This window comes from Hypanus sabinus, unplaced genomic scaffold (assembly GCF_030144855.1).
Source record: "Hypanus sabinus isolate sHypSab1 unplaced genomic scaffold, sHypSab1.hap1 scaffold_1085, whole genome shotgun sequence".
NCBI classification, from domain to species: domain Eukaryota; kingdom Metazoa; phylum Chordata; class Chondrichthyes; order Myliobatiformes; family Dasyatidae; genus Hypanus; species Hypanus sabinus.
This window is the reverse complement of record NW_026779142.1, coordinates 4,551-61,091: the sequence shown is the minus strand read 5'-3', so window position 1 is coordinate 61,091 and position 56,541 is coordinate 4,551. Positions and strand designations below refer to the sequence as shown.

The 56,541-nt window shown below is 50.2% G+C and overlaps 1 protein-coding gene across 1 annotated transcript; it reads right to left on the bottom strand.

The window, feature by feature from the left end:
* Positions 1 to 7,969: 7,969 nt before the first annotated feature.
* LOC132386272 (NACHT, LRR and PYD domains-containing protein 3-like) lies at positions 7,970 to 39,320 on the bottom strand. Its single transcript, XM_059958550.1, has 7 exons — positions 39,249 to 39,320; positions 39,076 to 39,142; positions 29,670 to 31,407; positions 10,829 to 10,915; positions 10,503 to 10,673; positions 10,180 to 10,347; positions 7,970 to 10,015 (listed from the first exon to the last, which is right to left on the bottom strand). Exons 2-7 carry the CDS (start codon positions 39,080 to 39,082, stop codon positions 9,928 to 9,930), a joined length of 2,259 nt encoding a protein of 752 aa, XP_059814533.1. The 5' UTR covers positions 39,083 to 39,142; positions 39,249 to 39,320; the 3' UTR covers positions 7,970 to 9,927.
* Positions 39,321 to 56,541: the final 17,221 nt, after the last annotated feature.

Here is a 56,541-nt window from a genome sequence, read left to right as displayed (position 1 = left end):
TGAGCTGCGAGTCGAGGAGTTCGGAGGGGATCGAATGGTGGCCAGAAGACTTCAGTAATTGAGCTCCAACCGTTGTGCACGAAGGGGTTTGGGCTTTGATAAGTTTGGCGCCTTTTCTTTTTTTTTCATATATACTGTATCGTTATTAATCAATTAGTTATAGTAACCTTTATAAATTGTACTCATTTAATCGCTTATGGTGTACTGTCTGTTTTTGGGCGAGGCGGGGACATCACACAGCATCCACACCAGCTGATTACCCAGTTTGGCGGGGCCGGAGGCTGCTCCCCCTAGACGGGAACGAGCTGAGCGAGCCTCAGGCGACCCCGGGGGTTACATTGTGAGGTGCTCGTCCGGATTGATTTCTGTGGAGGCTGTGTGATCACCCTCTTTAAATTGTGTCTGCAGCGAAGAGCTGGTGTGCCTTTGTGGGTTTCCTAACCGTTATTGGAAGCATTTACCCTTGACGACATTGAGGACACTGGAGATTCGGGGTACCAGAGCCGGTGATTATCCAGACGACGGTTGTTGGTCAGTGAAAATGGAGTTCTTAGAGGCAAATGTGGAGGAGACTGAGGTTCATGAATCGTTAATGCTGATGTGTCCGGACACTGTTGAGACGGGCAGTGTTTCTGTTCTAGAGAGAACCAATATCCTGCTGGTGCGCTTGGGAGCCTGCCCGGAGGAGGCATTGTCGATACACCCAGAGTTTCGAGCTGCTTGTGCGGACGTGTGTAGCAGCATTGGGCCGATACCGAATTCAAACAAGAGCCGGTGGTGGTACGGCCTGGGGGAAGTATCTGATGGTGAGACCCTCTAAGTGGACGCTGCGAAATACCACGACGGAGGGGATTTGACAGCTGAAGACACCTCGGAGAGAGAGAGAGATTGCGGCGATTGGCCCCTGAAGCCGTGGAAGATGTAGGCAGCGTGTGTGTGGATTATATTGCGCTGAAGAGGCGCATTGTCAGTGACCAGAATACGGCCCTGAGGGCCGAAGGGGCGATGGCCTGTCTGAGTGGTGCGATGTGGTTTAAGGTGCTGGATCTGAGGGGTGGATGTTGCCAGATCCCGATGAGTGGGGCCGACAAGGAGAAGACGGCCGTTATAACTTCCCTAAGAGTGTTACGGTCCGAACAGATGCCACAGGGCATATCCGGAGCCCTTGCAACGTTCCCGAGGGGCATGTGGTAGACCATGGGGGACGTGGAGGCGTTTGGAGTTTTGGCGTATGTGGATGATCTCTTGGTATTTGGATCTGCCTCAGGAGAATATGAAGTGAGGTCGTTGCAGGAGCGGCTGAGAACTACAGAGTTAAAGTGTTTTCTGGACACGTGCCAGGGCTGGCGAAGGTCGCAACTCGTGAGTGACGGTCTCTACGGAATCAGGTTTGAAATGAAGACGGAGAGACTGGAGAGAGTGATCTGGAACCATTTGGAAGACTTACAAGTTGGAGAGAACGAAGAGAGTTGTCTGACTGAGGGCAACAGCAAACTGAGAATCTGGAGAGGGGAGTTTGCGGAGGTGAAGAAATTACTGACAAATCTCGGAAGAGGGAAGCGGAAGCTTGAAGGGAACCTGAAGATGACCATCGACAGTTCAAATGAAGTGCAAAACCTGAAAGTTGATCTGGAAGAAGTCATGAGGAAGGAACAACTGGAGAGAAGTGCAGTGAATACTGAACTGGAGGCTGACCAATCTTTAACTGCTACTTTTCCGGTCGGGGTGGAAGAAGCTGTTGGAGTCACTGCGTCCCCGATTGAGATAGCCGGGATGCGTGAATCAGAACTGCTGAGCCTGTGGCGAGAGTTGCAGGAGGCTGAAGAGACTGCAGGAGCAGTGCAGGCCACGTGTTTCCGTTTGGAGAAGAACAAACAGCAACTACCGATCACAGAAATGAGGAAGAATACAGATTCGATGGATGATGTGCTGGATGTGTGGTACATGCTGCCTTTTGCTGACTTTCCCTCGATTGAGGAAGAGACCATTGGCCCTTCTCCCACTGAATCACGTGTAGCGGGGAGGGTTAGCTGTGTGCAGTGTGGGGCATGAGTGAGAGGTTGAGAGAGGAGTTGGCAGTGGGCCCAAGGTATCCCCAGTTGTGTCCGAGCCTGAAGGGTTTAGGTGAGGGGCTACGGAGGTCTCAGAAGGGTTAGGGAACTCCCAGATAGTTGGCCTATGTAGCGCCTGAGGAACAGGGCGTGAGGTTTACTGTGTGGGGAGGAGATGTCACTGTTTGTGCTTGGGTTACGGTGTGTTGGCAGGAAAGGTGGCGAGTTATTTAATAGTCATGAGGACATGACTTTTATTTGGTGGGGGGTGAGTGTAAAGGGGGTTTCTTCTTTTTTCTTTGTTACTGTGTATGTAATCAAAAGGGCTTCTTTGTTTTGTTAAAAGCAGGAATGCTTCTTTGTTGCGAGAGAGTGCTGGAAGCTTGTTTGGGTTAAAATTTACTGATAACGAGAATTGTATTCCTTTGTAAACCAAATGGGGATTAATGTTGTTCTTTCTTCTGAGTCTGTAAGCGATTGTTGACGGGCTTTTGGGCAGATAGGCGCGAGGGGTTGAGAGAGAGAGGACACGATGCTGTAAACTGGGCGAGGAACGGACCCCAAGCGGGGGTCCGAGGCCAGGAGGTACCCCGAGGAGGGGGGATGAAGCTAGATGTGCTTGGTTGACCACTCGGAGGGTCCTGAGCTGCGAGTCGAGGAGTTCAGAGGGTCCTGAGCTGCGAGTCGAGGAGTTCGGAGGGGATCGAATGGTGGCCAGAAGACTTCAGTAAATGAGCTCCAACCGTTGTGCACGAAGGGGTTTGGACTTTGATAAGTTTGGCGCCTTTTCTTTATTTTTTTCCTTCATATATACTGTATCGTTATTAATCACTTAGTTATAGTAACCTTTATAAATTGTACTCATGTAATCGCTTATGGTGTACTGTCTGTTTTTGGGCGAGGCGGGGACATCACACAGCATCCACACCAGCTGATTACCAAGTTTGGCGGGGCCGAAGGCTGCTTCCCCTAGACGAGAATGAGCTGAGCGAGCCTGAGGCGACCCAGGGGGCTACAGGGGTATTTCCCCGGTGGCTAGGCTCTCCCCTAGAACAAGGCTGTAATCGACCCCCAGGACATCCCAAAAAGCCTGATAAAACTCTACACTCAGACCATCTAAGCCAGGGGATTTACTCCTCCGGAGTTGCCGAAGGGCAGTAGGCAGCTACTCCCCAGTCAGGGAAGCGTCCAGACGCGCTGCGTCATCAGGGCTGACCTTCGGCAAATCTTCCCAGACCTCACTGCACGCCCCCGCATTTGACGGATCCGGTGAGAATAAGGACCGATGGAAGGTGCGGACTTCTTCGATAATTTCGTCAGGATCCGTGATGGAGGAGCCATCAGCAGCCAATAGCTCCACCAGCTGCTTTTGAACTCCCCGCCACTTCTCCAACGAGTAGAAGAAGGATGAACCGCGGTCCAAATCTTGCAGCATTTGGACCCGCGACCTCACATACGCTCCTCGGGACTGCTGAAGCTGCAGATTCTTTAGTGCGTCCTTCTTCTCCTGGTATTCCTGCCACGTTTGATGGTCTCCACTGGTCGAACCAAGACGGGACTCTAGGTCAAGCAACACTCTCTCGAGCCGCTCAATCTGAGAGCCCCGCCTCTTTGTCGACCCTCTAGTGTACTCCCGACATAAAATCCGGATGTGGGCCTTGCCCACATCCCACCACAGCCGTAGGGAGCCAAACTCACTCCGTCTCTCTCTCCAGGCGGCCCAGAACGCTCGGAATGAATCCCGGAATCGGCTGTCCTCCAGCAGCCGGTTGTTAAAGTGCCAATACCCGGATCCCACCCGAGGGTGCAGAGGAGTAAATTCCATCCACACAAGGTGATGATCCGAGCACGACACCGGCCGCATGGAGGACGCCGACACACGGGAGCCATAAGCCCGAGAGATATACAGGCGGTCTATCCGGGAACCCCCCTCTCTCGATCTTCTGGAGAAGGCGCTAGAGTCAGGGTGAAGATTCCGCCAGCTGTCCACCAAATCAAAGGAGCCGACTAGCTCCTTTTACTTTTTCGCCGATGCTGGGTTGCGTTGGAGGCCCGAGCGGTCCTCCACCTCGAGGGTACAGTTGAAGTCTCCCCCGAGGACGACGCAGTCCCCCGGATCGATGGAACTCAGCAAGGTGGACAGCTGACAGAATAGGCGCGTCTGCATCACCCCGCGCCTCGGAGCATACACATTGATAAAATGCAGCGGTACACCATCGAGGCGCACAGCCAGGTGGAGCAGACGGCCGGACACAACATCTTGGGCTCCTACCATTTCTGGCCGAAAGGTTGGGGCCAACAGGGTCGCCGCCCCGCTAGCGTTGGAGCTAAGGTGTCTCATGTAGACCCCGCCCTGCCACTCCAAGAGCCAAGCTGACTCGTCCCCCAGGGTGGTATGGGTTTCCTGCAGGAAACTCACCGCGTATCTCCCGTCCCTGAGGACTGAGAGATTGTTATACCTGCGGAGAGAGCCCCTGCTGCCGTTTACATTGAGACTAGCTATGGTAAGCTTCATGTCGGGAGCACACTAGGCCTCAGCACCAGTCCCCTTCCCACTGAGAGCGATGGCGCCCTCAGCCGCACTGTCCCGATGAAAACCGAGAATATCCTTTGCTTTCCGGGCCCGACTGCTACCATCGCTACCCTGTGACCCACCATCTCCCGAAGGAGCGAGGCTGCTTTTCATCCTGATGTCCCGCACCAGGTCATCCAGGAAGGATTTCAGCTGCCGCCTGTCATTCCCTGGCACAGAATTCCTGTTCCCCTTCCCCTTCCGTCTGAGGATAACCCTCAGGGACTTCACCAGCCTCGGCATGCTAGGCCAGCGAAGCGAGGCTAGTTTAGGCCGATGCTTTGCACCAACGGAGGAGTGAATAAACTCTCTGATCTCCTCCACAGGTATCAATGGGGATTTCCCTGGAGGGGTGAGGATGTCCATTGTCTCGCTATCAAATGAATCCCCTTCCAACCCCTCACTGCAGACAGATCCTCAGGTGGTGTATAATGTGGCTGCCCCTGTAACCCACACTGCACAACGGGTACCTCCCTCATACCTTCCCGCTCCACCGTCGTATCAGTCTTATCCACAGTTGCGACGATGGAGGGAAAATCCCCTGGGACTCCCTGCAGGCCATTAGTTGATGGGGTCGGCATGCAGGTTACATCACCCTCCCCAGGAGACAGGCATGAAGGGGACCCCAGCAGCTCTGGCCCAATGGATTCACCGGCAGCCTAATGCTGACTGTGAGAGAGCCTGGTCTCCTCTCCGCTTGTACTATTTGATACATTTCCCTCCAGGGAGGCTCTTACTGCTAAGTCCTGGGTGGAGGGCTCCAGGTCTGTTTTAGTTGTGCAAACAGACCCAGCACTAGCTTCCTGCACAACCACATCACCCACCCCAGGACAGGTGGCCACATCTGGGGATTCAGGGTTAGATATAACCACCCGGATTCCCACCCCTTTCTGGGACTCCCCCGCATCTACATTATCTGTCCTCTTGGGGGAACATTCCCTTCTCCTCTTCAAGCCGGAGGAGCACACAGGTGCGGGATTCACCGATGGAGCGTTACTCTCCGCTTCCATCACCCCGAGCCTCCCTCTCCACTTCAGGGCAAATGGGCGTGAGCTCTGCGGTCTCGGGGACTGACTTCTTCATGTGTTTGGATTTCTTCATAACTTTCCTTCCCCGCACAGACTCCACCCCGTCCCTCACCCGAACCTCCCCGCACGTAGCCTCAGGAACACTCGCCTGAACCACAGGGGTAGGAGCAGAGACTGGAACAGAGGTAGGAACAGGGACAGGAGTAGAGACAGGGTCAGGGATAGGACCAGAGACTGGAACAGATGTAGGAACAGGGACAGGAGTAGAGACAGGGTCAAGGATAGGACCAGAGACTGGAACAGACGTAGGAACAGGGACAGGTTTAGAGACAGGGTCAGGGGCAGGAGCAGGGGCCGGATCAGGTGTAGGAACAAGAATGGGATCGGGGCAGAGGTAGCTGGGGCACTAGTTCCCGAAGTGGACTCCTTGGGTTTTCGGGTGCTTGGACAGTCCCTCTGAAAGTGCCCCACCTCCCCGCACGCAAGGCACCGTGGGCGCTCAGAGCTCCAATACACCTGATAATCTACCCCCCCGTGCCGGACAGTGAACCGGCCCTCAACTTCATCCTCCCGTTCCAGTTTCATGAATACCTGTCGCCGGAAAGAGATTACGGTCCGGAGGGAGCGTCTCCTGAGTTTGTGCCTGATGGCAGTTATTTCTGATCGTACTTGCCCCAAGCGTGTTAGTGCGGGAAGCAGGTCCTCGTTGGGGATGAAAGGTTTTTGTGACCGAGGACGATGCGTTGTGTGGGAGCTGTCACAAGCTCCATCTGTGAAAAGATGTTCTCCACCGTGATCCCCCTACTGAGGGCCCGATGCACCAACTCATCATTCCTCAGGTAAAACACCGCCTTCATGAACTCTTTCTCAGGGGCCAAAACACCATCTCTCCCCAACAAGTCCTCCACAGCCTCCGCGCACTTTTCCAGGGCAGTTCCAGTTCGCAAAATACATTGCACCCCGCGTTCAACTTTCACCGCCCGAAACAGGGCGTTGTCCGAGGCCGGAGAGGCAGCCGCCTTTGCATAACTCCCCGCAGGCCTGCGACTCCCTGTAGACTGGTCCGGCATGTTACTTGTGTGTCCGAACCGAGAATGATACGGTGGTGCTGGTTATAAAGTCTCGGAGTGAGTTGAGTAACTGGCGGGAAAAGTTTGTACTCGACGGTACCTTGCTGGCCCAATGCCAGAAATTCCAACGCCAGGAAAGGCTCCGTTAGTCCTGTAGAAACTTCCAGGCCGTGAGAGGTCGAGACGTCCCAAACGACGGTTCGGCTCCAACACCGAACGAGAATCCTGACGATAGAGATGGAAGGAGGTCGCCCCGATGTCAGTGGGGACAAATAACGTCGTTTGCCTCCGGTTTTGGGAGCGAAACTGCTTCACGGCGAGTTGCCAGCCGCCACAGCAGAGTGCTACGCAGTTCGAAGCCGTCAACGAACCCGGTCCAAACTGGCAGAAAAACTCCAAACGAAGCTTCCACTCTAAACCAGCCGCTCACGTAGAAGTTCAAGGGACGTTGGAAACCAATTTCCAAGCAAATCAAGACCTTCATAAAGTAGTTTTTCCCCGATTTCTCCCAGCGCAATCAGAACAGCTCCACTCTGTATCTGACCCCGGGAGAGTGTGATGGGACAGTGTGGAGGGAGATTCACTCTGTGTCTGACCCCGGGAGTGTGTGATGGGACTGTGTGGAGGGAGATTCACTCTGTGTCTGACCCCGGGAGTGTGTGATGGGACGGTGTGGAGGGAGATTCACTCTGTGTCCGACCCCGGGAGTGTGTGATGGGACGGTGTGGAGGGAGATTCACTCTGTGTCTGACCCCGGGTGTGTGTGATGGGATGGTGTGGAGGGAGATTCACTCTGTGTCTGACCCCGGGAGTGTGTGATGGGACGGTGCGGAGGGAGATTCACTCTGTGTCTGACGCCGGGAGTGTGTGATGGGACGGTGTGGAGGGAGATTCACTCTGTGTCTGACCCCGGGAGTGTGTGATGGGACGGTGTGGAGGGAGGTTCACTCTGTTCTGACACCGGGTGTGTGTGATGGGACGGTGTGGAGGGAGATTCACTCTGTGTCTGACACCGGGTGTGTGTGATGGGACGGTGTGGAGGGAGATTCACTCTGTGTCTGACACCGGGGGACAGGCGGGGGTCAATTTGCCAGAAATGGGCTTTGGTGGAGATGCTTGTCCAACCTCCCTCAGCCTGGAGCTGAGACGCTACTGTGTCAGTGTGAGGAGCTCCGACCCACTGTTGCAGTGCACAGGGTGTGGAGTGCAACAGAAACCTCAAATAAAACTCGAGTCCGACACAAGACAGGAAGATACAGTGGTTTATTGATTTTTTATGAGATATATCAATGAAACAATGTGTGAGCTGCTAACGTGCGGTAATAAATATTCTGCTGACAGTCACACACAATTAACTGACCGGCGACAAGGGGTGACCGGTTGAATAATAACCAGTCCCGTTGCTCACCGTCACTCTGCATCGGGGAACTGATTATAAAATTATAAAACTGATTATAAAATCACATTTCAGGGCCGTGTCCGGGATCGCTGCAGATCCAGGGTCACTGCCGATGGATTTGTCCATTTAACATCATTATATCGGCCAGGCTGCCGAATGCTCCGTCCTCAGCAAAGGGGGCAAAAGGATTCTCTCCCGGGACCATCCCCCCCAACCCGGGACACCGGTGTCCCAGACTGAGCCCCGGACCCCGGGCTCTTCCTGTCCGGGTAATTCCCCGGGGTGCCACGTGGGGAGTCTCCAACACGCACTTCCGGCGGAAGCTGCCCCGCCGGACAACAGGCGGAAACACGTCACTGCGGGACCGCTGCGAGCGACGCACACAGCGCGAGGCCCGAGCCGGTTCCGTTAAAACCGTTGGGAATCAGCCCCGGCGCGCGGCCGTTAAAGGTAAGGGCGGGAGTTAAAGGGGAGGGCGGGGAGTCGGCCAAATGTCCCCACCCCGCGGGCGGGGATGTTCACACATTCAGATCCACCATCAGTCCGGGTCTGGGTTCCAGGTAAGATAAAGGTTAAAGGCTAAATGTTCACAGATCCACCATCAGTCCGGGTCTGGGTTCTTGTAGAGATCTCAGTTCCTTCCTCCCCAGTCTCACTGAACCGATTCACCACATTCAGATGTTCACAGATCCACTCTCAGTCCGGGTCTGGGTTCCTGTAGAGATCTCAGTTCCTTCCCCCCGGTCTCACTGAACCGATTCCCCACATTCAGATGTTCACAGATCCACTCTCAGTCCGGGTCTGGGTTCCTGTAGAGATCTCAGTTCCTTCCCCCCGGTCTCACTGAACCGATTCACCACATTCAGATGTTCACAGATCCACCATCAGTCCGGGTCTGGGTTCCTGTAGAGATCTCAGTTCCTTCATCCCGGTCTCACTGAACCGATTCCCCACATTCAGATGTTCACAGATCCACTCTCAGTCCGGGTCTGGGTTCCTGTAGAGATCTCAGTTCCTTCATCCCGGTCTCACTGAACCGATTCACCACATTCAGATGTTCACAGATCCACCATCAGTCCGGGTCTGGGTTCCTGTAGAGATCTCAGTTCCTTCATCCCGGTCTCACTGAACCGATTCACCACATTCAGATGTTCACAGATCCACTCTCAGTCCGGGTCTGGGTTCCTGTAGAGATCTCAGTTCCTTCATCCCGGTCTCACTGAACCGATTCTCCACATTCAGATGTTCAGATCCACCATCAGTCCGGGTCTGGGTTCCTGTAGAGATCTCAGTTCCTTCCCCCCGGTCTCACTGAACCGATTCACCACATTCAGATGTTCACATATCCACTCTCAGTTCGGGTCTGGGTTCCTGTAGAGATCTCAGTTCCTTCATCCCGGTCTCACTGAACCGATTCCCCACATTCAGATGTTCACAGATCCACCATCAGTCCGGGTCTGGGTCCCTGTAGAGATCTCAGTTCCTTCATCCCGGTCTCACTGAACCGATTCCCCACATTCAGATGTTCACAGATCCACCATCAGTCCGGGTCTGGGTTCCTGTAGAGATCTCAGTTCCTTCATCCCGGTCTCACTGAACCGATTCACCACATTCAGATGTTCACAGATCCACTCTCAGTCCGGGTCTGGGTTCCTGTAGAGATCTCAGTTCCTTCTCCCCGGTCTCACTGAACCGATTCACCACATTCAGATGTTCACAGATCCACTCTCAGTTCGGGTCTGGGTTCCTGTAGAGATCTCAGTTCCTTCCCCCGGTCTCACTGAACCGATTCACCACATTCAGATGTTCACAGATCCACTCTCAGTTCGGGTCTGGGTTCCTGTAGAGATCTCAGTTCCTTCCTCCCGGTCTCACTGAACCGATTCCACCCCAGCCTGAAACAGATGGGAGAATAAAGATGGAATAAACAGATCACACAACAGTGTCAGTAACAGGGGACCGGGGTTAATGTTTCAACAACACACACAGACAAATATCACCAGAAAACCCGCGGATCTGCTGATATTTTATCACATTGAACATTAACACAAACACTCACCGGATCAGCTCCAGACTCGGGAGGGTCAGTATGAGGCGGCGGAGAGCGGGGACAGATCGGTCTGTCAGAGAGTTGTATCCCAGGTCCAGCCCCGTCACTGAAGTGTTTGTACTGAGAGTGGAGACGAGATCCTCGGCACCAGAATCTGTGAGACCGACATCGTACAGCCTGGAGATGAGAGAGAGTGAGGGTGAAGGACACAGAGAGACAGGAGACGGTACAAATCCCCAGTGTTTATCAGTAACACAATTACTGATCACATTAATGTTCAGTGTCAGACACCCAGTGACTGTAAACACAATCTCCCACAGTCTGGTACTTACTCCAGTGTCTGTATTTTACACTCCGGGTTCCTCAGAGCCGCAGACACCAGTTTCACTCCTGAATCCCCCAGTTCATTACCACTCAGGTTCAGCACCGTCAGTGATGGGTTTGTACTGAGAGCGGAGACGAGATCCTCGGCACCAGAATCTGTGAGACCGACATCCCCCAGCCTGGAGATGAGAGAGAGTGAGGGTGAAGGACAGAGAGAGACAGAAGACGGTACAAATCCCCGGTGTTTATCAGTAACACAATTACTGATCACATTAATGTTCAGTGTCAGACACCCAGTGACTGTAAACACAATCTCCCACAGTCTGGTACTTACCCCAGTCTCTGTATTTTACACTCCGGGTTCCTCAGAGCCGCAGACACCAGTTTCACTCCTGAATCCCCCAGTTCATTATTGTTCAGTCTAAACACAAACAGACAAATTGATGAACATTGTGATTAAAATCGTCCGTCTGAGGGCATTTCTCTCACCCGGATATTTCAGGAAACATTAAACCCTTCAGTAATTCACTGATCGTAGATCCCATCACTGTCAATGTCCCTCACTGCCCAGCTCCAATGAATTCACCGAATGTCAGTAATTTCGTCTGTCGGTGTGACCCTGTAAACTCCACATATTCTCTCTCATTCCCTAATGGATAGAAAAGTGTTCCTGATGTGAGACAGTCGGAAAGGGCAGGTGTGAAGGGGAGAAGTCAAACAGTGAGGAAGATTTGAGAATCGGGAAATGTCGATGGGAGATGGAGGAAGAGACATCACCTAAGGTAAAGGATGGAAAGACACAGAAGGAAGCGGATGTGGAAGAAAGATCCCAGTAGAGGAGGGAATGAGGAAGAGAAATCCCACAGGAGGAAGGGGGATGAGGAAGAGAAATCCTACAGGAGGAAGGGGGATGGGGGAGGGGGATCCCACAGGAGGAAGGGGGACAGCGGAGGCAGATCCCACAGGGGGAATGGGGACGGGGGAGAGGGATCCCACAGGGGGAAGGGGGACGGGGGAGAGGGATCCCACAGGGGGACGGGGGAGAGGGATCCAACAGGAGGAAGGGGGAGAGGGATCCAACAGTAGGAAGGGGGACGGGGGAGGGGGATCCCACAGGGGAAGGGGGACGGGGGAAGGGGATCCCACAGGGGGACGGGGGAGAGGGATCCCACAGGGGGACGGGGGAGAGGGATCCAACAGGAGGAAGGGGGACGGGGGAGGGGGATCCCACAGGAGGAAGGTGGACGGGGGAGGGGGATCCCACAGGAGGAAGGGGGACGGGGGAGGGGGATCCCACAGGAGAAAGGGGGACGGGGGAGGGGAGACACCACAGGAGGAAGGGGGACGGGGGAGGGGAGATCCCACAGGGGGGAAGGGGGACGGGGGAGGGGAGATCCCACAGGAGGAAGGGAGACGGGGCAGGGGTATCCCACAGGAGGAAGGGGGACGGGTAAGAGAGATCTCTTAGGAGAAAGCGGGATAGGGGAGAGAGATCCCACAGGAGGAAGGTGGACGGGGGAGGAAGATCCCACAGGGGGGAAGGGGGACACGGGGGTCAGAACCCACAGGAGGAAGGGGGACGGGGGAGGGGAAATACCACAGGAGGAAGGGGGACGGGGGAGGGGAGATACCACAGGAGGAAGGGGGACGGGGGAGGGGGATCCCACAGGATGATGGGGGACGGTGGAGGGGAGATACCACAGGAGGAAGGGGGACGGGGGAGGGGAGATACCACAGGAGGAAGGGGGCCGGGGCAGAGAGATCCCACAGGAGGAAGGGGGACGGGGGAGGGAGATACCACAGGAGGAAGGGGGATTGGGGAGGGAGATCCCACAGGAGGAATGGGGACGGGGGAGGGAGATCCCACAGGAGGAATGGGGATGGGGGAGGGAGATACCACAGGAGGAAGGGGGACGGGGCAGAGAGATCCCACAGGTGGAAGGGGGACGGGGGAGGGAGATACCACAGGAGGAAGGGGGACGGGGGAGGGAGATCCCACAGGAGGAAGGGGGACGGAGCAGAGAGATCCCACAGGAGGAAGGGGGACGGGGGAGGGGAGATATCACATGAGGAAGGTGGACGGGGCAGAGAGATCCCACAGGAGGAAGGTGGACGGGGGATGGAGATCCCACAGGAGGAAGGGGGACAGGGGTGGGAGATCCCACAGGGGGAATGGAGACGGGGGAGAGGGATCCCACAGGAGGAAGGGGGACGGGGGAGGGGAGATACCACAGGAGGAAGGGGGCCGGGGCAGAGAGATCCCACAGGAGGAATGGGGACGGGGGAGGGAGATCCCACAGGAGGAATGGGGATGGGGGAGGGAGATACCACAGGAGGAAGGGGGACGGGGCAGAGAGATCCCACAGGAGGAAGGGGGACGGGGGAGGGAGATACCACAGGAGGAAGGGGGACGGGGGAGGGAGATCCCACAGGAGGAAGGGGGACGGAGCAGAGAGATCCCACAGGAGGAAGGGGGATGGGGGAGGGGAGATACCACATGAGGAAGGTGGACGGGGCAGAGAGATCCCACAGGAGGAAGGTGGACGGGGGATGGAGATCCCACAGGAGGAAGGGGGACAGGGGTGGGAGATCCCACAGGGGGAATGGGGACGGGGGAGAGGGATCCCACAGGGGGAAGGGGGACGGGGGAGAGGGATCCCACAGGGGGACGGGGGAGAGGGATCCAACAGGAGGAAGGGGGAGAGGGATCCAACAGTAGGAAGGGGGACGGGGGAGGGGGATCCCACAGGGGAAGGTGGACGGGGGAAGGGGATCCCACAGGGGGACGGGGGAGAGGGATCCCACAGGGGGACGGGGGAGAGGGATCCAACAGGAGGAAGGGGGACGGGGGAGGGGTATCCCACAGGAGGAAGGTGGACGGGGGAGGGGGATCCCACAGGAGGAAGGGGGACGGGGGAGGGGGATCCCACAGGAGAAAGGGGGACGGGGGAGGGGAGACACCACAGGAGGAAGGGGGACGGGGGAGGGGAGATCCCACAGGGGGGAAGGGGGACGGGGGAGGGGAGATCCCACAGGAGGAAGGGAGACGGGGCAGGGGTATCCCACAGGAGGAAGGGGGACGGGTAAGAGAGATCTCTTAGGAGAAAGCGGGATAGGGGAGAGAGATCCCACAGGAGGAAGGTGGACGGGGGAGGAAGATCCCACAGGGGGGAAGGGGGACACGGGGGTCAGAACCCACAGGAGGAAGGGGGACGGGGGAGGGGAAATACCACAGGAGGAAGGGGGTCGGGGGAGGGGAGATACCACAGGATGAAGGGGGACGGGGGAGGGGGATCCCACAGGATGATGGGGGACGGTGGAGGGGAGATACCACAGGAGGAAGGGGGACGGGGCAGAGAGATCCCACAGGAGGAAGGGGGACGGGAGAGGGGAGATACCACAGGAGGAAGGGGGCCGGGGCAGAGAGATCCCACAGGAGGAAGGGGGACGGGGGAGGGAGATACCACAGGAGGACAGGGGATTGGGGAGGGAGATCCCACAGGAGGAATGGGGACGGGGGAGGGAGATCCCACAGGAGGAATGGGGATGGGGGAGGGAGATACCACAGGAGGAAGGGGGACAGGGCAGAGAGATCCCACAGGAGGAAGGGGGACGGGGGAGGGAGATACCACAGGAGGAAGGGGGACGGGGGAGGGAGATCCCACAGGAGGAAGGGGGACGGGGGAGGGAGATCCCACAGGAGGAAGGGGGACGGAGCAGAGAGATCCCACAGGAGGAAGGGGGACGGGGGTGGGGAGATACCACATGAGGAAGGTGGACGGGGCAGAGAGATCCCACAGGAGGAAGGTGGACGGGGGATGGAGATCCCACAGGAGGAAGGGGGACAGGGGTGGGAGATCCCACAGGAGGAAGGGGGATGGGGGAGGTAGATCCCACAGGAGGAAGGGGGATGGGGGAGGGAGATACCGCAGGAGGAAGGGGGACGGGGCAGAGAGATCCCACAGGAGGAAGGGGGACGGGGGAGGGGAGATACCACAGGAGAAAGGGGGACGGGGGAGGGAGATACCACCGGAGGAAGGGGGACACGGGGGTCAGATCCCACAGGGGGATGCGGGACGGTGGAGAGGGATCCCAGTGGGGGGGATGGGGAGGCGGGAGGGAGATCCCACAGGGGGGAAGGGGGAGGTGGGGGGGGAGAACCCAGAGGGGGAAGTGGGACGTGGGAGCAAGATCCCACAGGGGGAAGGGGGCAGTACAGATGGATTCCACAGGGGTGATTGGGGACAGGGATCACAAAATGGGAAAGGGGAAAGGGGGAAGGATATCCCACGGGGGGAATGTGGACGGGGGAGGGGGATCCCACAGGGGTGAAGGGTGACGGGGCAGAGAGATCCCACAGGAGGAAGGGGGATGTGGCAGAGAGATCCCAGAGGAGGAAGGGGGACGGGGGAGAGGGATCCCACAGGGGGAAGGGGGATGGGGGTGAGGGATCCCACAGGGCGTAAAGTGGACGGGGGACGGAGAGTACGCAGGTGGGAAGGGGGAGAGAGATCCCACAGGAGGAAGGGGGACGAGCGAGAGAGATCCCACAGGGGGGAAGGTGGACGGGGGAGGGGGATCATACAGGGGTGAAGTTGATCGGGGGAGGGGGATCCCACAGGTAGATAGGGGAATGGCGCAGAGAGATCCCACAGGAGGAACGGGGACGTGGGAGGGAGGTCCCACAGGAGGAAGGGGGACACGGGAGTCAGATCCCACACGGTGAATGGGGACGGTGGAGAGGGATCCCTCAGGGGGGAAGTGGGAGGCGGGAGGGAGTACCCACAGGGGGGAAGGGGGATGGGGGAGGCAAGATCCCACAAGGGGAAGGTGGTCTTTGGTAGGGAGATCCTACAGGAGGGAAGGGGGACGGGGGAGAGGGATCCCACAGGGGGAAGAGGGACGGGGGAGGGGGATCCCACAGGGGGCTAGGTGGATGGGGGAGAGGGATCCCACAGGGGGGAAGGGGGAGGCGGGAGGGAGAACCCACAGCGAGGAAGATGGACGGGGGAGCAGGATCCCACAGGGGAAAGGGGGACGGTGGAGAGGGATTCCACAGGGGTGAAGAGGGACACGGGAGGGAGATCCCACAGGGGGGAAGGGGGACGGGGATCCCAAAATGGGGAAGGGGGAAGGGGGGGATCCCACAGGGGGGAAGGTGGACGGGGGAGGGGGATCCCACAAGGGGGACGGGGCAGAGACATCCCACAGGTGGTTGGGGGATGGGGACGAGAGATCCCACAGGAGAAAGGGAGACGGGGCAGAGAGATCCCACAGGATGTTGGGGGACGGGGACGATAGATCCCACAGGAGAATGAGGGACGGGGAAGAGAGATCCCACGGTAGGAAGGGGAATGTGGCAGAGAGATATCATAGGAGGAAGGGGGACAGGGGAGTCAGATCCCACAGGGGGAAGGGGGACGAGGGAGAGGGATCCCACAGGGGGGAAGGTGGACGGGGGAGGGTGATCCCACGGGGGGAAGGTGGACGGGGGAGGGGGATCCCTCAGGGGGGAAGGGGGACGAGGGAGGTTGGTCCCACAGACGGCGCCGAGTGATCCCACAGGAGGGAAGGGGGACTTTGGTACGGAGATCCCACAGGAGGGAAGGGGGACGGTGGAGAGGGATTCCACAGGGGTGATTGGGGACGGGGATCACAAAATGGGAAAGGGGGAAGGATATCTCACGGGGGGAAGGGTGACGGGGCAGAGAGATCCCACAGGAGGAAGGGGGATGGGGGAGAGCGATCCCACAGGGGGAAGGGGTATGGGGGAGAGTGATCCCACAGGAGGTAAGGTGGACGGGGGACGGACAGTACGCAGTTAGGAAGGGGGAGAGAGATCCCACAGGATGAAGGGGGACGAGGGAGAGAGATCCCACAGGGGGGAAGGAGGACGGGAATCCCAAAATGGGGAAGGGGCAAAGGGAGGGGAATCCCACAGGGGGGAAGGGTGACGGGGCAGAGAGATCCCACAGGAGGATGGGTGACGGGGCAGAGAGATCCCAGAGGAGGAAGGGGGACGGGGGAGAGAGATCCCACAGGGGGGAAGGTGGACGGGGGAGGGGGATCCCTCGGGGGGAAGGGGGACGAGGGAGGTTGGTCCCACAGACGGCGCCGAGGGATCCCAGAGGAGGAAGGGGGATGGGGGAGGAAGATTTCACAGTCGGACGGGGGACGGGGGATGGAGATCCCACAGGAGGAAGGGGGACACGGGAGTCAGATCCCACACGGGGATGGGGATGGGGGAGAGGGATCCCACAGGGGGGAAGGGGGAGGCGGGAGGGAGAACCCACAGCGAGGAAGAGGGACGGGGGAGGGAGATCCCACAGGAGGAAGGGGGACGGGGGAGGGAGATCCCACAGGAGGAAGAGGGACGTGGGAGGGAGATCCCACAGGAGGAAGGGGGACACGGGAGGACGATCCCACAGGAGGAAGTGGGCCACTGGAGTCAGATCCCACACGGGGATGGGGATGGGGGAGAGGGATCCCACAGGAGGAAGGGGGACGGGGGAGGAAGATCTCACAGTCTGAAAGGGGACGGTGGAGGGAGATCCCACAGGAGGAAGGGGGACATGGGAGGGCGATCCCACAGGAGGAAGGGGGACAGGGGAGTCAGATCCCACAGGGGGAAGGGGGACGAGGGAGAGGGATCCCACAGGGTGGAAGGTGGACGGGGGAGGGTGATCCCACGGGGGGAAGGTGGACGGGGGAGAGGGATCCCTCATAGGGTAAGGGGGACGAGGGAGGTTGGTCCCACAGACGGCGCCGAGGGATCCCACAGGAGGAAGGGGGATGGGGGAGGAAGATCTCACAGGGTGAAGGGGGACGGTGGAGAGGGATTCCAGAGGGGTGAAGGGGGACACAGGAGGGAGATCCCACAGGGGGGAATGGGGAGGCGGGAGGGAGAACCCACAGCAAGGAAGAGGGACGGGGGAGCAGGATCCCACAGGGGGAAGGGGGACGGTGGAGAGGGATTCCAGAGGGGTGAAGGGGGACACAGGAGGGAGATCCCACAGGGGGGAATGGGGAGGCGGGAGGGAGAACCCAGAGGGGGGAAGTGGGACGGGGGAGCAAGATCCCACAGGGGGAAGGGGTACAGTAGAGATGGATTCCACAGGGGTGATTGGGGACGGGGATCCCAAAATGGGGAAGGTTGAAGGGGGGGGGATCCCACAAGGGGGAAGGTGGACGGGGGAGAGGGATCCCACACGGGGAAGGGGGACGGGGCAGAGACATCCCACAGGTGGTTGGGGGAAGGGGACGATAGATCCCACAGGAGAATGGGGGACGGGGAAGAGAGATCCCACGGTAGGAAGAGGGATGTGGCAGAGAGATATCATAGGAGGAAGGGGGATAGGGGAGTCAGATCCCACAGGGGGAAGGGGGACGGGGGAGAGGGATCCCACAGGGGGGAAGGTAGACGGGGAACGGAGAGCCTGTAGGTGGGAAGGGGGAGAGAGATCCCACAGGAGGAAGGGGGACAGGGGAGTCAGATCCCACAGGGGGAAGGGGGACGAGGGAGAGGGATCCCACAGGGTGGAAGGTGGACGGGGGAGGGTGATCCCACGGGGGGAAGGTGGACGGGGGAGAGGGATCCCTCAGGGGGTAAGGGGGACGAGGGAGGTTGGTCCCACAGACGGCGCCGAGGGATCCCACAGGAGGAAGGGGGATGGGGGAGGAAGATCTCACAGGGTGAAGGGGGACGGTGGAGAGGGATTCCAGAGGGGTGAAGGGGGACACAGGAGGGAGATCCCACAGGGGGGAATGGGGAGGCGGGAGGGAGAACCCACAGCAAGGAAGAGGGACGGGGGAGCAGGATCCCACAGGGGGAAGGGGGACGGTGGAGAGGGATTCCAGAGGGGTGAAGGGGGACACAGGAGGGAGATCCCACAGGGGGGAATGGGGAGGCGGGAGGGAGAACCCAGAGGGGGGAAGTGGGACGGGGGAGCAAGATCCCACAGGGGGAAGGGGTACAGTAGAGATGGATTCCACAGGGGTGATTGGGGACGGGGATCACAAAAGGGGAAAGGGGGAAGGATATCTCACGGGGGGAAGGTGGATGGGGGAGGGGGATCCCACAGGGGGGAAGGATGACGGGGCAGAGAGAACCCACAGGAGGAAGGGGGACGGGGCAGAGAGATGCCACAGGAGAATGGGGGACGGGGAAGAGAGATTCCACGGTAGGAAGGGGGATCTGGCAGAGAGATCGCAGAGGAGGAAGGGGGATGGGGGAGAGGGATCCCACAGGGGGAAGGGGGATGGGGGAGAGTGATCCCACAGGGGGTAAGGTGGACGGGGGACGGAGAGTACGCAGTGAGGTAGGGGGAGAGAGATCCCACAGGAGGAAGGGGGACGAGGGAGAGAGATCCCACGGGGGGAAGGTGGACGGGTGAGGGGGATCCCACAGGTGGACGGGGGACGGGGCAGAGAGATCCCACAGGAGGAAGGGGGACGGGGGAGCGGAGATACCACAGGAGGAAGGGGGACGGGGGAGGGAGATCCCACAGGAGGAAGGGGGATGGGGAAGGGGGATCCCACAGGAGGAAGGGGGATGGGGGAGGGGAGATCCCACAGGAGGAAGGGGGACGGGGCAGAGAGATCCCACAGGAGGAACGGGGACATGGGAGGGAGATCCCACAGGAGGAAGGGGGACACGGGAATCAGATCCCACACGGTGAAGGGGGACGGTGGAGAGGGATCCCACAGGGGGGAAGTGGGAGGCGGGAGGGAGAACCCACATGGGGGAAGGGGGACGGGGGAGGCAAGATCCCACAATGGGAATGGGGACGGTGGAGAGGGATTCCACAAGGGTGAAGAGGGACACGGGAGGGGGATCCCACAGGGGGGAAGGGGGACGGGGCAGAGAGATCCCACAGGAGGATGGGGGACGGGGGAGGGAGATCCCACAGGAGGAAGGGGGATGTGGAAGAGAGATCCCACAGGTGGAAGGGAGATGGGGCAGAGAGATCCCACAGGTGGATGTGGGACGGGGATGAGAGATCCCACGGTCGGAATGGGAATGTGGCAGTGAGATCCCACAGGAGAGAAGGGGGAGGCAGGAGGGAGATCCCACAGGAGGAAGGGGGATGGGGTAGGAAGATCTCACAGTCGGAAGGGGGAGTCGGGAGAGGGATCCCACAGGGGGGAAGGTGGACGGGGGAGGGGGATCCCTCAGGGGGGAAGGGGGACGAGGGAGGTTGGTCCCACAGACGGCGCCGAGGGATCCCACAGCAGGAAGGGGGATGGGGGAGGAAGATCTCACAGGGTGAAGGGGGACGGTGGAGAGGGATTCCAGAGGGGTGAAGGGGGACACAGGAGGGAGATCCCACATGGGGGAATGGGGAGGCGGGAGGGAGATCTCACCGTCGGAAGGGGGACGGGGGATGGGGATCCCACAGGAGGAAGGGGGACGTGGGAGGGCGATCCCACAGGAGAAAGGGGGACACTGGAGTCAGATCCCACACAGGGATGGGGACAGGGGAGTCAGATCCCACAGGGGGAAGGGGGACGGGGGAGGGTGATCCCACGGGGGGAAGGTGGACGGGGGAGGGGATCCCTCAGGGGGGAAGGGGGATGGGGGAGGAAGATCTCACAGGATGAAGGGGGACGGTGGAGAGGGATTCCAGAGGGGTGAAGGGGGACACAGGAGGGAGATCCCACAGGGGGGAATGGGGAGGCGGGAGGGAGAACCCAGAGGGGGGAAGTGGGACGGGGGAGCAAGATCCCACAGGGGGTAAGGTGGACGGGGGACGGAGAGTACGCAGGTGGGATGTGGCAGAGAGATCCCAGAGGAGGAAGGGGGACGGGGGAGAGAGATCCCACAGGGGGGAAGGTGGACGGGGGAGGGGGATCCCTCGGGGGGAAGGGGGACGAGGGAGGTTGGTCCCACAGACGGCGCCGAGGGATCCCAGAGGAGGAAGGGGGATGGGGGAGGAAGATTTCACAGGAGGAAGGGGGATGGGGGGGAGAGGTCCCACAGGCGGAAGGGGGATGGCAGTGAGAGATCCCACAGGTGGAAAGGGGATGGGGGAGAGAGATCCCACAGGAGGATGGGGATGGGAAGGGAGTTCCCACAAGAGGAAAGGATGAGGGAGAGAGATCCCACAGGAGGAAGGGGGATGGGGGAGAGAGATCCCACAGGAGGAAGGAGCATGGGGAAGTGAGATCCGACAGGAAGAGGGGGCAAAGGAGCTGAGGACTCACAGGAGGAAGGGGTTAGGAAAGAGAGGTCCCTCGGAAGGAAGGGGGATCGGGAAGAGAGATCCCACTAGAGGAAGGGGGATTGGGAACAGAGGCCCAACAGCAGGAAGCGGGATGCGGAAGAGAGATACCTCAGGATGAATGTGTATGGAAAAGACAAATCCCACAGGAGGAAGGGGGATGCGGCAGAGAGATCCCACAGGAGGAAGGGGTTAGGAAAGAGAGATCTCTCGGAAGGAAGGGGGATCGGGAAGCGAGATCCCACTAGAGGCAGGGAGATTGGGAACAGAGGACCAACAGCAGGAAGCAGGATGCAGAAGAGAGATACCTCAGGATACCTCAGGAAAAGACAGATCCCAAAGGAGGAAGGGGGATTGGGGAGGGAGATCCCACAGGAGGAAGGGGGATGCTGAGGAGAGATCCAACAGCAGAAAGGGGGAGTGGAAACAGAGAGCCCAGAGAATGAATGGGGGATGGGAACGTGAGATCCCACAGGTGGTTTGCTACCCGTACCACGTGATGGTGAGGCTAGAAATAATGCAGCTAAATACGTGGCTGGGGGGATGGTACATGATGGAGGGGTTCATGTTTCTGGACAATTGGGCTTTTTCCAGGGGAGGTGAGACCAGTTCGAATTGGGCAGTTTGCACCTGAACTGGAGGGGAACTAACATCCTTATCGGTAGGCTAGCAAGTTCTGCTCTGGGGGTTTTAAACAAGGTTGCAGGGGGACGGGGCAGAGTTTTAGAGCAGATAGTGATGTGGAGGAGGATAATGGTCATGCGAGGACTGCCTGTTTCGACAGATATCAATGGTTTGTACGTGATAGAAATGTTCTCAGGTGCATCTATTTCAATGCAAGGAGTATTGTGTGTAAGGCAGATGAGTTTAGGGCGTGGATTGGCACATGGTGATCTCAACATTATTGCTATTAGTACGACTTGGTTTGCAAGAGGGGCAGGACTGGCAGCTTCATGTTCCGAGGTTATGTTGTTTCAGACGTGATAGAGGGGGAGGGATGAAAGGGGGAGGAGTGGCATTACTAGTCAGGGGAATCTCACAGCTGTGTGCAGACGGGACAGCCCGGAGGGCTCGTATACAGAGGCCGTATGGGTGGAGCTGAGGAACGGGAAAGCTGTGACCACACTAATAGGGTATTATTATATACGGCCCAATCGGAGGAGCAAGTCTGTTGAGAGTTAGCACACCAATGTAAGAAACAGAAATTTGTAATCGTAGGGGATTTTAACTTCCCACATATTGACCTGGACTCCCACTCTGTGAAAGGGTTAGATGGCGTGGAGTTTGTCAAATGTGTTCAGGAAAGTTTTCTAAATCAATATATTGAGGTACCAACAAGAGAGGGTGCAGTACCTGATCTATTAGGGAATCAGACAGGTCAGGTGACAAAAGTATGTGTCAGCGAAAATTTTGGGTCCAGTGACCATAATGTCATTAGTTTCAAGATAATTATGGATAAGGATAGGACTGGTACACCAGTTAAGGTTCTGAATTGGAGAAGGGCCAATTTGGTGGAAATGAGAGAGGATCTGGGAAGAGTGGATTGGGATAAGTTGTTTTCTGGCAATGATGTATTCAGTAAGTGGAGTTACTGAACTGCGCTTACATCCTGAGTTTGCATGTTCCTGCCAGGATTAAAGGCAAAGTTAACAGGGATAGGGAACCTTGTTTTTCAAGGGATATTGGTGATCTGGTTAAGTAGGTGTTTAGCAGGTACAGGCAACAAGGAACAAATGAGATACTTGAAGAGTATAGTGAATTTAAGGGAATACTAAAGAAGGAAATCAGGAAGGCAAAAAGAAGACATGAGGTTGTGTTGGCAGATAATGTGAAGGTAAACCCGAATGGTTTCTACAAGTATATTAAGAGTAAAAGGATAGTAAAGGACAAAATTGGTCCCCTAGAAGATCAGAGTGGTTGTCTATGTGTGGAGCATCACGAGATGGGGAAGATCTTAAACAGTCTTTTGCGTCAGTGTCTACTTAGAAAACTGGCATAGTGGATATGGAATTAAAGGAAACAAACAGTAGTGTCATGGAACGCGGCCAGTGAGTGAGTGGGCCAGTGAAGGAGTGGAAATATGAGGCTTTGACTTGAGAGATTCTGGCAGTTTTGGCAATTGGACTGTGCAAATCAAGACAACGAAGATTTGAATAGCTCAGACTCAGCAGAAAGCAGCTGATTGACCAAGCAGTTTGAAAAGCTCGAACAAATAAATAGAGGGGTAGCTCAAGCTGAGCGGCCCGTGGAAAGCGGCCAGTGAGTGAGTGGAGATTTGAGGCTTTGACAGGTCTTTACAATGCCTGCTGAGACGGTGATGTGCCTCTCCTGTGAGATGAGGCAGTCTTGGGGGAACTCCCCTCTTCTGCAGAGTCACATCTGCCAGAAGTGTAAGCGCTGGGCGATCTGGAAGACCGTGTGAGGAATCTGGAGCAGCAGCTGGATGACCTTCGACTCATAAGGGAGAATGAGGCTGCCATAGATGAGAGCTACAGGGAGGTAGTCACACCTAGGCTGCCGGAAGCAGGTCGTTGGGTGACAGTCCGAGGCGGGAAAGCGAAGGAGAGTAGACAGGTAGTGCAGAGCACCCCTGTAGCCATTCCCATGAATAATAAGTTTACCGTCCTGGATACTGTTGGTGAGGACGACCGACCAGGTGTGAGCCACGGTGGCAGGGCCTCTGGCACTGAGTCTGACCCTGTGGTGTAGAAGGGTGGGACGGAGTGGAGGAGAGCTGTCGTCATTGGAGACTCTATAGTCAGGGGAGCAGAGAGGAGATTTTGTGGACGTGAGAAGGAAACACGCATGGTTTGTTGCCTCCCGGGTACCAGGGTCCGGGTTGTCTCTGACCGGGTGCATGACATCCTGGTACGAGAGGGAAAGCAACCAGAAGTCGTGATACATATTGGTACCAACGACATAGACAGGAAGAGGGATGAGGTCCTGAAGTGTGAGTTTCGGGAACTAGGCAGAAGGCCGAAGAAGAGGACCTCAAGGGTGGTGTTCTCAGGATTGTTGCCAGTACTACGTGATAGTGAGGGTAAGAATTGGATGAGATGGCAGTTGAATGCGTGGCTGAGGAGTTGCTGCAGGGGACGGGGTTTTAGATTTTTGGACAACTGGGATCTCTTCTGGGGAAGGTGGGACCTGTACAGATTGGCTGGGTTGCACCTGAACTCGAGGGGGAGCAATATCCTTGCTGGTAGGTTTGCTAGCATGTTTCGGGAGGGTTTAAACTAATTTGCAAGGGGGATGGGACCCAGAGCGATAGAGCAGTGAAGAAACTGCATGGAGTAAAGCCAGATCTGACACATAGAGAGGCTTTGAGGAAAGGGCAGCAGAATAAAGGGTATAAAGGCAGTAAGGTTGAAGGGCTAAAGTGCGTGTACTTCAATGCAAGAAGAATCAGGAACAAAAGTGATGAACTGAGAGCTTGGATACTTATATGGAATTATGATGTAGTGGCCATTACGGAGACTTGGCTGGCACCAGGACAGGAATGGATTCTCAATATTCCTGGATTTCAGTGCTTTCAAAGGGATAGAGAGGGGGGAATTGTATTGCAGCTACAGAAAGGGTGGGTAATATAGCAGGATCCTCTTTTGATTCAGTATGGGTGGAAGTCAGGTACAGGAAGCAAGCAGTTACTCTACCGGGGTATTCTACAGGCCCCCAGGTTGCAGTAGAGATACCGAGGAGCAGATTGGGAGGCAGATTTTGGAAAGGTGCAAAAATAACAGGGTTGTTATCATGGGTGACTTTAACTTCCCTAATATTGATTGGCAGTTGTTTAGTTCCAAGGGTTTAGATGGGGCAGAGTTTGTTAAGTGTGTCCTAGATGGATTCCTGTCTCAGTATGTTCACAAGCCGACGAGGGGTAATGCCATACCAGATCTAGTATTAGGTAACGAACCGGGTCAGGTCAGAGATCTGTCAGTGGGTGAGCATCTGGGGGACAGTGACCACCGCTCCCTGGCCTTTAGCATTATCATGAAAAAGGATAGAATCAGAGAGGACAGGACAATTTTTAATTGGGGAAGGGCAAATTATGAGGCTATAAGACTAGAACTTGCGGGTGTGAATTGGGATGATGGTTTTGCAGGGAAATGTACTATGAACATGTGGTCGATGTTTAAGGATCTCTTGCAGGATGTTAGGGATTAATTTGTCCAGCTGAGGAAGATAACGAATGGTACGGTGAAGAAACCATGGGTTACAAGTGAAGTGGAAAATCTAGTCAGGTGGAAGAAGGCAGCGTACACGAGGTTTAGGAAGCAAGGATCAGTTGGGTCTATTGAGGAATATAGGGTAGCAAGAAAGGAGTTTAAGAAGGGGCTGATAAGAGCAAGAAGGGGGCATGAGAAGGCCTTGGCGAGTAGGGTAAAGGAAAACCCCGAGGCATTCTTCAATTATGTGAGGAACAATAGGATGACAGGAATGATGGTAGGACCGATTAGAGATAAAAGTGGGAAGATGTGCCTGGAGGCTGTGGAAGTGAGCGAGGTTCTCAATGAATACTTCGCTTTGGTATTCACCAATGAAAGGGAACTTGATGACGGTGAGGACAATATGAGTGAGGTTGATGTTCTGGAGCATGTTGATATTAAAGGAGAGGAGGTGTTGGAGTTGTTAAAATACATTAGGACGGATAAGTCCCCGGGGCCTGCCGGAATATTCCCCAGGCTGCTCCACGAGGCAAGGGAAGAGATTGCTGAACCTCTGGCTAGGATCTTTATGTTCTCGTTGTCCAGGGGTATGGTACGGGAGAATTGGAGGGAGGCGAATGCTGTCCCCTTGTTCAAAAAAGGTAGTATGGATAGTCCAGGTAATTATAGATCAGTGAGCCTTACATCTGTGGTGGGAAAGCTGTTGAAAAGGATTCTTAGAGATAGGATCTATGGGCATTCAGAGAATCATGGTCTGATCGGGGACAGTCAGCATGGCTTTGTGAAGGGCAGATCGTGCCTAACAAGCCTGATAGAGTTTTTTGAGGAGGTGACCAGGCTTATAGATGAGGGTAGTGCAGTGGATGTGATCTATAAGGATTTTAGTAAGCATTTGACAAGGTTCCACACAGTAGGCTTATTCAGAAAGTCAGAAGGCATTGGATCCAAGGAAGTTTGGCCAGGTTGATTCAGAATTGGCTTGCCTGCAGAAGGCAGATGGTCATGGTGGAGGTAGAACAATCAGATTGGAGGGTTGTGGCTAGTGGAGTCCCGCAAGGATCTGTTCTGGGACCTCTTCTTTTTGTGATTTTTATTAACGACATGGATGTGGGGGTAGAAGGGTGGGTTGGCAAGTTTGCAGACAACACAAAGGTTGGTGGTGTTGTAGACAGTGTAGACGATTGTCGAAGATTGCAGAGAGACATTGATAGGATGCAGAAGTGGGCTGAGAAGTGGCAGATGGAGTTCAACCCAGAGAAGTGTGAGGTGGTACACTTTCGAAGGACAAACTCCAAGGCAAAGTACAAAGTAAATGGCAGGATAGTTGGTAGTGTGGAGGAGCAGAGAGATCAGGGGATACATGTCCACAGATCCCTGAAAGTTGCCTCACAGGTAGATCGGGTAGTTAAAAAAGTTTATGGGGTGTTAGCTTTCATAAGTCAAGGGATAGAGTTTTAGAGACGCGATGTAATGATGCAGCTCTATAAAACTCTAGTTAGGCCACACTTGGAGTACTGTGTCCAGTTCTGGTCACCTCGCTATAGGAAGGATGTGGAAGCATTGCAAAGGGTACTGAGGACATTTATCAGGATGCTGCCTGGTTTAGAGAGTATGGATTATGATCAGAGATTAAGGGAGCCAGGGTTTACTCTTTGTAGAGAAGGAGGATGAGAGGAGACATGATTGAGGTGTGCAAGATATTAAGAGGAATAGACAGAGTGGACAGCCAGCGCTTCTTCTCCAGGGCACCACTGCTCAGTACAAGAGGACATGGGTAAGGGGAGGGAAGTTCAAAGAGGATATTAGAGAAAGGTTTTTCACTCAGAGAGTGGTTGGTGAGTGGAATGCACTGCCTGAGTCAGTGGTGGAGGCAGATACACTAGTGAAGATTAAGAGACAACTAGACAGGCATACGGAGGAATTTAAGGAGGGGGGTTATATGGCAGGCAGGTTTTGAGGGTCGGCACAACATTGTGGGCCGAAGGGCCTGTAATGTGCTGTACTATTCTATGCTTTATGGAACATATAGAGATTAAAGAGGAGGAGGTGCTTACTGCCTTACAGCAAATAAAGGTAAATAAATCCCCCAGGCCTGACATGATATTTTCTCGGACCTTGAGACAGACTAGTGTAGAAATTGCAGGGGTCGTGGCAGAAATAATTAAAATGTCCTTCGCCACAAGAGCGGTGCCGGAGGATTGGAGGGTAGCTCATGTTGTTCCGTTGTTTGAAAAAGTCTCCAAAAGTGCACCAGGTAATTACAGGCCAGTGAGCCTAACATCGGTGTTAGGTAAATTATTGGAAGGTGTTCTGAGAGATCGGATTTACAAGGAGTTGGATAAGCAAGGGCTGATTAAGGATAGTCAGCATGGCTTTGTTCATGGCAGATCGTGTTTAATGAATCCTGTAGAGTTTTTCGAGGAGGTTACCAAGAATGCACATGAAGGAATGGCTGTGGATGTTGTCTACATGAACTTTAGTAAGGCTTTTGACAAGATCCCACATGGGAGGTTAGTTCAGAAGGTTCAGACAGTAGGTATCCATGGAAAGGTTGTAGATTGGATTCCAAATTGGCTGTGTGTGAGAAGACAGAGAGTGGTCGTGGATCATTGCTTCTGAGACTGGAGGCCTGTGACTAGTGGTGTGTCTCAGGGATCTGTGCTGGGACCATTGTTGTTTGTTGTCTATATCAATGATCTAGATAATAGTGTGATAAATTGGATCAGCCAGTTTGCTGATGACACTAAGATTGGAGGGGTTGCGGACAGCGAGGAAGGCTTTCAAAGCTTGCAGAGGGATCTGCACCAACTGGCAACATAGGCCGGAAAATGGCAGATGGAAATGAATGCAGACAAGTGTGAGGTGTTCCATTTTGTAAGGACAACTGAAGGTAGGACATAGACAGTAAAGGGTAGGGCACTGAGGAATGCGCAGGAAGAAAGGGATCTGGGAGTTCAGATACATAATTCCCTGAAAGTGGCATCACTGGGAGACAGGGTTGTAAAGAATGCTTTTGGCATCCGGGCATTCATAAATCAAAGTTGAGTATAGGAGTTGGAAAGTTATGGTGAGGTTGTACAAGACATTGGTGAAGCCAAATTTGGAGTATTGTGTGCAATTCTGGTCACTGAACTATAGGACCGATATCGGTAAGACTGAAAGTGTGCAGAAAAGATCTGCGAGGATGTTGCCGGCTCTTCAGGAGTTGAGTTACAAGGAAGGATTGAACAGGTTAAGACTTTATTCGGAGCGCAGAAGAATGAGGGGAGATTTGATAGAAGTTTACACAATTACGAGGGGAATAGACAGGGTAGATGCGAATGGGCTCTTTCCACACAGATTAGGAGAGATAACTTACAAAAGGACTTTGCTTCAGGGTGAAAGGGGAAAGGTTTAGGGGGAACGTCCTCACTCAGAGAGTTGGGAGAATGCGGAACGAGCTGCCATCTGATGTGGAAAATGCGGACACAGAATAAATCTGATAGATGCACGGATGGGAGAGGTCTGGAGGGCGATGGACTGGGTGCAGGTCAATGGGACTAGCGGAATAAAGTTTTGGCACAGAGCAGAAGGGCCGAATGGCTTGTTTTCTATGCTGTAGTGTTCTATGATTTTACGATTCTATGAAGGAATATGGGGAGGTCAGTTGCCACAGGAAGAAGGGGGATGGGAAGAGAGATCCCACAGGAGGAAGGGGGATGGGGGAGAGAGATCCCACAGGAGGAAGGGGGATGGGGCAGAGAGATCCCACAGGAGGAAGGGGGATGGGGGAGAGAGGTCCCACAGGCGGAAGGGGGATGGAGAAGTGAGATCCCACAAGCGGAAGGCGGATGTGGAAGTGAGATCCCACAGGAGGAAGGGGGATGGGGCAGAGAGATCCGACAGGAGTTAAGGGGATGGGGAAGATAGATCCCACAGGAGGAAAGCGGAATGGGAAGGGATACCACTGGAGGGAAGGGAATGGGGAAGAGAGAACCTTCAGGAGGAAGGGGGATGGGGAAGAGAGATCTGACAGGAGGAAGGGGGATGTGGAAGATAGATCCCACAGGATGAAATGTGAATGGGAAGGGATACCACTGGAGGGAAGGGGATGGGGAAGAGAGAACCTAGAGGTGGAAGGGGGATGGGGAAGAGAGAACCCATAGGAGGATGGGGGATGGGGAAAAGAGATCTGAGAGGAGGAAGGGGGATGAGGCAGAGATATCCCACAGGAGGAAGGGGGATTGAAAGAGAGATCCGAAAGGAGGAAGGGGAATTTTTGTACGCGTGTGTTGGGTCTGAACAGAGACCCAGAGGAGATGCGGCCTCGCTCTCTGTGTATCTGGTAGTGAGCAAAGTCACAAACAGGAAAGGGCAGGGGAGGGCAATCTGACAATGGTATTTCTTTCCTTCTCACTGGGACAGTCTGCAGACGGCCTTTTGTCCCTCACCGGGAAGGGGGTGTGAATCTTTGACCCATCTGCTGCAGTCAGTGTCGGTCTGGGTGTCAGTAACAGTGAGAAGGAACATTGTCAACGGACGTGTCACAGGCAGCAGGAAACACGGCCATTCCTGTGATTTACTACCATTAAACCAATGGTCGTTGTTCACTGATCTGATGAAGTCTCCAACATCCCTTCACAAGGAACCACAGAACCCTCCTGTCCTTGGGGAATTGCTGACCGATCCCCTGGGCATTTGTCACAATTCTTCACAATCTGATTTAACACAGTTTAACCCAAATCTCTTTACATTGAAATGACACAATAGAACAGTTTCACAGTTCCGAGTGAGAGATAAATCAAGTTACCTCAACTCCTGACACTTGTGCAGCCCGGGTCCCAGCCGCTGGATTCCCTCACACTGAATGTGGCAGTTCCCCAGGTCGAGGTGTTTTATTGTATCACAGAGTCCGATGACATGAGACAGGACCGCGCAGTCAATCGGGGTCAGTGTCATTCCACGGAATGAAAGTGTTTCCACAGATCCCAGTGTTTCCTGAGCCAGTCCACGATTCTGAGACTCAAACAGGTAGTGCAATGTGTTCAGGAGGCTCCTTTTACCAGCTTCACTCCCTGTGTTTCCAATCTGACGTTTAACCTCCTCCTTCACCCAGTCAATCACCCGGCAGGTTGTTTCATGAGGAAATGGACCCAGAAACTCCACCAGGCCCCGAGCTGTCATTGGGGAGGAAAGACCAGCAACAAAACGGAGAAATACCTCAAATCGCCCATCTGTCATGTTGTGGGTTTCAGTGAGGAATTTCAGGATATCCCCGGGATGTGGATTCAGGAATTGTGCGACTGCAGCTACAAACTCTTGGATGGTGAGGTGTGGGAATGTGTACACCACGCTTTGGGCAGAATCCTCTCTCTCCAAAAGCTCCATCAGGAACCCGGACAGGAACTGGGAAGGCTGAAGATTGTACTTGATCAAATCTCCATCTGTAAACACAATCTTCTTCTCGGACACTCCTCTGAAGGCCATTTGACCAACCCTGAGTAACACATCACGGGGTCTCTCAATCTCACGGCCGTGGTTTTTCAGGATGTTGTAAATATAGTAGGAGTACAGTTGGGTGATGGTCTTGGGAACTCGCTGTGGGTCCCTGACTCTTTGTGTGAAGAAGGGGCGCAGTGTCAGAGCGAGGATCCAGCAGTAGGAGGGGTTGTAGGTCATGGTGTACAGGATCTCGTTCTCCTTCACATAATTGAAAACAGCTTCCGCCACCGTCTGATGTTCAAAATGTCTGATGAAATATTCCTTCCGTTCCTCATCAACGAATCCCAGGATTTCAGCCCGGACACTGATATCCGCCTTTTCCAATAAATGTAACGCAGTGGGGCGGGTGGTCACCAGCACTGAACACCCTGGGAGCAGCTTGCCCTGGATTAAACTGTACACAATGTCAGACACTTCACACCTCCACTCGGGATCTGGGCACTGGTGCTTTGGTTCTGTATCTCTCCGACTGTCCGCAAAATCGATTTTGTGTTTGAATTCATCCAAACCATCGAATATAAACAGTAATCCTTCTGGATTCTTCCACACCTCTCTCAAGAAATTCCCAAAGTAAGAATACTGATCCACAATCAGTTCCTTCAGGTTTATTCGACTGTCAATACTGTTTAAATCTCGGAATTTGAAACTGAAGACAAACTGGAACTGTTGGTATATTTTCCCCATGGCCCAGTCATAAACAATCTTTTGTACCATCGTTGTTTTCCCGATCCCCGGGACTCCGGCCACTGCTGCTGAACTCCCAGATTTGGATTTACTCCGGGAAAAGCTGCTCTGGAATAACTGATCAGTACGGATTTTTTCCAGCTGACTGCGGAGTTGTTTCTCTCTATAATGCTCATGGTCTCTGCCTCTTGCCAGCAGCTCATGTTCCACCAGTGTCCGATCTCGAACAGTAGAAATGACCGTGAGCTCAGCGTATCGATCAGCCAGCTGGAAAACCTTCACCTTCTCCGTCATCAGGATCGTGTTCACTCTCAGTGTTTCAGTTCGTGTCCGCAGAGTCTCCTTGTGTTTCTGTTGGACATCTTCCATGGGAACAGAGAACATATTCAAAACGTTAAATGGCTTATCTGACAAAGAACTTTATAATGGTATTTCAGCATTCAGTGTTTGAGATTACATGAATAAATTCAATGCTTCCATGGATATTAGAACAGAAAGTAAAATTCTGTTCGCAGACACGGAATTGACAGCAATGGATGTCCCTGAAATTGTCCAATCCTCATGTTCTGGTTCTAGTTATTTGTGAAGGTGAACATTCCCCTGATTGCACTTTCTGTGGATGCTTAAACAAGCATCACTCCCCACTAACATCTTAACTATGTTCTACAGAGGCGTGGTTGAGAGTGTGCTGACCTTTTGCATCACAACCTGGTACTCCAGCTGCAATGCTGCCGACAAAAAAGCCTTACAGGGGGTGGTTAGGGGAGCAGAGAAGGTTATTGGGGTATCCCTACCTTCTTCCAAGACCTCTTTCAACGTCGATGCCTCCATTAGACACGGTACATAATTAGAAACCCCTCACACCCTCTCCATGAACTGTTTGTTCTTCTGCCATCAGGTAAACGTTACAGGAGCATCAAAACTAAAACCACAAGGCTACTAAACAGCTTCCTCCCACAGGCAGTCAGACTGCTAAATAGCTGCTCTATCTGACTCTGCTTTGGACACTTTTAACTTGCATCGGACACTTATAACTTGATTTAAAGCGACATGTGGCTGTTGTGTTTTATTATTTATTGTTGTGTTTATTATTTAGTGTTGCGTTTGTTATGTTATGATTGCACTGCTCCTGGGAACCGCTGTCTCATTCTGTCCTTCAGAGCTGATGGACGGTTGGAACGACAATAAATTTTTAGAATCTTGAATATCCTATTGCATTCCTGACTGCACCTCCCGTTACAACAACATTTCACTATATTTAAAGCATTGTTTGACTCATTAACAGACGATGTTAATGTTGATCTGGTGTGGAACTATGGAGAGCAGGACACTGTGCAAGGCTGCACACTGGGGGTCACAGGTGTCCACTGCTCTTGCATCAAAACAGGAGCAGAATACGCGGGAAGTACTCAAGTCGGACAGCGTCTGGGGGAGAATCACAGTGAAGTTGTGGATCGATAACCCATCGGAATGACAGGAATGAAAATGGGTAGTTTTCAATCGCAGTGATGGAGGATTGGTGGAAAGATGGAATCTCTGTTAATGGAAGAAGCCACAAGGGTCTGTCTCAGTGATGTACGTCGTGTCTGTGGGAAAGGGTGGTGAAGTCTTGGCAACTGCTACTCATCAGTCTTGCTGTGGCGGTGTGGGGCGCTGTCTTAGGAGGCCTCTGTCTGTCAGAGTCGACCATGGATGTCCTGCCCCTGCAAGCCGGGACACTCCGATATGGAGAGGAAGCTTCTGCCGATGTAGCAAGCTCCCTCTCTCCATGCATCTGATGTACACAAAGGATCGGCATAGACTGACACAGCTTGGCACCAGAGGTGTCGCAGGAGATGCTAGTCTGCGTTGAACACCATTTAACACTGACTCAGGGACTCCAGCTCGAGGCTTTTCCCACTGGGTTTACTCCCAAACTCTTCCCCATGAGGGGTACAGTTGCAAAGCAGTGGAGTTTTGAGATCAGATTTTTCTTGTTCCTGGGTGAGCTGCCAATCACAGCCGACAAGCCCCATCTGCCCAAAGTGACTGGTTGTAAGGCACCAATAACTCACTTCTGCCCCTTCTGCTGTCAGAAGAAACGCTTCCACCGGGATTAGTGGCTAAACCGCACGTGAAGGCCAAGAGCTGGACAGAGGCTACTCGCCACTGGGAGCATTTAATAGGTCGTGGCAGCTCATCCACACTGTCACCCCCCCTCCCCCCCCCCCCGGTTATAACAATCTTAAGCAACCGAGGGGCGATGTATTATTGACAACGAATCGGTAAATTGGTTTATTATTGTGACATGCACCACTTTAAAATGGAAAACTTTTCTGCATGCGATCCAAATAGATCATTACATCACATCGGTGCAATGAGGTTGTACCCTTTTCAGGTTTAGAACGTCAACCTGAGGACCAGATCTATCTTTATCCATGATCAAGTTGAAACTAATGACGTTATGATCACTGGAACGAAACTGTTCCCCTGCACACACTTCCGTCATCTGCCCTAACTTATTTCCTAATAGGAGATCTAATATTGCATCCTCCCTAGTTGGTACATCTATATATTTATTCAGTAAACTTTCCTGAACACATTTTACAAACTCTAACCCATCAAGACGTTTAACAGTATGGGTGTCCCAATCAATGTGTTGAAAATTAAAATCCTCTACAATCACAAATTTCTTTCTCCTGCAGTTCTCTGTTATCTCTTTGCAGATTTGCTCCTCCAATTCTCGCTGACTATTGGGTGGTCCATAATACAACCCTATTAATGTTATCAGACCTTCCTGTTTCTCAGCTCCACCCATATGGCCTCAGTAGACAATCCATCTAATCTGTCCTGCCGAAGCACTGCTGTGATATTTTCCCTATCAAAGCCACCACCCACCCTTCATCCCTCTGTCTCTATCATGTCTGAAACATCAGAACCCTGGAACACTGAGCTGCCAGTCCTGCCCCTCCTGTAGCCAAGTTTCAGTAATGGCTATGATGTCATAATTCCATGTGTCAATCCAGGCCCTCAGCTCGTCTGCCTTTCCCACAATAATCCTCGCATTGAAATAGACACACGTCAGAGGATTATTACCACCACACACAACCTTGCTATTTGTGACTTTGCATGAACTAACAACAACATTTATTTTTACCCCCGTTCCACTATCTACTCTGGCACTCTGATTCCCATCTAGTTTAAACCCTCCCCAATAAAACTAGCAAACTTCCCTGCAAGTATATTGGCGCCCTTGTAGTTCAGGTGTAACCCGTCACTCTTGTACAGGTCCCCCCTGCCCCTGAAGAGGTCCCGATGATCTAGAAATCTGAAACCCTGCCCCCTACACCAGTTTCTCAGCCACGTGTTCGTCTGCCAGAGCATCGCACTCTTACCCTCACTGGCACGTGGCACAGGCAGCAATCCGGAGATTACTACCCTCTATCTCCTGTTTTTCAACTTCCTACCAAGCTCTCTGTCCTCACTCTTCAGGACATCCTGACTCTTTCTACCTATGTCGTTGGTACCGATGTGTACCACGACATCTGGCTGATCACCCTCCCACCTCAGAATGGTGTGCAGGCGATCAGGGACATCCCGGACCATGGCAGCCGGGAGGCAACAAACCATCCGGGAGTCTCTGTCACAACCACAGTATCTCCTGTCTGTACCCCTGACTCTGGAGTCCCCTATCACTACCGCTCTCCTCTTCCTCCTCCCTCCGTTCTGCACTGCAGAACCAGACTCAGTGCCAGAGATCTGGCTGCCGCAGCTTGTCCCAGGTAAGCCATCCTCCCCCCGCCGCCCCCCAACAGTATCCAAATTGGTATACCTATTTTGGAGGGGAATGGCCACATAAGAACCCTGCATTAACTGCCCTTTCCCTTTCACTCGCCTGACGGTAACCCAATTAACTGTGCCCTGTTTCTTAGGTGTAACTACCTCCTGGAAGCTACTATCTATAATCTGCTCAGTCTCCCGAATGATCCGGAGGACATCCAGCTCCTGCTCCAGTTCCCTAACGCGGTCTGTTAGGAGCTGCAGCTGGATGCACTTCTTGCAGGTATCGTTGTCAGGGACACCGGAGGTCTCCCTGACTTTCCACATCCTGCAAGAGGAGAATTCCAACATCCTGCCTGGCATATTCTCTGGTCTGATCAAAAAAAAAGAAAAACAGGAAAACAGAAAAACAGGTGGTTGAGATGGTTGGATGTTTGGGATGGGCCTCTAAATGCTAAGGATCATTCTGGACCCAAGTCTCACCAACCACAAACTGTTCCAGCCGCTACCATCTGGGAAATGGTACCATAGCGTTAAAACGAGGACCAACAGGCTCCGTGACAGCTTCTTCCACCAGACCATCAGACTGATTAGTTCACGCTGATACAATTCTGTTTCCACAATTGTATACATAAATACAGACTCACTGCACACACTTTACTGTAATCGTGCTGCTGGTGCAGAAAAACAATTTTCACTACATGTGTCCATGATATTAACCCTGATCCTGAAAATTTTTATCTGGCTGTTGTCACATTTTTTTAGATCTGATATTCATCATCCTCATACTGTCCTCGTTCATATCAATCTGAGTGCGCTCCAGTGCACATGGTGTTTTCCAGAAATTGCTATTTAAGTTATTACTTTTTTGCCTATTTTCCAGATCTGTTTCAGAGCAACATATTTTACCAAAAGTATACATCAATATGGGCACAGTGAGTGTTTACTACCTTCGTTATATTTTTATTGTTCAGCTCTGTTTGGCAGATTTTCTTGATCCTTGATGTAAATTCAAAGTTTGTTCAGCCCAGCAGTAAATGCAGATTTTCTTCAGCCTTGAAGTAAATTTTGTTGGAAGGTTTTCCTTTATCACACGATGATCTATTTTCTTTGCTTATTGATATCCTAAATATCCGTTTCATATTCTGTTGCATTGCATCCCGATGCTCTGTTTGATATTCTACCGGCTCTATTGCACCTTTCTTTATGTTTAATCATGTTCTGTACTTTCCTAGTCTAAAGGTCATGCTTATATATTTGGAAATTAGTTCCATTATTTGAATTGTTTGTTTCAGCTTTATTGATGCAAGAGCAAATAATTTCAAATCATCAATGTATAGCTGTGTCAAGGTATAATTCGTATTTTCTTCTGATTAGATACCTGATTTTTATCTGTTTCAGTAAATTATGAGTGGGCTTGAAGTTAGACAAAACCACAGTGGGCTTAGTGAGTCGTTCTGGAAAATCCCTCCATTTATTTTGATAGTGGTCGTTGTTCCACTGTGGTTGTTACTAGGACGATTATTTTACGCGAATGCTTCATCAGTTGTAAAAATTTCACGAGTATTGTATGAATTTTATATATATTTGGAACTTCTCTTAAACACACAAGGAACAGAAACAGATGTGTTTTTTTCTTGATTGGCAATATAACACTGAAAGTTTTCTGCTTTCCACAGGGTTTGAAATAGAATTACATGATCTATTATCTGTTGTTCAAACCGGACCGGTATTCTGTCTGCTCTTCTGTGAGTATATTGTGGTTATCTAAGTTGTTATCTGAGTTGTTATTAGTTACGAGATGTACGATGCTATAATTTTATATATAAAATTGTCTTATTATTATTAAGAGCCAATAATAACATAGTAGGTGACCATTTAGTAGTCTTATAAATGCAGAATAAAGCTGTCGTTGAGGCTGGTGGTACATACCTTCAGTCTTTTATATGTTCTCCCCCATAGGACTGTGACAGAGAGGATGTATGAGGTGGTTTGGGGTTCAGCAGCAAGGCTTTGGTTCGGGTTTGTGTCTTGCCAGCTTGATTGAGCTCCTCCAGGAGGTGACAAAGGTGATGGATGCAGTTACACATGGATATTGTCTACTTGTATATTGGTAGAGTGTTTGACAAAGTCCCACATGAGAGGCTCATACAGAATATTAACATGCTTGAGAACTGTGGGGAATTGTCCTGGCTGCCGGGGACACAAACTGGGAGAAATGTCTTGGCTGGCGGGTGGCGAATCTGTGAAATTATTGTCATAGACGGCTGAGGAAGACACTTCATTGGATATATTTAAAATGCAGGTCGATATGTTCCTGATTAGGAAGAGCGTCAACGTTTACTGGGATAATGGGGTAGAGAGGAATTGAAGAGCAAATTCACTGAGCCGAATGGCTTAATTCTGCTACTAGGTCTTATGTTTTAGGGAGCAGCTGGAGTATTGTGTTCACTTCTGATTGTCCAGCTCTTGGAAGGATTGGAGAGGGTGCAGAACAGGTTCTTCAGGGTGTTGCCTGGGTTCGGTGGCATGTGCTACAAGTAGAAGTTTGATAAACTTGATTTGTTTATTCTGGAGTTAGATTAGAAATCTGACTGAGGTGTACAAGTTTGAGAGATAAGAGTTTGTGTCGACAGCCTGTATTTTGTTTGTTATTTTTTACATGTGACTGGTGTCCAATACGAGAGGGTATTTGGTTAAGGTGAGATGGTGTAAATTTACAGCAATTGTGGGTAGTTTTTTAACAGAGTTCTGGGTGCTTGGAATTTACTGTCTGGGTCAACATGGCTTTGTGAAGGGAAGGTCGTGCCTCACGAGGCTAATTGAGTTTTTTGAAGAGGTAACAAACAGCAATTGATGAAGGTACGGTAGTAGATGTGGTCCACATGGATTTTAGCAAGGCATTTGACAAAGTCCCTCATGAGAGACTCATCCAGAAAGTCATGAGGCACGGGACAGGTGGAACCTTGGCTGTTTGGATAAATAATTGGCTTACAGGATGAATGCAGAGAGTCGTAGTGGAAGGAAAGTATTCTGCCTGGAGGTCGGTGACTAGTGGCGTACCGCAGTGACCTGTCCTGGGACCCCTGCTATTTGTGATTTTTATAAATGACCTGGATGTAGAGGTGGAAGAATGGGTGAGTGAATTTGTGGATGACATGGTACATACCTTGTCATCTTGTCGAAGGTGCAGATTTGGGCAGAAAAGTGGCAGATGGGGTTCAATCCGGATAAGTGTGAGGTGATGCATTTTGGAAGTACAAACCAGAATGCTGACTACAATCTTTGGTTACCTAAGAGTGTGGATGAACAGAGGGACCTTTGGGTTCAAATCCATACATCCCCTAAGGTCGCTGCACGGGTTGAAAGGCTAGTTAAGAACTCCTATGGGATGTTAGGCTTCATTAATTGGGGTGGGGGATTGAGTTCAAGAGTAGAGAAGCCAAGTTGCAAATGTACAAATCTCTGGTGAGTCCGCACTTAGAGTATTGTGTTCAATTCCGGTCACCTCATTATAGGAAGGATGTGGAAGCTATGGAGAGGGTGCAGAGGAGATTTACCAGGATGTTGCCTGGTTTGGAGAACAAGTCATGTGAAGCAAGGTTAGCAGAGCTGGGACTTTTCTCTTTGGAGCGTAGAAGGATGAGAGGGCACTTGATAGAGGTGTAAAGAATTATGAGAGGCAGAGATAGGGTGGATTGCTGGAGCCTGTTCCCCAGGCACCAATGGTGAATAATAAAAGAAAGGATACCAAAGTATATTTTTTTTCTTTCCCGGATATATAAAGAGTGAAAAAAGGGAGAGGGTCGATATCGGACAACTAGAAACTGCTGTTGTAGTTGCAGTAACGGGTGAAAAGGAAATGCCAGACAAACTCTGTCCAAGGCACTGGCAGAGTTCCAAAAGGTAAAGAGCATCAGCGATCAGAATTGTGTATAGTGCTATTACAAAGGAAAAGGGGCTTGAAAGATGAAAGTTCTGAAGATAGAAAAGTCACCTGGACTGGGTCATACAGTGTATCAGGAGCCTGCCTAGGGTGTGTTGGGATTCCCAGAGCATTAGGACCTGGAGTGAAGGCTTCAGCAGAACCAACAGCTGGATTAATAGAAAAATATATTGTAGAATATTCAGGCTGCAAAGAGAGATTCGTTGAATTGTTACTTGAATCCAGAGATCTGCGAATGATTAATGGCGAATTCTGATTCCCAGGCTTTGCCAAGTCACAGACTAACACTTGAGATGCGGTTTGAACTGTGCATTTCATCACTCACCTATCATTCTGAGTGGGTAATTCCGATAAACCTTGGCCGATGTTCATGTATTCCTGTGGATCAGGACCTGTTTAAATATGAAAAAAAAACATGGAAACAGAGCTAAAATAATTAAAATAACTAAAATGTTTATCTCAATGTGCCTTTGTGTTCAGAGCGTGGTTTTAACATACCGAGTTCCTGTATTTCCCTCAGTATTCTGTCCAACTTCGGTAACTCAGTCCTCCACATCAGAAAGGATTCCCACATCGCCCTCCGGGCCCGGGAGCCTTTGCCATTCACCAGACTGAGGAAGAGTCTGGAACTCTCTGCCCGGTTTCCCTTCTCTGTCAGCTCAGTGACTTTCTAGAAAAGGAAACAATGGACTTATTGTGGAGCAGACAGACAGACATGGAGAATGTGCAGGAAAGTATCTGTTCATGGCCCCAGTAGCTTCAGAACAGATGCAGTCACTGGGCTGCTGCCTCATCCTCCCTGGGTTCAGTCATTAACAGAGAAACAGTCACTGAAGGAAATTCTAAATCAATAGTGTGTAAGAATAAGGATTTACTGGCACCCTGCAGTAGATGCAATGTGATTAATTTCCTTGATCTGTCAATGTGCAGCATTACATCAACAAGATGTGACAACAAGAACGGGAGAGAGGGGAGAGAGAGAGCAAAAACAAATGGATGGCGGGCATCACTGAATTGTGGCTGACAAAAGTTTATAGTTGGGTGCTTAAATCCAAGGATAAATATTGAATCGAAAGGATACGCAGGTAGTTGAAAGTGTTGGGTCGAAGCTGCTGTCATTAAAAAATGAAAAGTCCTGAGAAAGAGGTGATGTCGGATCAGACGATGTGGATGTTAAGGAACTGCGTAGGTAAAATGACCCTGACGGAAATTATATACAGGCGTGTTAACAGTAGCCAGGATGTTGGCTACAAATTACAACAGGGGAGAGAAGAGTCATTCAAAAAAGTCAATGCTAAAATTGTCACGGGGAGTTTCAATATGCAGATAGCTTTGGAATATCAGGTCGGTGCTGAATCCCAAGTGAGGGAATTTGTAGAATGCCTATGAGATGGCTTTTGAGAGAAGCCTATGATTGAGCCCAATATAGGAAAGGCGGATCTGGATTATGTGTTGTGAATTGAACCAGATTTGATTAGCAAGCTTCAGCTGAATAAACCCTTAAGAGGCAGTGATCATAAAATAGCAAAACTCAGCCAGCAGGTTGAAAGGGAGAAAGTAAATTTAGAGGGATCAGTGCGACACGAGAATAAAGGAATTACCTCGGCATGAGAGAGGAGCTGGGCAATAATAAATTCGGAAGTGACAATAACAGGGACAATGGCAGAGCAGGAAAGGCTGAAGTTTCTCGGAGGACAAATGATCACAAAGATGAAGAATTATTCTAAAGGGAGGATGATCAACCGTGGCTGACGAGGTAGTCAAAGCAGCACAAAAGCAAAGGTGAGGGCAAGATTTGTCTGACTGCCAGGAAGCACAGAATGGGAACAAATAGGGCTTTCTCTGGTCGAATGTTGGTGACCAGTGGTGTTCTGCAGTGGTTGGTTTTGGGACAGTTTCTTTTTCCGTTATGTCAATGATTTGTAGGCTTTATGGCCGTTATTGTAGGCATTACGAAGATATGGGGAGGGAGGGGAAGTGTTGAGGAAGCAGGGATTTCGCGGGAGGACATGGACCTATGAAGAAATGGACACATCAGTGGCAATTGGAATGTAGTATAGTGAGGTACATGGCCATATAGTTTAGCAGAAATAATGAAGACGTAGACTATTTTTGAATCTGGGAGAAAATTCAGAAATCGGATTTGTAAAGAGTCTCTGGAGACCTGGTGCATGATTCCGTGCAGTTTGAGTCGGTGTTAGGAAAGGCAAATACAATGCTAGCATTCACTTCGAGAGGATCAGAATATAAGAACAAGCACTGGCCAGACCGCACTCGCATATTTTGATCCCCTGATCAGAGAAAATATGTGATGGCATTGTGAAAAATCCAGAGAGGAATCTAAACGAACAGAACCAGTGATATTAAACCAGATTTTGATGGGAATGGATCCTGGATGCACTGGTAATAGCCGGAGTGTGAGAGGATGAGGGGGAATCTAATTGTAACCTGTGGAATATCGGAAGACATTGAGAGGATGTGGAGATGATGTTTCTAAGTGGGGGAGTCCAGAACCAGACGGAACAGCCTCAGATTAGAGGGACGTCCATTTGGAACAGAAATGAGGATATTATTTAGCCGAGGAGTAGTGAATCTGCAGAATCCATTGGAACTGACAGCTGCGGAGACCAGGTCATTGGGTATATTTGAAACAGAGGTTGGTATCTTCTTGACTCGTCAGGTCAGCAAAGTTCACTGGAGGAAGGCAGGAGAATGGGGTTGAGAGAGATAGTAAATCATCCATGATGTAATGGCGGAACAGAATCGATGGGCCTAATGGCCAATTGTGCTCTGATGACTTATGGTCTCATCATGTGTAAAGACAAAAGAAGATTAAGAAATGTCAGTGCGGCTATCTTATAATGGAGATGGTTACTGCCTGGCACTGGTACCGTGAAATGGTAATGACTTCCTGAATGCAGGCATGGGCTTCCTGATTAACTGAGGAATTATGAGTTAAACATTGAATAGTCTTCAAGCAACATACATCTATGATGGAATTAAGGTAACTGAATATGGATGGGCTTAGGACCTTGCTCTGAGAAATAAGAGAGGCAGCATTTAAGGGTGAGCACAACATTGTGGGCCGAAGGGCCTGTACTGTGCTGTACTGAAATAAATCAGCATAATTCCCTGATGGCCCACTGCACTGTAAAATAATCCTTCAGTTTCACTGCTACCAGGTTTGAAGAGTTACAGTTGTGAAAGAAATTTAACCAGTAAATCAGACGTCTCCAGATGATAAATTTATCGATCAGCATCATATTTATAGATTTCCTCTTGCCTTTGGATAATGCCTGTGTGATTGATTACAGACAGCGCCAATGAATCCCAAAAAGAACAGAGTTACTCACGGGTGTAACACAGTTGGTTTTCTAATACCACTCATGGCTGAATAGGTCATATCTAGGACAAGACAATCACTGTTTATGAGCTCCAAGGAGAGTGACCTGAAATGGTGTGTCCCTGTCTCTCTTTAGTCAGATATTCAGCAAGTTAGCAGATTTTAGTTTGTTTGCCCCTTCCCTTTCAGGAAATCCTATTGATCTTCTTCCCTTTCAGGACAACCTGTTGATTTTTTGGGATCATGGGATACCAGCAAGTCACCAGATTTATTTTATGTTTTGTGCTTTCTTCTGTTCTTTCAGATCAAACTATTGATGTTTGTGGTCATAAGATATCAGCTTTGTGCGTGATCTTTTACATCCAATCAATCTCAGAGATTGTCGAGGAAGTTACCAGGAAAGTTGATGAAGGCAAGGTTGTGGATATTGTCTACATGGACTTCAGCGCGGTATTTGACAAGGTCCCGTATAGGAGGTCGGTCTAGAAGATTCAGTTGCTTAGCATTCAAGGTAAAGTTAGACACTAACTTTTTTGAAAGAATCCGGAGTGTCACTATAGACTGTTGCATTTCTGATTGGCGCCTGTATCTCGTGCAGTGTCACGGGGATCGGTGCTGTTCCTGTTGTTGTTTGTCATCTATATCAATGATCTGGATGAAATTACGGTTAACAGCATCAGCAAATTTGCTGATGACTCCAACATTGGGAAGGCACAGTGGACAAAGAGGAAGAGTACAAGAGCTTGCAGTGAGATCTGGACCAACCGGAGAATGGGTTTAAAAAGGGCCGATGCAATTTAATACAGACAGGTACAAGATGTAGCACTTTGGATGGACCAATCAGGGTAGATCTTACTGAGAGACCGGTAGAACAAGGTGATCTGGGAATGCAGGTACATAAGCCATTGAAAGTGGCAGCAAATGTTGCTAGGCTCTGAAAGAAAGTTTCTTAGCGGACTAACCCTGGTAAATGAAAATATCGTGTCCAATATGATGTTGTATAAGACGTAGGAGAGGCCTAATTTGGATATTATGTGCAGTTCTGCACACCTACCTGCAGGAGAGATGGAAATAAGTTTGAAAGAGTACAGAAAAAACATTACAAGGATGTTACCTGGACTGGAAGACCTAAGTTATAAGAAAAGAGTGAACTGATTAGGACTTTATTCATTGGAACATGAAAGACTGAGCGGAGATTTGATAGAAGTGTACACAATTACATTGGGATATAGGTAGGATAAATGCAAGCAGGCATTTTGTACTGAGGTAAAGAGGTTATCACTAAAGGGTGAAAGGTGAAAAGTTCAAAGGGTACAAAGGTGAAACCGGTTTACTCAGAGGGTGGTGAGAGTGCAAAACTAGCTAGCAGGGCAAGTAGTGCAAGTTGTGAAGAGAATTCTGAATAGATGCTTGCGTAATGAGTGTATAGAGCGCCATGGCCCGGTGCAGGTCAATGGGAATAAGTAGATTCTGTAGTCTGGCATGGAATAGATGGGCCAAAAGGCCTGTTTCTGTACTGTACTTTGCTGCGACTATGACAAGTCAGCCACACATTGTTTGGGAACTCACGGAGCCAGGACAAGCTGTGGTTAGCTGGTTTCCCTCCCTCAGGTACCGCAGTGAAGCCGGTTGGCCCATTTGACAGTTTAATACTCATCCTGGATTAATGAGATGAGGTGAAGCTACCCGACGGTTCAGCCAAGATTTGAAATGTTTCACACCGAATGCCTTTTGGAAGTCCTGATATGCAGCCACTGCTCTTATTTCACACTGATAAATACAGCAGGTGATACAGGAAAAGGTGATGCTAAACCTGCAGTTCCCAGTGCTCCCCACCTTAAAAACTGAAACCAGATCTGCGAGAGGCAAGTCAGAGATCAAAGTCTCCATTCCCAAGTCGATCTCCTAAAACATGCAGGAGATAAATGTTGATCACTATTCCCTCTGATACCAGCAGATCAGTGACAATACACGAACTACACTCACCTCATTTTCTTCTCTACTGAAATGTCCCTCCTTTGTCAACATCCAACCCAGTCTCTCAACCTTTTCTTCAATTGCTTGTTTGAGTCTGTCCCTGTAGAACTTTGTCAGTTGGTACAGTCGATATTCCTCCCCTTCTGCCAGGAGTTCAGAGATTGTAAACTCTGGCTCTGTGAATACAAAAAGGAAAATGTAGGCTTGAACTCAGATATCCCTCGTCTCCACCGCTCTCACCCAACTCGACAAAAAAAAACCGTGTCTTGAACCTGCCTCCAGATACAAAATAGGATTAATTCTCCATCTCCAACACCATCACACTGAGCACGGAGTCCCCCTACGGCTGTGTGCACAGACCACTGCTGTTCACTCTGCTGACCCACGACTGTGCTGCAACACACAGCAAGAACGACGAGTCAGCTTACAGAGAGGAGGTGCAGCAGCTAACGGACTGGTGCAGAGCCAGCAGCCTGTCTCTGAATGTGAACAAAACAAATTTCTTGGTGTTCATCTAGCGGAGAATCTCACCTGGTCCCTCAACACCAGCTCCATAGCAAAGAAAGCCCAGCAGCGTCTCCGCTTTCTGCGAAGGCTGAGGAAAGTCCATCTCCCACATCCCATCCTCATAACATTCTACAGGGGTTGTATTGAGAGCATCCTGAGCAGCTGCACCACTGCCTGGTTCGGAAATTGCACCGTCTCAGATCGCAAGACCCTGCAGCGGATAGTGAGGTCAGCTGAGATGATCATCGGGGTCTCTCTTCCCGCCATCATGGACATTTACACCACACGCTGCATCCGTAAAGCCAGCAGCATTATAAAGGATCCATGCACCCCTCAAACAATCTCTTGTCCCTCCTGCCGTCTGGGAAAAGGCTCCAAAGCATTCGGGATCTCACCGACAGACTATGAGACAGTTTCTTCCCCCAAGCTATCAGACTCCTCAATACCCAGAGCCTGGCATGACACCTTACTGCCCGATTGTCACGTATATTATTTATTGTAATGTCTGCACTGTTTTGTGCACTTTATGCCGTCCTAGATTGGTGTGTAGTTTAGTGTAGTTGTTGTGTGTTTTTCTTCTTTTCCTCTGTTGTGTTTTTTACGTAGTTCAGTCTAGTTTTTGTAACGTGTCATGTAACACCGTGGTCCTGAAAAACGACTCATTTTTACTATGTACTGTATCAACAGTAATGGTCAAAATGGCAATAAAAAAGTGACTTGACTTGACTTGAATCTAACACTTGCCTTAAAGCCTAACCAACAATGCTCTAGGCATTACGTAATAGAAGGACCACATTTAATATAAACCAGTCCATCCCCCATCCGACCCATTCACCTGTTTAAATTTGGATGGGCATAAATGTTGGGATGGTTGGTAATATTTGCTTCCCCGAGATACTCTCTCCATCCTGGCGAATACATTTCCCCTGATACACATCCCGGAAACACTCTCCTCATCTGGACAGCTGCATTTCCTCCAATTCACATCCTGGAAATCCTCAGAGCAGGTAGTACATTTCCTGTAGTGGGGTAACAGCTACCCAGTGCACCACATGTACCACACCCACTCATTTTCGCTCTCCTCTGACCAACCCTCCAACAGGGCTCCACCCTGCCGCACTCTGTGAGCACGTCACCTTCATATTTCACTCACCCGATCCTTCTTTGGGACTTGGCAGTTCTGTGTTCAATGAGCTTCCGAGCTGACAGACAGTCCCCTCATTTGTGCCGGTTCCAGGGTCGTGATCGGTGTCTCTGACGTCACTGTCTCTGGGCTGACAGACAGTCACCTCACTTGTGCCGGTTCCAGGGTTCGGATCAGTGTCTCTGACGTCACTGTCTCTGGGCTGAATTTTCTCCTCCTTCTCTGCGGCCGGACCGGATTCCATTGGGACACCGCTCTCATTCTGACCCTGCGTTGGTACCTTGCATCCCGTGTCCCGATCATCTTCCCTCGATGATCCGCCTGGTAAAATCCTCTTCAATACGTTCCATACTAGTTTCAATTTTCCACATGAAATAAGTGATGAATTGCAGGTTATACAAGTGTGATTTAGATCTGAGCAAAACTGATTCAGATTGCAAAGGAGCCGAGACTCTGGCTGACCAGATTTGGAATGGAACTGAGCTGGTTAATGTGAACCGTACATCCTGTCAGGTGACCATCCCGATAAGCCGGTGACCGGACACATTTACTCCCAGTAAAATAGCACAATCGGCACAGTAATACTAATCACAGCAGTTGAACGCACGGATGACCACGGGATCATAATGCACCGGTGTCCGGTGATACTGGGAAATATCACTGTGATCATCTTCCACAAGCCAAAATCTCCCTCGGTCACTAACTGTCCAGTAGTCCGTGTCACACAAAGACCAGCAACGGGATTACACATGGTTCAGTCTGCTGGATCACACATTCTCCACTTGCTTTGTCACACGAGGGGCTGGAGACTGGACAAGGGGACTGGAGTTGCTTTCTCCAGTTCCTTTGGTCACAGTCTGACCATTCCCTTGAGACGCACTTCCTCCGGTCCCCTGGGTCGCAGGCTGATCATTTCCTTGCGATCTATGCTGACCTCTCCCCTGGTTCCCATCTTGTCCCCCACCCGCAGATCATCATGTAACAACTATGCAGTTCATTGGCAAAGTCTTGGTTATAGAGCTTTGTGTGTAGTTGCAGTTGCTAATCTATAGGATGGAGGTGATGAAGCTGGAAAGTGTGAAGTGAAGAATGAACACTACGGTACTGGGCTAGGGTGTTGTTTTTTGTGTTATATGGTTGGGCTGGGACAGCTTGCCCTGGAGCTCAGGAGCTTGAAGGGTGATCTTACACACACACACACACACACACACACACACACACATACAGTAATCAGGGGTGCAGATAGGGTAGATGGTCACAGTCTTTTTGCCCGGGTAAGGGAGTCTGAGACTCGAGGACAGAGATTTAAAAGGGACCAAAGGGGCATTTTTCCACGTGGTGGCTGATGGGTATAAAGTACATGCATCCGGAGGAGGCCGCAAACACAAATAAAATTACAAAATTGAGAGCATCTGGGCAGGGAAAATGGGAGAGGAAGTTTACGAGGGAAGTTTGGGAAAACTGCAGGAAAATGGGACATTTAGATCAGCTTGAATTATCTGGGCCGAAGGACCTGTTTCCAGGCTGGAGCATCGTTTCTATTCCACCTGGAATCTCAGATTTGAGCACAATCACAATGTCTACAGGTGACAGAGACATTTGGTCATTGGTTGTGCCGGGTTTCCCAGCCAAGATCCTGGGAATTTAAATTCAGGTAGAAGATCATATCAAGAGGGAAATATTTAGAAACTCAGGTTCACCATTTCTCCACAGCCCAGACATTCACTGGGGTGTTAAAACTTCGAAGCAGATCACAAATGTATCTACAATGAGCTGCCTCCTGATCCTCAGCCATTCCCAGCACCGGCAATGATCTCCGCTCCGCTACAGAAAACAGATTTCGGTGACACCCCTCCTCCTTTGCGTAGCAGGCAAGAAAAACCAGGGGGGAGTTGGTAGCTTTCCCTCCAAAACCTGAAATGCTGTGTTATCATAGAATCTCTGAAATCCCGGAAATGCTCCTGTCATCTGCTTCTGAATTTTATAAATGAAAGTTGAAGATGTCTTGCATATCAGGGCCTGTCTGGAGGTGAAATGGACCCTGACCCTGAACATTCACATAAACCACAAGTTCGTTGTCACATTCCTGTCTGTGTTTCACTCATGACCACCTGGTTCAGGAGTCCCTGCTCCCTTCACTCAGCTGAAGGTTTGTGTGGTGAGCGGAGTGATTCGATCATTACTGGTGTCAGGTCCCTGCGCTGGAACTGTTGGGTTGATCAATTACTCAAGGCCGCTTTACCAGTGGGATAAATGACACTGCTGGATGAAACTTTTCTATGCACTGTTAACACCTCTGTCTGTTCTTTCATCTGAACTATTGTGTACAAACGCGATAAAAGTTTAATTCAAAGACCCCTGTGATCATACCTTTGTCCATTCTGATTCTGACTGACGATTGTTGATTGGCGTCGTCTTGTTCACACTCTGCAGGACAGCTCCACGGCTGGTGATGCTCTAAATTTCACAACAAGCAGACAGTGAGTCAGAGAGTACGACTGCTTTGCAAATATGACAGTATTTCTATCCCTTGTAGCATTTGGCATGGGGACCAAACATTCCCTGTTAGTAACCACTTCCACACCATATCTGCCCACTGATACCTGGCGCATCTGCTGACAGAGTCACAGAGCAATAAAATGCAAATTCAGAGCGTTCAGCCCAACGAGACAATGCCAACCACAGTGCCCACTGAGATGGTCACAATTTCCTGTGATGGGGCCATCTCCCTTCTGGCCTCTTCACTCCATCTACACACCCCAACTGCTGCCATGTGACACCTTGTCAAATGCTTTGCTGAAGGCCCTTGCGCAACATCCATGGGAGCATAACTTTGAATTTCCACCTCTGCTTAATGTCACCTTCACAGGTTTTGACAATGTAATTAGCAGAAATGTACTTGATGAGGCCAAGGTATGTCAAGGTAAATTATGGGTTGCCATGTGCTAGTTAGGACTGAATAAAAGTCAGTGTTGGGATATTTTCCTTTATAAATGATCTGTTCTCAGCAGAGGCCGAAGCGATGATATATTCGAGGGTAAGTATATCACTGCAGATTGCAATCGCCAATGGGATCAAGGGCATGTTGCTGCAGTTCATGGTAATTCCACATTTCTATAATCACTGCAACACGACACACGTGGGGCTTCTTATAAAGGGAGGAAATTGTCAACGCATTTTAAGCTGATTATAACGTAACAAGGAAACATCAGAACTAATCAAAAGCTACTTCAGATGATGCAGCACCTTCAAATGAGCAAACACTCAGAGAATGTGAGTGACTGTAAAGAGCTGGGCTTCTGAAAGCACATTACCAGACCTGGAGTGATTGCAACTTGCTCTGACCGAGGCATTCCACCTATTTCGTACCTTCCTTTGTAAAGGTCTGTAATGTTTACAGGACCAGTGTTCGAGTGAATGATACTCACCAAACTTTCTCCTGACTGAATCAATGGAAACTCTGAGTCAGAGGGTTCTCTTCAGTTGGTACTCTCAGTCCTCGGGCTGGTTCGCTTGTCGCTGTTCCCTCGTTCTCATTCGTGGCTTTCCAGCTGGGGGCTTTTCTTCCAATAAATCTCTCACCGCAGGTCTAACTTTAACCAGAGAGATAATGAAGCACATTAACAATACAAAGGAGAAAAAATATTTCTGCTCAATTTTTTCAAAAGCGAATCTCACTGAAATTTAAACGCTGAAGACAAATAAAAGGATCTCATGGAACAAATCATTAATTGTCCCTCACACGTCACAAATCCTGATACGGGATACGAAGGACTCATCATTCAGTCATGATGAGATATCAGAGCAGAATGAAGTGATTCAGTCCATCGAGTCTCCTCCATCATTCAAACATGGTTGATTTTTTTTGCCCCAATGCCATATTCCTGCGTCCCCTTATAGTGCTGGAAACTCGGTGCAGCAGATTGCATCTGTGGAAAAAGACACTGTGGAAGACCCAGTATCAGAACTGGGATTATGCAGGATGATGCGTGATATGCTGAACGCTTAATTGCGCAATTTGGCCCAGATCGCATCCTTGCTCATACCTATAATGGGGGAGGTACAACATACAGTGTTCTGAAAAAATAGTAAAAGTGATTATCGGGGCATTAATAGTGATCTTTAGAGAAACGAAAACGAAAAGCTCTTGAATTTATAGCAAATAGACCGTCTAGTTATTCTCTGTTCAGAATTAGTTCTATATTGTTAAGCACCTGAGCATCATTGCCTTAAAGTAGGCTCCTACGGACAAGGCGAAATTATTATTAATTTTTCTTGCGTTATTCATTACTATTTCCTGGATAGCAGAGAGGCTCCCGGTGAAACTGTTTTGTCCACTCTATTGACTTTTAACATCTCCTCTATAACAGGAAGCACGATAATGTACCATATTCAATTGTGATTAATATGCATAGAATGTAATGTGGGTCGGTCTCCAATGTTCCATCTAATGACTATTTTTGCAGCTGCGTGGATCAGCCATTGCTCTGAGACGGAACTTTTCACACGGACTGAGAAAAGCACAACACCATAGATGCGTCCTCTTTTGTAAAATGCATCCATGAATATTTTAGGATTAAGACAGACAAGAGAAAAAACATTCTATTGATTTTAATTACTAATTAAAGGATAGGATAAAAATGTAGTACAACAAAGAAAAACTTTCAGGTTTCATAAACGTTTATACGACAGTGTTTAATTCCATCTGCGCTGCAACAAAGGCTCCGTTTGCGGGAGCATTTTGGTTCTGCAGACACGCAGTGCAGAGGGAACAGTGACGGGTTTCTCTCTCCAGATTATCCTACCTTATAACAGTGTTTTGTCCACTGCCTTGCCAGAGACAGCCTGTTGTTACAAACATGCAGATCATCAACAATCAGGCTCAGATCTCATCCGTGTGCATATTCGAGATGGGTGAGGGTTTGCTTAAATGGGAAATGTATTAAATGGCCTCTTTGTTAGGTACAACTCTATACCAGCTCATTAATACGAATCTGTTAATCATCTGCTTGCAACTCAAAGCACAAGCACATGCAGATATGGTCAACGGGTTCAGTTGTTATTCAGGCCAAACATCTGAAGAGGAAATAAATGTGATGTAAGTGACGTTGACCGGGGAATGATCGTTGGTGCCAGACCGGGTGGTATGAGGGTTACGGAAACTGATCAGCAGCTTGGATTCTCAAGTATAAATCTCTCGGTTTACTGAGAATGGTCCGGAATCAAACCAAAGGAAAATCCAGTGAACAGCGGTTCTAAAGGCCCCGTTAATGAGAGAACTCAGTGAGATTGGGCAGACTGATTAAATCCGACAGGAAAGCGGCAAGAACTCAAATAACCACGCACTCCAACAGCGGAGAGCAAGAGAGCGTCACTGAGCACCGAACATAGAGACCCAACACTGTCTCCTCCCGTACTTCAAAATACCCTATACTCCGTGCAGATGGACTTTAAACACCCTCCACATGTCAGATGTGGACTTGCCAGTGTTACGAAGGATGAACAGCTCTGATGGGCAGAAGGGTGCAGAGTTGCCCATCTCCCCCCCCCCCCACCCCGCCTTTTGGAGAATCACAAACCGTTACTGTTGCTATGCTGTTAATGAGAGAGAGAGATGTAAGAGAAAACATGCTGGAATTGGAACATCTGCTACAGATAAGAGAGAGAGATAAAGCAGGGGAGTGAGACTTGTTGGTCCACCATATTCTGACTTCTGAAAGACTTATGGCTTCTGAGAGGGTTGGTCACCTTGTACCATTCTGTTCATTAAAATTCCTCAGTGGACAGCTGGAGTGGGCTGGTTTGATGGACACAGTCATTCAAAATTGATGTACAACTGAAACCCCGTGAGAAGGGATAAAAGTGAGGTCTGGGGAGACTCCCTACAGACACACCAGGAACACACTATTGAGCACTGCTTGAGTGTTGGAACCCGCGTGAAGGTGTGGGGCACCGGAGACCGAACAAAGGATTGGTCAGTTTAACTCACAGTGTTATAGCAGGGCCGGTGGGGGCTTGTGTGTGTGCCCACTCATGCCAGAGTGACGAGTCCACCACAGAAGGACAGAGGGGTCATACCTGAATGGCCACAACACATCGACGGATGAAGAACGTAAAGGAAGGTTTGCCTGCCTGTAGCTGTTACATCTTGCTCTCTCTCTCTCACTCTCTCTCTCTCTCTCTCTCTCTCTATCTCTCCAACAATTACAACACAACGACCAACATCTGCCTCAGCAAGTATGAACTGAACTGTACGTTAAATTCACATATGACAATTCATTATCCACTAGACATTGATAGAGCTTGTTTATTATTGCTTATTATTATACCCACACTTTTCGGTTTAGTATTGCTAACGTGTATTATCTATATATTTGCATTATTGATATTGATTTGTGTATTTTACTAATAAACACTGTTTGAAAATAGTACCACCAGACTCCAACGGATACTTCTTTCTCTGCTGGTTAGACACCCAGTTACGGGGTACAAAACCAAATTGGGGGCTCGTCCGGGATTTGATTCCTAATTTGGGAGGCCAGAGAAATCGGCTATAAGTCCGTTATCTGATCTGTTTGCGTGGGTAACCAGACGGGAACCAGCAGAGATGGGAATAGACAAATTTATAAAGAACCCGACTTTGAGGGCATTGGAGAATACCAGGAAGGTGGAATTGGTGAGTGTTGCGAGACGATTAAATCTCTCGGCGGTGAAATCGTCGATGAGAAAGTGGGAGATACAGAGAGCCATAGCCCAGCATAATATATCCAAGGCTGTGTTCGCGCTTGATACATTGAACCTGTTTCCTGAGAAGAAACCAGTCGATCGGACGGCTCAGTTAGAGATAGCAAAAATAAGGTTGGAGATGGAGAAGAGGAAAATGGAGTATGAGATCCTGCTAAAGGAGTTGGAGGCGAAAAGGGGGAAAGGAAGAGCTGAGTCGGTTGAGAAGGAGAAGCAGAGGCAGAATGAACTACAGATGAGGCAGCTGGAAGGAGGAAAGAGGAATCTGAAAGGAGGATGGAGGAGGAAGAGAAACAACGGCAGTTCGAGAGGGAGAGATGGCAACATATGGGTAGCGGGGCAGATCGAGCGGAGAAGTTTAATGTAAGTAGGGAGTTTAGTACCTCCGTTCGAGAGACGGACGTTGATAGTTACTTCTTGCATTTTGAAAAGGTGGCCGTGAATCAGAAGTGGCCCAGAGATCAGTGGGTGGCGTTGTTACAAAGTGTATTAAAAGGAAATGCTCAACAGGCATATGTGGCATTGTCCATGGAAGAGTCTGAGGATTATGAGGAAGTAAAACAGTCTATCCTTCGGGCCTATGAGTTGGTAGCTGAAGCGTATAGACAAAAGTTCAGTGATTTAAAGATACTGTGGAATCAGACGTATACAGAGTTTGCCTATGAGAAGGGTGTGCTCTTGGATCGTTGGTGCGCTGCAGAAAGGGCGGAGGAGGATTTCTATCGTTTAAGAGAGTTAATTCTGATTGAAGAATTTAAAGGTTGTGTTTCGGATAATATCCGGACGTATCTGAACGAGAAGTCGAATAAGTCTATAACGGAATTTGCCAGGTTAGCAGATGAATATGCCCTAACCCACAAGACAAAGTTTCCCCCAAATAAGAGTTACCAGAAAGGCAGTAGAGACGGTAGAGAAAGTCCACGGGCTAAGGTAGAGAATAAGCTGGGAGCTAGTGATAAAGGTAAGGAGGAAGACAAGCAAGCTGGCAGGAAGGTTCCTGGCTTGACCTGTTATAATTGTGGAAAGGTTGGTCATATTGCATCTAAGTGCTTTGCTCCGAAGAAGGAGACGGGAAAAGGGAAAACAGCAATCCCGACAGGATGCATTGAGTCGGTCAGCAGATCAACGAGGAAGGCAAAGGTAGATAAGAGTCCGAGAGGGCCGTCAGAAATTTATTTCGGAAGGGACGGTGTCTGTGAAAGAAGGAGAAACCCCAGTTCCAGTGATAATCTGGAGGGATACTGGGGCTGACCAGTCATTGATCCTAAGTAAGGTGCTGGATTTCGGTCCAGAAACTGGAGAGGTGGTATTAAGAGGCATAGGAAAAGGGACAGAAGCTGTACCTTTGCACAGGATCATTTTACAATGTGACCAGGTATCTGGACCAGTCGAAGTAGGGGTGAAGACGGAATTACCGAGAGACGGCGTGGACGTCCTTCTTGTAATGATTTAACAGGTGGTGACGTGTGTTCAGCAGTGAAGCTGACAAGCAAGCCTGTGAGTGCTGAGGACCCGGCCCTAGATTCTAAGATCTACCCCGCATGCGCAATCACTCGCAGCATGTCGAGAAAGGAGGCTGAGAAAGAAGACAGTTTAAATGAGTCCACTGTTGATTTGGCTGAGACGTTTTTACCGACCCTGTATCTAGAGAGATTAGGGGATGGTAAATCGGAGAACAGGGAGGTGAAAGAAGGTAAAGGAGAGGAGGTAGATTTAACCTTTGCCAAGAGGGAATTTATACAGGCACAGAGTAAGGATGAGAAACAGATGAGGCAGTTAGAAGGTCCAGGGTTGGACACCGATGATCTGTCTGGCTTGGCAGAACTGTTTGAAGAAGTTGAAAAACTTAAATGTGTTCCCGATAACGATATAAGGGCAGTCCTAAATGAAAAGGATGCCATTACCTTGAAGGAGTCTGCTGGGTTAGCAGATGAAGTTGCTTTAACCCGCAGGGTTTAGTTTACTCCGGATGGGAGTTGACCAGAAAGTAACTGGGAGGATCAGGGGAACTTAGTATTTGAAAAGGGGACTGGTATTGGAAGCCTAGAAGAGGCAGATTTCCCGTTGGCTTGTGTTCAGGTTGTTGAAGTACCTGTGCAGTCACAGGATACTGAACCTAGTGTTGAAGCTCAGAAAAAGTCTGAGGTATCTGATTTAGTTGAAAAGGAATGCAGTCCTTTTGGGTCAGATGGACTTGGTTTAGTGAAGAAAGGGTTAACCTTGGTACCAGTGGAAAGTGAGAATTCTCTGTTGTTTGTATTAGAAGGTGTGTTAAATGTTAGTGAGGAGATGTAAGCTGGTGATGTGAATATTATTGAAGGAGAAGGGATAGGTGTTGTTCCTAAATTGAATAAAGAAAATTGAATGTCTGGATTGGTTTTAGAAGCAGTAACCAGGCTGAAGGAAAAATCGCTTGTTAACAAGGTGCCTGTGAATCTATTACAGTTTGTTTTGGAATTTGAAGGTGAACAACTGCCTGATGTTATTCAAGGAGGTGATTTGGAGAGACTGAACCAAAAGTGTTGGTTGGACAAAGGGGGATCGCTTGCAGATGTTAAAATGAAAACTAATAGAATGAAGGTCCTGAAGATAGAATTAATGACTTGCTCAGAAATAAAGAAGTGTGTGGAAGTTCAGAGAATGGGCTAAGTTTGGAAAACATTGGTGATAAGATAAATCCTATGAAAGGAGTATGTGAAGGCCTATTCCACACTGGTGAGCAAGCTAACCATGTGAGAGTTCAGTGGAAAAGGGGCAAAGGTTGACCATGTCTCTGGACCTGATGAAATTTCAGTGGCAATGATACAAGCCCCGGAAGATCTGGGCATGGATATTCATTTTGAAGAGTTTAATGGCATATATGAGTCTGGATAATTGCCCGACGATCTCTTGAAATCAGTATTTACAATTCTGCCTAAAATTCCTGGAACTATTGACTGCGAAAATTATAGAACAATCAGTCTTATGAGTCACATAATAAAGATTTTGTTGATAATTGTTCTGAGTCGAATTAAAAACAAGTTAAGGCCAGAAACTTCTGAACTGCAATATGGGCTGATGGAGGATAGAGGAACAAGGAACACAATTTTCATACTACAAATGCTTTCAGAAAGGGCAATTGAGTGTCAAATTGATGTCTTTTCATTTTTTATTGATTTCACTAAAGGATTCGGCAAAGTGTAACATGAAAAACTTTTTCAAATTCTCATTTAACTAAACATTGACGGAAGGGACCAGTAACTTATTCAAAATTTATATTGGAATCAAACAGTGGCTGTAAAAATTGATGATAATATAAGCGGTTAGACTAAAATTCAAAGGGGAGTTAGAGATGCGTTGCCTCACCGGAATTATTTAATATTTATACTGAAAAGATTCTCAGAGAAATAGAAGACCTAGATGGGATAAAAATTGGAGGTGTTTGCATCAACAATATAAGATATGCAGATGATATCCCCCTAATAGCAAGTGCTGCAGAAGGCTTACAAATCCTCCCAGACAAATTAGTACAAACAAGTGCAGATTTTGGTCTAACCATCAACGGTAAAATAAAACACATATATGGAAATATAAAAAGGGCAGGATACTCCCAACTGCCAATTGTCCATCGGTAACCAAGCGATTGAACAAAAGATCGGCTTTAATTACCTTGGTAGCTTTATATCACAAGATGCTAGAAGTAAAGTAGAAATAAAAAGAAGAATTGCCATTGCCAAAACCAACGTCCAAAAATGAATAAAATCACAAAATGCTGGCAGAACTCAGCAGGCCAGACAGCATCTATGGGTGGAGGTAGTGATGACGTTTCGGGCCGAAACCCTTCATCATTCTACCTCCTCCCATAGATGCTGTCTGGTCTGCTGAGTTCTGCCAGCATTTTGTGTTTTTATTTATTTCCAGCATCTGCAGATTCACTCGTGTTTCCAAAAAAATGAAACCCATTTTTACCAACAGACACATTTCTATGAAAACAAGGCTTAGGCTACTAAAGTGTTACATCTGGTCAATCTTTCTGTATGTTTCCGAAACATGGACTGTAACACCTGAACTCCAAAAAAACTTAGAAGCAACAGAAA

Excerpts from the sequence above, each read along its gene's own strand:
- LOC132386272 (XM_059958550.1), bottom strand. Across the intron at positions 10,916-29,669 it reads CACAAGTGTCAGGAGTTGAG|ACTGAACAATAATGAACTGG; the intron begins GTAACTTGATTT and ends GTTTGTGTTTAG. Across the intron at positions 10,348-10,502 it reads TGTAAAATACAGACACTGGA|GCTGTACGATGTCGGTCTCA; the intron begins GTAAGTACCAGA and ends TCTCATCTCCAG.